At 39.0% G+C, this 72089-nt stretch overlaps 2 protein-coding genes and 1 pseudogene across 2 annotated transcripts; 2 read left to right on the plus strand and 1 right to left on the minus strand.

The window, feature by feature from the left end:
- The first annotated feature begins 20428 nt into the window (after positions 1–20428).
- On the plus strand, positions 20429–21364 carry LOC129515048 (olfactory receptor 2L8-like). Its single transcript, XM_055333755.1, has one exon. It carries the CDS (start codon positions 20429–20431, stop codon positions 21362–21364), a length of 936 nt encoding a protein of 311 aa, XP_055189730.1.
- Positions 21365–24255: 2891 nt separating this feature from the next.
- LOC129515046 (transcription elongation factor 1 homolog) lies at positions 24256–24541 on the minus strand. Its single transcript, XM_055333753.1, has one exon. The coding sequence runs from the start codon at positions 24505–24507 to the stop codon at positions 24256–24258; it is 252 nt and encodes an 83-aa protein (XP_055189728.1). The 5' UTR covers positions 24508–24541.
- A 23364-nt stretch (positions 24542–47905) lies between these two features.
- On the plus strand, positions 47906–48474 carry LOC129515022 (olfactory receptor 2L5-like; annotated as a pseudogene).
- The last annotated feature ends 23615 nt before the right edge of the window (positions 48475–72089 follow it).

Raw genomic sequence — 72089 nt, forward strand, 5'->3', positions numbered from 1 at the left:
GCAATCTCGAGAAAGACAAGGAAATCAGAAGAAATCTCATTTTCAGACTTTCAGTTATATTAAAAACTTGTAGCAATAAGGACAGTATGATATCATCACAGAAACAGACACATTGATCAATGGAACAGAATAAAGAAAAAAAAAGAAATAGACCAATGCCTATATGCTCAAGTAATAAGTTATAAGACATTTGGAAACAAGGGATCCCTGGGTGGCGCAGCCGTTTGGCGCCTGCCTTTGGCCCAGGGCGCGATCCTGGAGACCCGGGATCAAATCCCACGTCGGGCTCCCGGTGCATGGAGCCTGCTTCTCCCTCTGCCTGTGTCTCTGCCTCTCTCTCTCTCTCTCTCTCTCTCTCTCTGACTATCATAAAAAAAAAGACATTTGGAAACAAATTACAAGATGGCAAAAATATATTCCATATTCACCAGAAATCACCGTAAATGTAGGTGGATCAAATTTCCCAATTTTGCCCTACATTATCAGAATGAATTATCTACAAGATATTCAGCTTATATTTATAAAGTCTCAATAGCATGAAAATAAAATGATTTGCAAAAAGCCTGATAATCTATGCAAAGCATAACTCCCAAAATATGAAATACGCTAATTAATATCAAAGTGGAATTTAAGTCAAAATTATTCATAAGAGATAAAAACCATTATATAGTATCTACCTTTGAATTTAAAGTTTTTATTTTTTTTAATTTATGACAGTCATACAGAGAGAGACAGAGGCAGAGACATAGGCAGAGGGAGAAGCAGGCTCCATGCACCAGGAGCCTGATGTGGGATTCAATCCCGGGTCTCCAGGATCGCACCCTGGGCCAAAGGCAGGCGCCAAACTGCTGCGCCACACAGGGATCCCTCTACCTTTGAATTTAAACTAAGAGTATTTAACATTTCTAAGCATATATGCATCAAATATCAGATTACCAAATCATATAAAGCAAATATTGAAATAATTGCATGGAAAACTAATAGGAGACTATTCTACAGTAATAGTTGGAAACTTCAGTGTCCCTCTTTCATTGAGGAATTGAACAACCAGATAGAAGTTAATTTTTTCTTTATAAATTTATTTTTTATTGGTGTTCAAATTGCCAACATATAGAATAACACCCAGTGCTCATCCCATCAAGTGCCGACCTCAGTGCCCATCACCCAGTCACCGCCCCCCCCCCCGCCCACCTCCCCTTCCACCACCTAGTTCCTTTCCCAGAGTTAGGAGTCTTTCATGTTCTGTTTCCCTTTCTGATATTTCCCACTCATTTTTTCTCCTTTCCGCTTTATTCCCTTTCACTATCCTCTGTATTCCCCAAATGAATGAGACAATATAATGTTTGTCCTTCTCTGATTGACTTTTTCACTCAGCCTAATACCCTCTGCTTCCATCCATGTCGAAGCAAATGGTGGGTATTTGTCATTTTTAATGGCTGAGTAATATTCCATTGTATACATAAACCACATCTTCTTGATCCATTCATCTTTCGAGGGACACCGAGGCTCCTTCCACAGTTTGGCTATTGTGGACATTGCTGCTAGAAACATCAGGGTGCAGGTGTCCCGGCGTTTCATTGCATCTGTATCCTTGGGGTAAATCCCCAGCAGTGCAATTCCTGGGTCATAGAGCAGATCTATTTTTAACTCTTTGAGGAACATTCCATCAAAATCCTAAAGGAGAACACAGGCAACACCCTTTTTGAACTTGGCCACAGTAACTTCTTGCAAGGTACATCCAAGAAGGTAAAAGAAACAAAAGCAAAAATGAACTATTGGGACTTCATCAAGATAAGAAGCTTTTGCACAGCAAAGGATACAGTCAACAAAACTCAAAGACAACCTACAGAATGGGAGAAGATATTTGCAAATGACGTATTAGATAAAGGGCTAGTATCCAAGATCTATAAAGAACTTATTAAACTCAACAGCAAAGAAACAATCCAATCATGAAATGGGCAAAAGACATGAACAGAAATCTCACAGAGGAAGACATAGACATGGCCAACATGCACATGAGGAAATGCTCCGCATCACTTGCCATCAGGGAAGTTAATTTTTTAACGTGCATTTAAAACATCATAAATGAATCAACTTTAACAGATATATATGCACAACACACATTCCTAAACAACATCTGAATATGGAATTTTCTTAATTCATATGCATCAGTCTGCAGGACCGACCGTGTTGAGCCATGAAATATGTTGAGTTAAGGTTAAAATGTCAAAACATACAAAGTATCTTTTCCAATAATGATGTAATGAGGCGGGCACCCCCGGTGGCGCAGCAGTTTATCGCCGCCTGCAGCCTGGGGTGTGATCCTGGAGACTCGGAATCGAGTCCCACGTCAGGCTTCCGGTATGGAGCCTGCTTCTCCCTCTGCCTGTGTCTGCCCCTCTCTCTCTGTCTCTATGAATAAATAAAATCTTTTTTAAAAAATGGATGTAATGAGGATTAGCAATGAGTAACAGAGGTCAAAATAGAATCCATAATTATATATATATTAAATAACACACAATTAAAAATAAGAGGTTTAAGAAATCACAATGCATATATTAAAAATATCTTCTGGCATATGAAAACAGAAACAAAGATACTGAAACTTACAAAGTTCAGATACAGCAGTACTAAGGAAGAAATCATGGCAATAAACATTTACATTTAAAAAAATAAAGTTATGGGGCACCTGGGTGGCTCAGTGGTTGAGCATCTGCCTTTGGCTCAGGTTTCTATCCCAGGGTCCTGAGATCTAGTCCCACACTGGGCTTCCCACAGGGAGCCTACTTCTTCTGTGCCTATATCTCTGCCTCTGTCTCTGTGTCTCCCATGAATAAATAAATAAAATTGTTTAAAAAATTAAAAATTAAGAAAGATTTCAAATCAAAAACTAAATATTATAACTTAGTCACTTTAAAGAAAGAAGAAAAAGTTAAACCCAAAGTTAATGAAAAGGAAGAAATAATAAAAATTGGAAACCAGATAGCTTATAGCAGTGCAGAAAAACAGCAAAGTAAAACATGAATTACTGAAGTAGGGTTCTTTGAAAATTGACAAAACATTAGCTATATTAACCATGGAATAAAAAGAAAGAAGGCGGAAAATATCAATGTCAGCCATGAGAGTGGGTACATTATTGTGAATTTTATATGCATAAACAATTATGAATGGAATATGAATAATCACACATTAGCAAGTTGGATATCCAAGGATAAATGGACAAATTCCTAGAAACAATTACAACACCAAGACTAATTCAGGAAGAAATAGAATTTTGAGTAGACCTGTAACTAGTAAGGAAAGTGAATAAATAATTAAATCCAATCCAATCCAATCCAATCCAATCCAGCTAAGAAAGTCCTTAGGCCAAATAACTTCACTTGTTAAATTTCCCAAGTGCACAAAAAATTATTTTCAAACTTGCAAAATCCAGAAGAGAAGAGGATACATACTAACTCATCCTATGAGACCAAAATTGCCCTGATACCAAAGCCAGAAGTGATATTTGTCTTGATATCAGTCTTTATATAAAATTTTCATAAAATACTTACACTCAGAATTCATCAGTACATTACAAGTATTATACACTATAATCTATTTGGATTTAATCCTGAAATGCCAGGATGCTCAACATATAAAAATAAATACATATAATGCACAACATAACAGAATAATGGAAATTTCATGCATCAAAACAACTTTGAAAAAGAATAAGATGGGAAGACGTATAGTTTCTGATTTGAAAATTAAATAAAAAGCAGCAGGGCAGCCCTGGTGGCTCAGTGGTTTAGAGCCACCTTCAGCCCAGGGCCTGATCCTAGAGACCCTGGATCAAGTCCCACATCTAGCTCCCTGCATGGAGCCTGCTTCTCCCTCTGCCCATGTCTCTTCCTCTCTCTCTCTCTCTCTCTCTCTCTCTCTCTCTGTGTGTGTGTGTGTCTCTCATGAATAAATTTTTAAAAAACCTTAAAAATAAATAAATAAAAAGCAGCAGTGATCAAAACAGAGAGGTAACCCAACAGCCAAGTCCATCTTGAGAAAGAATAGAACTGAAGGTATCACAGTTCCACATTTCAAGCTACTATGAAGCTAAATTAATAAAAACATATGATGCTGGTACAGAAACGGACACATAGACCAATAAACAAAATGGCTCAGAAATAAACCCATACTTACATTGTCAATTAATCCACACAAAGTGGATAAGAATGTACGGAGGGGGAAAGGACGGTCTCTTCTGTATACGGTGCTGAAAAAACTGGACAGTTTAATGCAAAAGAAGGGGAGGAGGGCGGGGGTGGGGGTGAATGGGTGACGGGCACTGAGGGGGGCACTTGATGGGATGAGCACTGGGTGTTATTCTGTATGTTGGCAAATTGAACATCAATAAAAAATAAATTTATTATTAAAAAAAGAATTAAACCGAGCCACTTTCTTACATCATATAGAAATAGAAACTCAAAATGGGTTTTCTAAAAAATTTCTCAAAAGGGAAACTACTGCCTTGACATCGGCCATAGAAACATATTTCTAGAGATGACTTCTCTGGAAAGAGAAACAAAAGTCCACATTAAATTGTTGGGGATAAAATAATTTTAATTATAATGCATGGTGAAAGAAATCATCAATAAAACAAAAGGGCAATCTTCTGAATGGGAGAAGATATTTGCATATGATATTTCCAATAAGAGGTTAACATCCAAAATACATACAAAATGTATACATGAGAGATATAATGTTTTAAAAATCTGAATAAAAATATGTGTTTACTCACTTTAACACAGCCATTAAAACACCTACACAAGTTATCAGAACTCATTTCTAAACTTTGGCCCAAGGCCATGCTCAGCAATTATGTAGGTGATTTGACCTATAATATTCATATCTCAGTGGACATTCCCAAGTGAGTACACATCAAAACACCAAGTGTTATCCTTAATCTCTAAAGACTTCCTAAAATCATGATTGGTGTTCACTCTTTATGGAGTTTTCTAAAACACCAAGGACAGGGATGATACATAAGTATAAACACTGGTTTGAAAAATATTCAAAAAGTCAATTCAAAAAAATAGCTTCATTCATTTGATGCCTGGAGGACCAATGTCATCTATCCAAACCAGTAAGTTTGTAAATATGCAAGATAGTAAAATATACATGTCTTAACACGATTTTATTTTTATTTATCATTTAAGATTGAGATACTTCTGCAAATGCTTAGTTAATTTATATTAGAAATAATGAAGACTATTTTAATAATTTTTTATAAAAGACAATTGATACATTCAAGCACCTAACTACAGAAATGCAAGGGAAATTTTATTTGACTATAGTCGATTTACAAGATATTATATATTTTTATTTTTTAAAATATTCGATTTTGACTGGATGACGGGCACTGAGGTGGGCACTTGACGGGATGAGCACTGGATGTTATCTATACGTTGGCAAATTGAACACCAATAAAAAATAAAATTACAAAAAAAATTAAAAAATTTACATAAAAAATATTCGATGTTTTTATATTAAAAATACAATTAAAAGTAAAAGTAAAGAGATTGATTACATATTTGTGAATTTAAAGAGACATAAAACTCCCTTTAAACCTAAAACAAAGCATTATGCAATTCTTGAAAGAACTGGTATCATACTTTATAATCTATTGTGAAATATTAGTAAATATGATAGAATTGATATTATGTGAATGATTGATATCATCTATGAACACCTATGAACCTGTTTTCTGGATTTATTGTATATAAAAGTAAGCTCTACACTAAATGATACTATATTCATGAAAATATGGTTAAATAACAATAATTAATAATAATAATAATTCCCTGTGATAAATTATACATGATTTTAATGAATGCAAATGGAACTGAAAATGAGAGAATTTGTCTGCACCAAGCATTTTTAGAAAAATAACTGATTATTAATTGATTGATATATTTGGCAGCTCCCACATTCGGGGCATATATATTGATGATTGTTAAGTCCTCTTCTTGGGTAGATCCTTTAAGTAGGATATGGTGTCCTTCATCTTTCACTACAGCTTTCGGGATAAACTTTAAGTTTATCTGATATAAGGATGGCTACCCCTGCTTTCTTTTGAGGACCATTTGAATGGTACATGATTCTCGAAACTTTTATTTTCAGGCTGTAGGTGCCCTTCTGTCTAAAATGACTCTCTTGTAGACATCAAATAGATGGGTCGTGCTTTATTTTTATTTTTATAATAAATTTATTTTTTATTGGTGTTCAATTTGCCAACATACAGAATAACACCCAATGCTCATCCCAAGTGCCCCCCTCAGTGACCTTCACCCATTCACCCCCAGCCCCCGCCTCCTCCCCTTCCACCACCCCTACTTCGTTTCCCAGAGTTAGGAGTCTTTCTTGTTCTGTCTCCCTTCCTGATAGTTCCCAAAAATTTCCTCTCCCTTCCCTTATATTCCCTTTCACTATTATTTATATTCCCCAAATGAATGAGAACATACACTGTTTGTGCTTCTCCAATTGACTTACTTCATTGAGCATAATACCCTCCTGTTCCATCCACGTTGAAGCAAATGGTGAGTATTTGTTATTTCTAATGGCTCAGTAATGTTCCATCATCTACATAAAGCACATCTTCTTTAAACATTCATTTTTCGATGGACACTGAGGCTCCTTCCACAGTTTGGCTATTGTGGATATTGCTGCTATAAACATCAGGGTGTGGGTGTCTCGGCGTTTCATTGCATCTGAATCTTTGGGGTAAATCCCCAACAGTGCAATTGCTGGGTTGTAGGGCAGGTCTATTTTTAACTCTTTCAGGAACCTCCACACAGTTTTCCAGAGTGGCTGCACCAGTTCAAATTCCCACAAACAGTGTAAGAGGGTTCCCTTCTCTCCGCATCCTCTCCAAAAACTGTGGCTTCCTGCCTTGTTAATTTTCCACATTCTCACTGGGGTGAGGTGGTATCTCATTGTGGTTTTGATTTCTATTTCCCTGATGGCAAGTGATGCAGACCATTTTCTCATGTGCTTGTTGGCCATGTCTATGTCTTCCTCTGTGAGATTTCTCTTCATGTCTTTTGCCCATTTCATGATTGGATTGTTTGTTTCTTTGCTGTTGAGTTTAATAAGTTCTTTATAGATCTTAGAAACTACGCCTTTATCTGATACGTCATTTGCAAATATCTTCTCCCATTCTGTAGGTTGTCTTTGAGTTTTGTTGACTGTATCCTTTGCTGTGCAAATGCTTCTTATCTTGATGAAGTCCCAATAGTTCATTTTTGCTTTTGTTTCTTTTGCCTTCGTGGATGTACCTTGCAAGAAGTTACTGTGGCCAAGTTCAAAAAGGGTGTTGCCTGTGTTCTCCTCTAGGATTTTGATGGAATCTTGTCTCACATTTAGATCTATTGGACCCTATTGGCTAGTATCTTGTTGAGAATTTTTGCATCCTTGTTCATCAAGGATATTGGTCTGTACTTCTCCTTTTTGGTGGGGTCTTTGTCTGGTTTGGGTATTAAGGTGATGCAGGCCTCATAGAACGAATTTGGAAGTACTCCATCTCTTTCTATCTTTCCAAACAGCTTTAGTAGAATAGGTATGGTTTCTTCTTCAAACGTTTGATAGAATTCCCCAAGGAAGCCATCTGGCCCTGGACTCTTGTGTCTTGGGAGGTTTTTGATGACTGCTTCAAGTTCCTCCCTGGTTATTGGTCTGTTCAGGTTTTCTATTTCTTCCTGTTCCAGTTTTGGTAGTTTGTGGCTTTCCAGGAATGTGTCCTTTTCATCTAGATTGCCTAATTTATTGGCGTAGAGCTGTTCATAATATGTTTTTAAAATCGTTTGTATTTCCTTGGTGTTGGTAGTGATCTCTCCTTTCTCATTCATCTCTCTCTTTCTCTCTTTTTAATAAGGTTGGCTAATGGTTTATCTATCTTATTAATTCTTTCAAAGAACCAACTCCTGATTCTGTTGATCTGTTCCACAATTCTTCGGGTCTCAATTTCGTTGAGTTCTGCTCGAATCTTTATTAACTCTCTTCTTCTCCTGAGTGTAGGGTCCATCTTCTGTTTTTTCTCTAGCTCCTTTATGTGTAAGGTTAGCTTTTGTATTTAAGTTCTTTCCAGTTTTTGCATGGATTCTTGTATTGCAATGTATTCCCCCTTAGGACTGCTTTTGCTGCATCCCAAAGATTTTGAACGGTTGAATCTTCATTCTCATTAGCTTCCATGAATCTTTTTAATTCTCCTTAATTTCCTGGTTGACCCTTTTATCTTTTAGCAGGATGGTCCTTAACCTCCATGTGTTTGAGATCCTTTCAAATTTCTTGTTGTGATTTAGTTCTAATTTCAAGGCATTATGGTCTGAGAATATGCAGGGGACGATCCCAAACTTTTGGTATCGGTTCAGACCTATTTGTGACCCAGTATGTGGTCTATTCTGGAGAAAGTTCCATGTGCACTTGAGAAGAATGTGTATTCAGTTGAGTTTGGATGTAAAGTTCTGTAGATATCTGTGAAATCCATCTGGTCCAGTGTATCATTTAAAGCTCTCGTTTCTTTGGAGATGTTGTGCTTAGAAGACCTATCGAGGGTAGAAAGAGCTAGATTGAAGTCACCAAGTATAAGTGTATTATTATCTAAGTTTTCTTCACTTTGGTTATTAATTGGTGTAAATATTTGACAGCTCCCACATTCGGGGCATATATATTGAGAATTGTTAAGTCCTCTTGTTGGATAGATCCTTAAGTATGATATAGTGTCCCTCTTCATCTCTCACTAGTCTTCGGGGTAAATTTTAGTTTATCTGGTATAAGGATGGCTATCCCTGCTTTCTTTTGAGGACCATTTGAATGGTAAATGGTTCTCTAACATTTTATTTTCAGGTTGTTGGTGTCCTTCTGTCTAAAATGAGTCTCTTGCAGACAGCAAATAGATGGGTCCTGCTTTTTTATCCAGTCTGAAACCCTGCGCCTTTTGATGGGGTCATTAAGCTCGTTCACGTTCAGAGTTACTATCGACAGGTATGAGTTTAGTGTCATCATGATATCTATTCAGTCCTTGTTTTTGTGGATTGTTCCACTGGAGTTCTTCTTAAAGGGATTTTTAAGAGTCCCCCTTAAAATTTCTTGCAGAGGTGGTTTGGAGGTCACATATTCTTTCAGTTCCTGCCTGTCTTGGCCCCTCTTTATCTCTCCTTCCATTTTGAATGAGAGCCTTGCTGGATAAAGTATTCTTGGTTGCATGTTCTTCTCATTTAGGACCCTGAATATATCCTGCCAGCCCTTTCTGGCCTGCCAGGTCTCTGTGGAGAGGTCTGCTGTTACCCTAATACCCCTCCCCATAAAAGTCAGGGATTTCTTGTCTCTTGCTGCTTTAAGGATCTTCTCTTTATCTTTGGCATTTGCAAACCTCACTATTAAATGTCAAGGGGTTGAATGTTTTTTTTTTATTTTTTTTTTGGGGGGGGGGAATCTCTCTATTTCCTGGATCTGAATGCCTGTTTCCCTTCCCAGATTAGGAAAGTTTTCAGGTATGATTTGTTCAAATACATATTCTGGCCCTCTTGCCCTTTTGGTGTCCTCAGGAACCCCAATTAAACGTTGGTTTTTCTTCCTCAGGCTGTCATTTATTTCCCTTAATCTATCCTCATGGTCTTTTAATTGTTTGTCTCTTTTTTCCTCAGTTTCCCTCTTTGCCATCAACTTGTCTTCTATTTCACTGACTCATTCTTCCACCTCGTTAACCCTCGTCGTTAGGAATTCTAGTTTGGATTGCATCTCATTCCATTGATTTTCAATTTCTGCCTGATTGGATCTAAATTCTGCAGTCATGAAGTCTCTTGAGTCCTTTATGCTTTTTTCTAGAGCCACCAGTAGCTGTAGAATAGTGCTTCTGAATTCGCTTTCTGACATTGAATTGTAATCCAAATTTTGTAACTCTGTGGGAGAGAGGACTGTTTCTGATTCTTTCTTTTTAGGTGAGGTTTTCCTTCTAGTCATTTTCCTCAGTGCAGAGTGGCCAAAAAATTTTGTATTGGGAAAAGGAGAAAAAGGGAGGATAGAAAGAAGGAAAGAAAAGAGAAAAAGAAAAAAGAGAAACGGAAGAAAAGAAGAAAAAAAGAGAAGAAAAAGAGAAAGAAAAAGAAATGGGAAAAAGGGGTGGGGGAAGGAAACAAATCAAAAAGAAAAAAAATAGAAAAAAATCACGGGGGAGTTTCTGCTGATTCTGTAGACTTTAAGTCCCTTGACTTCCCCTGGAACTTGTCCATCTAGCTGGTCTTCTGGGGGAGGGGCCTGTTGTGCTGATTTTCAGGTTTTAGCACTTGGGGGAGCTGCTCTGCCCCCTGCCTGGTCCAGGGCTCAGTGGGGGTTGTTTACCCGGTGAGGCCCCAGGAGGAACAACCCCAGTGGCGGGGCCAGCTCTGGAGCCCTGGAGTCAGCCCCCACAGTAAATCCGGAGCTCTCCGTCTGCAGGGCCTGGAGGCTCCGGGGCGGGGCCGCTGATCTGCTCAGCTCGGGGCAGGAGCGTCCTCGCTGTCCTGGGCCCTCCCGGCCTCTGCCTGTCCCGGGGTAGGCCGGATCCTGGGCTGTGTCCCGGTGCCCTGTGTTCCGGGGCCTGCGCTGTTGGAATCGTGCTCCCGCCCCGCAGCCCCCTCCGCGGAGCCGCCGCCCGAGCCCCTCCGAGCTGCTCCGGGTCCCGCCGTGCGCGCTGCAGCCCTCAGGAAGCTCGGTGGATCTCCCCGGGGTGCAGGTGTCTGTTAGTGTCCCCGGGAGCCCGAGGGCATCCCCGCCCTCCTGGGTCCTGCTCCAGCTCCCTGCGAGCCCCTTTCCGCCCGGGAAGGTTGGTGCAGCTCCTGCTCCTCCGGGACGGGGCTCTCCTGTCCTGGGGACACTCGCCCCGGCCTCAGCCCGGCTCCTCGCGGGGCCCCTCCCCCTCGGAGGCCTTTTGTTTCTTTATTTCTTTTTCCCCGTCTTCCTGCCTTGATAGAAGCGCGGACTCTTCTCACTGTAGCATTCCAGCTGGTCTCTCTTTAAATCTCAGGCGAATTCGTAGATTTTCAGGATGATTTGAAGGTTATCTTCCCCACAGTGTTGATGCCGAATCAGCTCTCCATGGCTTCCAGTTTTCAGTCCTGATAGGAAGGAAGCGCTCATAGAATCTATTTCCTGCAGCAACTCTCAGCAGTCTCCACAGTCATAAGGAAGTCTCTCACCCTCTTTACTTTCAGATGTCCGTCAACTCCTCTCCCAGGCGCCGCCAGCCTCCACGCCACCGTGTGGGAAGCCAGCTCCTCCCAGGCTGGGGTCCTGCTTTTTTATCCAGTCTGAAACCCTGCACCTTTTGATGGGGTCATTAAGCCCGTTCACGTTCAGAGTTACTATTGAAAGATATGAGTTTAGTGTCATCATGATACGTATTCAGTCCCTGTTTTTGTGGATTGTTCCATTGAACTTCTTCTTAAAGGGGAATTTTAAGAGTCCCCCTCAAAATTTCTTGCAGAGCTGGTTTGGAGGTCACAGATTCTTTCAGTTCCTGCCTATCTTAGAAGCTCTTTATCTCTCCTTCTATTCTGAATGAGAGCCTTGCTGGATATAGTATTCTTGGCTGCATGTTCTTCTCATTTAGGACCCTGAATATATCCTGCCAGCCCTTTCTGGCCTGCCACGTCTCTGTGGAGAGGTCTTCTATTAACCTAATATTTCTCCCCATAAAAGTTACAGATTTCTTGTCTCTTGCTGCTTTAAGGATCTTCTCTTTATCTTTGGCATTTGCAAGCTTCACTACTAAATGTCGAGGTGTTGAGCGGTTTTTATTTATTTTAGGGGGGAGATCTCTTTTTCCTGGATCTGAGTGCCTGTTTCCCTTCCCAGATTAGGTTTTAAACATACATAGTAGGGAATGACAAATAACAGGTACATTGATTCCAGAGTCTGTAATGGACTCCCTGTGAATGGGGGAGAATGCAGCCTAATGAAGAGTGCTTTAGTATGGCATATGCAACATATATTGTATTTCACATGAGTAGAAATGTTTTCATGCATGCATAAGGTGTGATCACAGAGCTGTTGATACTATTGGGTTAATTCTTTTGGCATTGTAGATTACTGACTGGATTGAAATCATTCAGATTTAAAGGGGTCAGTTTAGGAAATGAATGATGTAATCTATATACGAGTTGGCCTAGTTGGAAAAAAGAAGATTTTAAGTGGAGTTTGAGTAAGAATAGCTGCACTGCTTACAATAAAAAATTGTTTAGGAGCTAATACATAAATATATTCTCTGGGTAGGAGGAAATGAGGATCTTTGTAAGAGACAGGATTGGATCGTATTGGGGTAGGCTCTAGATGGGCTCACGTGAAATTAAATGGACAAAGCTAGCATGTCAGAGTCCAAATGATCAATACTAATTATAGAGAATAAGCACTTCCTTTTATTTCTGGAATTGAGGGTGGTGTATTTTCCCAAGCAGTGCAATGTGGTTAAATGTTTCACAGAATAAACATACTATTGTTTATGCAGGGCTTTTCCTTGCATGCATCTATCATTTCTAATTAAATGGTTTCTTGCCCAGATTTTATTACAAAGTATAAGATGGAATTTATAATAATAGTCAAATAGTAATGACTAAACTTATCTATCTATGGAGGCAATATTTTCTAAATGTAAATAGCACCTGGAGATAATTCAGGCATTCATAAGAATAGTGGATATGTTATGATAATTTTTTAACAAAAATATGTTGAATTGTATTGCTTTCTGTGTTTACTGCATTTAAAAAAATAATTCTGTGCCTGTCACACACTTTCCAGTAAAATAATAATTACATTTGTGTTAGCAACTTAAGATGCTTTGTGAAAATCAATTAGTTGTTTGAAACTTATGGAGAATAATGTCCCTGAGAAATCCAAGGATGACAGGAAGTGTGAATAAAAATATGATGGTAACTATGTTGATTTTAGTGGAAGTAGTGAAGGTGGTAAAAAATGTCACAGCTATGGTTGACTAGTCACACATGCACCTCACATTTGGCATTTCCAGTAAATTATCCCATTCAGTCTTGTAATTACTCTTGGTTCTTTTTATGATTTATTTGGTATAATTGACAAAAAATATATATATATATGGTGTACAATTTGTTTAAGGTACTTACACTTTAAAATAATCTCTGAAATCAAACTAATTAGCACATTCACCAACAGACTTAGGATTTTTTTTTCTTTTTCCTTTTTTCTTTTCTTTCTTTTTCCCTTGTGAAAATACACCAACTGGTGAGATCTACGCTAAGAGAAAATGATTTTAAATTGCTGTACAATAGATAATATTCAACAGGTATACTATAAACTGTAGCATTTGACCTACATCTTCTCATTTATCCCTCCATTTAGTCATTGACGACTGCCATTCTGCTCTGTACTTCTAAAGGTTGACTCTTAGATTTACATACAATTGTAATTATAAAGCATTTGACTCTCTGTGTGTAGCTTATTTAACTTAGCTTAATAACCTCTGGGTTGATCCCCTTTGTCGTTGTTATGTAACTTATATACCCATTTCATTTATCCATTTATTTGTCAATGGACATATAAGATTAATTTCTATATTTTACCTATTATGACTAACACTGCCATAATGATAATAGGAGAACAAGTATATCCTTAAATCTGATTTCATTTTATTTGGATATATGTCAACAAATGTTGGAGAAGATGTGGGGAAAGGGGAACCCTCTTTTTTATATAAATTTATTTTTTATTGATGTTCAATTTGCCAACATATAGAATAACACCCAGTGCTCATCCCGTCAATTGCTCACCTCAGTGCCAATTACCCAGTCACCCCCACCCCCCGCCAACCTCCCCTTCCACCACCCCTAGTTCGTTTCCCAGAGTTAGGAGTCTTTCATGTTCTGTCTCCCTTTCTGATATTTCCCACTCATTTTTTTCTCCTTAAAGGGGAAACCTCTTGCACTATTGGTGGGAATGGGAACTAGTACAGCCACTCTGGAAAACTGTGTGGAGGTTCCTCAGAGTTAAAAATAGACCTGCCCTACAACCCAGCAATTGCACTGCTGGGGATTTACCCCAAAGATACTGATGCAGTGAAACGCCAGAACACCTGCACCCCAATGTTTACAGCAGCAATGTCCACAATAGCCAAATTGTGGAGGGAGCCTTGGTGTCCACCGAAAGATGAATGGATAAAGAAGATGTGGTCTATGTATACAATGGAATATCACTCAGCCATTAGAGATGACAAATACCCACCATTTTCTTCGACGTTGATGGAATTGGCGGGTATTATGCTGAGTGAAATAAGTCAATCAGAGAAGGACAAACATTATATGTTCTCATTCATTTGGGGAATATAAAAAATAGTGAAAGGGAATAAAGAGGAAAGGAGAGAAATGAGTGAAAATATCAGTGAGGGTGACTAAATATGAGAGACCTCTAACTCTGGGAAATGAACAAGGGGTAGTGGAAGGGGAGGTGGGCGAGGGGGTTGGGATGACTGGGTAATGGGCACTGAGGGGGGCACTTGGCAGGATGAGCACTGGGTGTTATTCTATATGTTGGCAAATTGAATTCCAATAAAAAAATTAAAAAAAGAAGTGGGATTGTTGGATCATATGCTATTTTTAACTTTTTGAAGAATTTCTATTGTATTCCATAATGTATCTACTAATCTATATTCCCTCAATAGGGCACAAGTGTTCCGCTTTCTCCGGGCTCTCTCTGACATTTGTTATTTTTTATAAATTTTGTTTATACCCATCCTAAAAGGTGTGAGATCATACCTTATTGTGATTTTGGTGAGCTCTACTTTTGCAGGTTCATAGAGTTGAATTCACTAATCCAAGTTTACTTTCCTAGTAGTGACTCAACTAGAATTAAATCTAATATTGGCTCCAAACAATCTGCAATGTGTTCTTTACAATCAAGCAAGATAAACATATCTTTAATCTGACACCAAACTCAAACTATGCACTGATAAATGAGATCTCTCTCAAAATATCTGTCTACTTACTCTTCTATTTATCTATCAATGCTGATTCACCATTACAATATTTCATGAAGGCATATTTAGAAACACACAGATATATATGCACACACAGATACTGTGCCTTTTAGATCTCTTTATACAATAAAATCATTATAGATCACAATTTCTATAATGACCTCAACAAAAATATACATTGCTTAAATATTTAATAAGAGTATTAATTCCAAACTCACTAAAGCATTATTAACTATATACTGTTTGTCATTCTTAATAGAATTTGTTGTGGAAACATTAGATTGCATGAAAAATTCATGCATGACTCATTGAAGACATACTATAGAGAACTGTGTTTGGCTAAACTCTAGAGGATTCTCTTTTCAGTAATCTGATTCATTCTATGAAAGCCATTTTACAACGCTGTAAAATCTAGATAACTGATATCAGTGCAAAGTAATTGTTATCTATGAACATGCAGATATAATTATGACCAAAGTGGAGCACCTGGCTGGCTCAGTGATTGAATATCTATCTGCCTTTGGCTCAGGGCATGATCCCTGGGTCCTGGGATTGAGTCCTTCATGGGGCTTCCCAAAAGGAGCCTGTTTCTCTCTCTGCCTGCATCTCTGCCTCTCTCCAGTTCAAGGTATTTCAATAGATTCAAGGCAATCCAGGAGTATGTGGGGGTGGGGGAGATCTGATTTACACTTTTCTTCCCCTACAAGTGATAAAGTAAGTTCATTTTGGTGAAGTTCAGCACTCAAAATTATGACACGGTCTTTGAAGAGAGGAAACAACAAACATTCACATGAAAATTGATGGTGATTTTGTGTGTGTGTGTGTGTGTGTGTGTGTGTGTGTGTACATTCAAACGCTTTTAAAGGTTTAGTCTGAGATTCCTTACAGTATTTTCGGCAAAACAACGAAAAGCTTCTTTGATAAATGCACAGTCTTGCTGAAACTATGCAAATAATCAGACCACATCTAATGTGACCAGACCAGACTTATTTAGTGATCTGAAATATCTTTCTTTGAGATCAGTTGATTTCAGAAGAAAATTATACATTATCTGCTATCTGGAGGACACATTTCCAGATTTGCCACTGGGTAACTATTTTTAAATGATTTATTCTCATCATTTGGAATACACTTATAATCTTATAATAATGACCCTATATTTTAAAAATCTGTTTATTCTAAAAATATGTCAACCAATAAAATGGGACATTTTTCAAGTTTATATGCAATTGAAAAGGAACATGGAAACACAGGAAAAAGGAATGCCTGGCAGTTAAACAATGCTTATTGAATGTTATTAAGCTAAATTTTAAAAAGTAATATGCAATTATTTATAAACTGGATGTGGTTTAGAGAATCTTCCTCATTAAAATGTAGGAATCAATTGAATGTATACAATTACAACCTAATTTATAGAGGAGATGATACAGAAGAGGCTATTTCTTTGTAACCAAAATCACCTAGGGAGGGATCCCTGGGTGGCGCAGCGGTTTGGCGCCTGCCTTTGGCTCAGGGCGCGATCCTGGAGACCCGGGATCAAATCCCACATCGGGCTTCCGGTGCATGGAGCCTGCTTCTCCCTCTGCCTGTGTCTCTGCTTCTCTCTCCTCTCTGTGACTATCATAAATAAATAAAAATTAAAAAAAATCAAAATCACCTAGGGAATCTTTGGTATCTGGACAATCTGAGGTGGATTAGATTTCATTTAGACAATGTGTGAGTGATGAATGCATTCTCTACATCATTGATTAAAGTATTTTTGGAGGGAACAAGTGAAAATATGATTGACTCCAAACCAAAGGAAAAAGAAATATCTTGAACAAAATATAAGCACTAAACCAATTAATTTTTTTATTTTTTAAACCAATTTATTTAGACATAAAATCATATACATTTTTGATCCTCTTTCATCTATAGTAATTTTTAAATTAATAGCTTATAGTTTTCCTTTTCATTTCTATTTATTTTTTTAAAGATTTTTTTAAGATTTATTTATTTATTTTATGATAGAACATACAGAGAGAGACAAAGAGAGAGGCAGAGACACAGGCAGAGGGAGAAGCAGGCTCCATGCCAGGAGCCCGATGCGGGTCTCTATCCTGGGACTCCAGGATCATGCCCTGGGCCAAAGGCAGGCACCAAACCACTGAGCCACCCAGGGATCCCTCATTTCTATTTATTTTTGAGCAGTTCAAAATAGCCATTTTTATTTCATAATTGTTGCCTAAAAATGTTTAATGGTAAGGTAAGAATAATTTTAAGTAAAAATTAATATATAAACATCTGCATCCATTTATCTAGCATCTACATTAAGAGAGGAAAACCAAAGAATTTCCTTAAATCTCTGAAATATGATTCATCATCTACACACATCTGTAGCCATATGGATGGTTGCATCAAATGTAAGAGCCACTGGTCAGGATTAAAGGAAATTTGTTCCTGGCACAAATCTTGACATATGTTGGATTCCACCCAGTGGAAGTGTATGGTTCTATCTTCTCTGCCATGAATGGATCTTGTTCAGGCTCAAAGCTTAGTTCTCCAGCTCACTAAGAAACCAACTCTTTGACTTTTTCTCCACTCTATATTGTAGTAATATTGATGCCAAAACCAAAAGTTCTAGTGAAGTATAAAAGATTGAGGCAGGTGCAAATGTTTTGCATATAGTGTGTAACTAGATTAGTTTTCATTATGTCATTAGGTAAAATGAAAATAAAATGGAATTAATCTAGCTATTTTACATAAAAAATACTGTTCTTTACGTTAGACCTTGAAATGTATACAATATCTATAGTGGCTTCAATGTCAGATGCAATACTTCTTTTACCTATAAACAAAATGAGCTCTCCCAGTTATTCCTCTGCAATTTGGAATAATTTAAAATCAATTGCTGCAGATACATCCAGAACCTTGCTATGGGAATATCACAGTAGATTTGTAGATTCACATCTGCAATAATATCAGTACCCGTAAATTTCTAACTGCAATAACTTTTATATCACTCTAACATTTTATTCAAAGGACGCATGGACAGGATATCAACAGTCCACATGAAGGCAAATACTTCTATTTATTTTACGATTTGTCTCCCAAAACTACCTCAGTATTTTAAGCAATATATTCATCTTCTAGTACTTGGTTCCTAAATCCCAAATACCAAACCATAATTTGTAACTCATCCCACTGTGGATGAAGTGTCACCCACTCCCTACATCATCAACCTTATCCCCTACCCTCCCCATTCTGTCAACATAGTTACATCCCACGTTAATTCTGAGGGCATGCATTGATAGCATTCTTCCATCTCCTAGAATTTATTGTTTCCATATAAAATATACAAGTGTATTGTGAAACATGAGGTCATTTTGCATAAATTACTGCATATATATCTTCTCAGGTTACCATGATTTGTCTCAAGTAGAATTTAGTGTATCTATCTTGTTGATATTGAGAATTATAAAATTGTTTTGAAGACAATATTTAGTATTTTCAGGAAAATACCATTTAATGGGTTATTTCTCATTTATTTTTCTGTGTACTTTGTATCCTCTTTGAACATTGCAGCTCATAAATAATGGTTCCCCAAAAAAAGGCTCATACAATAATATTGACTTAAAAATAAATGTTTTGTCGTGACGCCTGGGTGGCTCAGTGGTTGAGCATCTGCCTTCAGCTCAGGGTGTGATCCTGGAATTCCAGGATCCTGTCCCACATTGGGCTCCCTGCATGGAGCCTGCTTCTCCCTCTGCCTATGTCTCTGCCTCACTCTTTCTCTGTCTTTCATGAATAAATAAATAAATCTTAAAAAAATAAAAAAAAATTTTTCAAAAATATCAATGCCACATTCACTTACAGGAATGCCTCTAAGTATATACTGGGTTATTTGTATTATTCCTATCATTTTCTTATCTGTTTTAAATTTTGCTTTGTAATTGCTTTCTGGTAAATTCTCATCATCTTATGTTTAAAGACATTCAATACATTTATATTATTATCTTTTACATGTCCCGGTATTTTACCTATAATACCAGTATTATTTTACACTTCATTTTATGTACTGCATGATATTTTTACTTTGGAATTAACAATTTCTCATATTTCTCTGAAGATAGATTATTGTAAAGGCTGCATGGAATTATCCCAATCATTATCCCAAGGCTACATGGAATTATCCCAAAAATGTGTGTGTGTGTGTGTGTGTGTGTACATCTGTCTTGAATATAAAGACTTCCTCAGCAGCCTGATGGCTTTGATCCAAAAAGGTATGAGATATTGAGGCACTACAATCTTTTTTAGGCATAACATACTGGACTTTACTCACTGATGATATTCCTTCTGGAGAAGATTCCCTCCACTCATTCCCACTTAGACACTCTCAAAATGCCAGTTCTCTTTCTCCTTTTAGGTATCTGTTTCTTAAAATTTCTTCTCCCAGAAGGTTCTTAACATTTTCATCTCTGACACCCCTCTGTTGTCATTCCTACTTTTTAAATTAATGCAGATTTACTTATTATTATTATATTAGTTGAGTTTTATGGTGGGTAGTGAGAAGTATAGGGGCTAAATTCTCACAGTTATCTACACATGGAAAGAGTTTTAAATACACAAAAGCAAGAGGTAAAACAGAACAACAAAAGCTGCCATAAAGGAATGCATAATATTATATAATTATTGAGAAGCATATGAACACAATACAGATCTTTTTAGAGAGCTTGAACAGAGTCATGGAGCTACAATAAGACTTTAGAAAAAGTTATCATGAAAAGAGGGTCCTTAAACTACAGAATTTGAATATTGAGTGAGGAGAGAGAAGATATCTGCTTTATATAAATTATACTTGGCAATAGCTATTCATTGAACATTTTAGGGAGGAAAGAAGCAGGTAATAATGGTTGGGACCTAAAAACGTTGATTAGGCTAGATTTTTAAGGGAATCAAACAAACAAACAAAGAGGGTGTGTATCTACAACTTGATCTTAGGCTGTAGTCTCAGAAATATTAGGGATTAATTATAAAAGAAAAAATCATTGCATAGGGGTCATAAAATGTATTGAAATATGGGAATGTAATTTATGCATGTATATTAACTTTCAATGCAATCTCAAAAAGTATAAATTCTGATGTTGACAATAATTAAATTTACAATGAGAAATTTAAAAATATCTTAATAAAGTCACAGAAATATATCTTTCTTACAAATTTAAGTATTTCTATGAAATATTTTGGAGACAAATGTATGGATCAAGATTTTATATATGAGGCAAAAATCAACTGTTTTTTCAAATTATGTGCTAAACTTTTTTAGAGCTGGAATGTTTTCTGAATAAATCACAATGGAACTAAAATAACAAATTATTATGAGATTATTTTTCTCTAGTAACATGTGTCTCTCTTTAGGGAAATCTAACTTAATGTCCCATGGAAAATATTAACCAGACATCTGGTTTCTTCTTATTGGGGCTGTTTCCACCATCAAGAATTGGCCTGTGCTTTTTCATTCTCATTGTTCTTATTTTCCTAATGGCTGTGTTTGGCAACCTGTCCATGATCATCCTCATCTTTGTGGACACTCATCTCCACACACCCATGTATTTTCTACTTAGTCAGCTCTCCCTCATGGACCTGAGCTACATCTCCAATATTGTCCCCAAGATGGCTTCTAATTATCTCTCTGGAAACAAGTCTATTTCTTTCATTAGGTGTGGAGTTCAGAGCTTCTTCTTCATTGCTTTAGCTGGTGCAGAAGGACTAATATTGGCCTCGATGGCCTATGATCGTTATGTGGCTATTTGCTTTCCTCTTCACTATCCCATTCGTATAAGCAAAAAAGTGTGCATGCTGATGATAACAGGATCTTGGATAATGGGCTCAGTCAACTCCTGTGCCCACACTGTATATGCCTTCAATATACCTTACTGTCGATCCAGGACTATCAACCACTTCTTCTGTGAAGTCCCAGCCATGTTGACGCTGGCCTGCATGGATACCTGGGTCTATGAGTACACGGTGTTTGTGAGCACCACACTCTTGATTGTAATTCCTTTCATTGGCATTGCATGTTCCTATGGACGTGTTCTCCTTGCCATCTTCCACATGCAGTCCACAGAAGGGAAGAAGAAGGCCTATTCAACCTGCAGCACCCACCTCACTGTGGTGACTTTCTACTATGCACCCTTTGCTTACACTTATTTACGCCCAAGATCCCTCCGAACTCCAACAGAGGACAAGGCCTTGGCTGTATTCTACACCATCTTGACCCCAATGCTTAACCCAATTGTTTACAGCCTGAGAAATAAGGAAGTGATGGGTGCTCTGAGAAGAGTGATTCTGAAGTTCTGCTCTATAGAAATGTAGCAAAGTTCTCACTAGTTCTGATGCTTAGAAGTATATTAATTTCATTTTGTACAGTCCTTAAGAACAATATCATAGCAGGATTAAAGATAGGAATTACATTAATCTAGAAAATAAAAATAATAACGATTTGAAAAAGTACTTATATATTCCCAGTCACTCATTTTGTGGCATTTTTTCTTTTAATTTCTTTATTTTTTACAAATTATTATTTCTTTTTTGTTACAAATTATTAACCATAACCTGAAGTGTAAAGGCCACAGATATTCTCAGTAATGCAAGTACTTAAGCAATAAAGTAGATAACATACAATAGCCAAAATATAGAAAGAGCCCAGATGTTCAACAATGAAGTGATATATATATATATATATATATATATATATATATATATATTCCATTTGGTATATATATATATATTCCATTATATATATAATACATATTAATATATATATTAATATTGGCCTCAATGGCCTATGGTTGTTATGTGGCTATTTGACTTCCTCTTCACTATCCCATTCATATAGGCAAAAACGTGTTCATGCTGATGATAACAGGATCTTGGGTAATGGGCTTAGTCAACTCCTATATATATATATATATATATATATATATATATATATATATACTTAACCATCAAAAAGAATGAAATTTTGTCATTTTTAATGAGATGGAGGGAGCTAGAGGGTATTATGCTAAGTAAAATAAGTTAGGGAAATACAAATACCATATGATTTAGCTCATATGTGGCATTTAAGAAACAAAACAAATGCATTCATCTTTCGATGGACACCGAGGCCTCTTCCACAGTTTGGCTATTGTGGACATTGCTGCTATAAATGGATAAAGAAGATGTGGTATATGTATTCAATGGAATATTACTCAGCCATTAGAAACGACAAATACCCACCATTTGCTTCGACATGGATGGAACTGGGGGGTATTATGCTAAGTGAAATAAGTCAATCAGAGAAGGACAAACATTATATGGTCTAGGGAATATAGGGAATATAAAAAAATAGTGAAAGGGAATAAAGGAGAAAGGAGAAAAAATGAGTGTGAAATATCAGAGAGGGAGACAGAACATGAGAGACTCCTAACTCTAGGAAATGAACAGGGGTGGTGGAAAGGGAGGTGGGTGGGGTGTGGGGGTGACTGGGTGATGGGCACTGAGGGGGGCATTTAATGGGATGAGCACTAGGTGTTATTCTATATGTTGGCAAATTGAACTCCAATAAAAAAATAAAAATAAAAATAAAGAAACAAAACAAATGAACAAAGAGGAAGGGAAGGAAAAATTAAATAAGATGAAAATTGAGAGGGGAGCAAACCATAAGAGACATCAAACTCTAGGAAAAACTTGAGGGTTGCTGGAGCTGAAAGGGATGGCAAGATGGGATAATTAGAAGGGGCATTAGGGAAGGCATGTGAAATAATGAACACCGAGTACCATAAGCAGCCAAGGAATCACTAAATTCTACCTGTGAAACTAATAAATATAATAAGAATAATATAAAAATATAATATAAAAATACACTAAGACACCTTGGAGAAATAAATCCAATGGACCATGAGATAATTCAAAAAATGTGATCAGTTTATTTTTATATGTTTTTAAAGATTTTATTAATTTATCCATGACAGACACAGAGACAGAGGCAGAGACATAGAGGGAGAAGAAGTTCCCTCACAGGAAGCCCAATACAGGACTTGATCCCTGGACCCAAGGTCAGGGCCTGAGTCAAAGGCAGATGCTCAACCACTGAGGTACCCAGTTGTCTCTGTAATCAGTCTATAGAATGGTTTGATCTTTATATATCCAAATTGAAAATATTTATTCACATTTTCTTTTTTTAATTAATTTATTTATTTATTATAGTCACACACACAGACAGAGAGAGAGAGAGAGAGAGAGAGAGAGAGAGGCAGAGACACAGGCAGAGGGAGAAGCAGGCTCCATGCACCGGGAGCCCGACGTGGGATTCGATCCCGTGTCTCGAGGATCACGCCCTGGGCCAAAGGCAGGCACCAAACCGCTGCGCCACCCAGGGATCCCTTTATTCACATTTTCAATCTTCAAATAATCCTAGTGAAATCTTCCTTTCTTGATCTTATAACAATATCTTACCTTGATTTCATCACTTGTCCAATAACTCTAAGTATTCAAACAGCAACCAAACTTTTACTGTCTTATATTAAGTTTATCCCTTCTTTTCCTTCTTTTTTTCATTTTTCTTAATTTTAATTTTAGTTAGCATACGATGTAATATTGGATTCTGGAGCTGAATTCAGTGATTCATTATTTGACACAACATTCATTTCTCAATTTTTTTTCATCGGCTGCTTTATTTAAGGGCTGGTGATTGACAGCTATCCCAGGCCCCGCCCCTTCCTCCTCTACAAAAGCAACTAAATGGGAAAGGGGTTGTTCTGCTAGGGCCCAAGGGGACTGTGGGACTGTGGCTCTGAATCTCAGGCCACAGGCCTTGGAAGGCAGGGGAAGAGGGAGGGAAGTCCAGTTCAAATGGGCAAGGTGCTGGTGAGGTGGGTGAGGAGGCTGGAGAAACCCGAGGCAGCCTCTGCTGGCCTTGGCTTTGTCCAGAATGTCAGGACACAGGCTCCGAGGAGGAGCAAGCAAGTAAAAGGCTTTCAGAGCCAAGTGAAGCACTTCAGGCCCCCGGGGGGGCCCACCTCACCTCCAGTCGGTGCCCACAAGCATGTTGACATGGCCACACTCGCAGCCGTACACACTCACACCCACACCCACACCATCCACACGGAGGGCCGTGAAGGCCCTAGACCCACACCCTGGACCCTGGAATGTCTCTGTACTGGTAGCCAGCGGGGCAGGTCCACTGCAGGCGGCACCACCAAGGGAGTGGGTCCTCTGCATTGCTACTGACTGGCTGCCTCGCAGGCATCTATCCAATCGCTGTACACATCCACTGGTTCTGACAGATATGTGATGGGTGTCTGGAATTCCTCTAGGCACACGGTACAAGAGATGACTCCGGCGTTGCGGGCACGATCCATCTTTACTTCACAAGACTTCTCGTGGTTGCCGAAGGGGCAGGTGAACTGGGTCTCTAAGGTGCCGGTCATCTTATTTTTGGGGGGTGGCTTCCGTTTGGACTTTCTGCGCCCCATGTCTGTAGGAGGACAAACACTCCTCCCCCCTCGTTGCGACGGCCTAGTTCACCCGGGAGACAGCCTTCAGTTCTCATCATACAAGTACCTGTGGGACCCAGGAAATTTAACAAAAATCCCCTGCCTCTGGACAAGCAGAGCAGGACTAACTCCATTTTGTGCTGCACCCGCCACCTCCTGTATGACCCCCACAGGACCTGCTAACTGCTTAAGGTGCTGCCCCACCCTAGTCAAGCCGCTAGGCACACCCTAATCGGAAATCGGCTCATAAAAATGTAACCCCGCCTTGTGCCTGCCAAAACTGCGCACCGATTCTGACCAAAATAATAAGCTAGCTCAAATGGATACTGTAGAGTAAAATGTAATTCAATTGGCCACCTGCTTGTGGACCAGCATGACTGTGCAACTTTCTGCATAAGTTACAATCCCATTGGCCACTGGTCCCTATAAAGCTGCTACACCTCTTAGTCTCGGGGTCCAAGTCTCTGCTCCGCTGTGTTGGGTACACTTGGACCCAAGCTCGAGATTGTAAATAAACCCTCGTGTGTTTGCATCGGTGTTGGCTCCTTGGTGGTTTCTCAGATTCACAATCTTGGGCATAACAGTACCCACCTTAATACCCATCACTCATCTAGCCTGACCCTCATACACCTCCCTCCATCAATCCTCAGATTGTTCTTTAGTTTTATTTTTTAAAAGATTTTATTTATTCATGAGAGACACAGAGAGAGAGGCAGAGATAAGGCAGAGGGAGAAGCAGGCTCCATGCAGGAAGGCCAATGTGAGACTCGATCCTGAGAGTCTAGGATCATGCCCTGAGCCAAAGGCAGTGGCTCAACAGCTGAGCCACCCAGGCATCCCTGTTCTTTAAGAGTCTGTGATGGAGGGGCATCTGGGTGGCTCAGTCAATCAAACACTTTAATCTTGATTTCAACTCTGGTCATGATCTCAGGGTTGTGAGATTGAACCTTGCATTGGGCACTTGTGCTAAGCAATGACCTGCTTAAGATTCTCTCTCACCTTCTCCTCTGCCCCTTCCCACTGCTCATGCTATGTTCTTAAAAAAAAAAATTGGGGGGCTGGACAAGATGGCGGAGAGTAGGATCCCGAAATCACCTGTCCCCACCAACTTACCTAGGAAACTTTCAAATCAATCTGAAAACCTACAATACAGCCTGAGATTTAAAGAGAGAACAGCTAGTATGCTACAGTGAGAAGAGTTCACACTTCTATCAAGGTAGGAAGACAGATAAATAAATAAATAAATAAATAAATAAATAAATAAATAATAAGCAAGCATCGAGTGGGGGAGGGGCCCCTCTAAGAGCCAGGCAAAGGCCAAATGGTGAGTGCCCCCAGGAGAGAAAAGCCAAGTCCCAGAGAAGCAAAAAATTTACCAATCTTCCCTGATGGAAAGATGCTTGCAGGAACTTGGGCACGATCCCAGGAGGGGCAGTGGAGCCCCCAGGTTCCTAGGGTCACTAACAGAGGAAGTGCGCCCTGAGGAAGAGCATGCCACACACCAAGGGCCGAGCTCCCTAAAGGGCTGGATCTCGTACCTGGTGGGGCATAGGGAGCATCCCAGGCAGCAGCTCACGTGGCGGCTCCCCGTGGAGAGGCCTGCACGGCCCTGAGAGCAGCTCAGGTGGTGGATCCACGCAGAGGGGGCTCCACAGCCCCAGAAGCATGATTCCAGCAGTGCAGGCCCTGGAACCCACGGTGCCAGGGAACACAGTTCAGGATCCAGTGCTCCCACTGGGACAGGTGGAGGCCAGGAGGACACAGGACAGTGAGGACACTGCTTCCCAGGGCACCCCCGAACTCTGTAGATCAGTGCTCCCCGCCCCCAGAACGTTGGGGCCCCTGCAGACTCAGAGCTGTGGTAGTTATTACTGAAGCTGACTCTAGGGCTGGAGAGCTGCCCACCGCCACTGTTGTTGTTCCTCCCTTTGTGTCACCTTGTGCCTGGGACAGGCCAGGGCCGCCAGGGAGCAGGGGCCTCACAGGATAAACAGCTCCCACTGAACTGTGGACCAGGCAGGGGTCAGGGCAGCTCCCATGGGCGCACACACCTAAAAATCAGCACAGCAGGCCCCTCCCCCAGAACACCAGCTGGGAGCACAGGGGAAAGCAAGTTATTGACCAAGCAGCAATGCAAAGTTCCAGGGGAAGTCGAGGGATTTACAGTATATAGAATCATAGGATACCCCTCCCTATTGTTTGTTTTCTATTTTTTCTTTGCTTGTTTCCCCCCATTTTATGTTTTCCCCTTCTTCCTTCCTTTTTTCTAATACAATTTGTTTTTAGCCACTCTGCACTGAGCAAAATGACTAGAAAAAGAAGTCACCACAAAAGAAAGAATCAGAAACAGTCCTCTCCCACAGAGATACAGAATTTGGATTACAACTCAATGTCAGAAAGCCAATTCAGAAGCACAATTATAAAGCTACTGGAGGCTTTGGAAAAAGCATAAAGGAATCAAGAGACTTCATGATGGCAGAATTTAGATGTAATCAGGTAAAAAATAAATATCAATTAAATGAGATGGCATCCAAACTGGGGGTCCTAAAGAGGAGGGTTAATGAGGTAGAGGGACAAGTGAGTGACATAGAAGACAAGTTGATGCCAAGGAAGGAAATGAGTAAAAAAGAGAAAAACAATTAAAGGATAATGAGAAAAGGTTAAGGAAAATAAATGACAGCCTCAGAAGGAAAAATCTATGTTGAATTGGGGTTCCAGAAGGCACCGAGAGGGACAGAGGACCAAAAAGTGTATTTGAGCAAATCATAGCTGAGAACTTCCCTAATTTGGGGAAGGAAACAGGCACTCAGATCCAGAAGATAGATCCACCCCTCTAAAATCAATAAAAACTGTTCAACACCCCGACATTTAATAGTGAAATTTGCAAATTCCAAAAATATAAATATCCTTAAAGCAGCAAGAGACAAGAAATCCCTAAACTTTATGGGGAGAAGTATTAGGCTAATAGCAGACCTCTCCACAGAGACCTGGCAGGCCAGAAAGGGCTGGAAGGATATATTCAGGGTCCTAAATGAGATAAACATGCAGCCAAGAATACTCTATACAGCAAGGCTCTCATACAGAATAGAATGAGAGATAAAGAGCTTCAAGATAGGCAGAAACTGAAAGAATATGAGACCACCCAACCAGCTCTGCAAGAAATAGTAAGGGGGATTCCAAAAAGAAAGAGGAAGTCCAAGGAAACAATCCACAAATACAGGGACTGAATAGGTTTTATGACACTAAATTCATATCTTTCCATAGTAACTCTGAACGTGAATGAGCTTAAAGACCCCATCAAAAGACACAGGTTTTCACCGCGGATAAAAAAGCAAGAACCGTCTATTTGCTATCTACAAGAGGCCCACTTGAGACCTAAAAAAGCCTCCAGCCTGAAAATAAAAGGATGGAAAACCATTTACCATTTGAATTGTCCTCAGAAGGAGGAGGGGCAAGAGGGCGGAAGAGTAGGGTCCCCAAGTAACTTGTCCCCACCAAATTACCTAGATAACCTTCAAATCATCCTGAAAATCTACGAATTCGGCCTGAGATTTGAAGAGAGACCAGCTGGAATGCTACAGTGAAAAGAGTTCGCGCTTCTATCAAGGTAGGAAGACGGGGGAAAGAAATAAAGGAACAAAAGGCCTTCGAGGGGGAGGGGCCCCGCGAGGAGCCCGGCTGAGGCCGGGGCGAGTGTCCCCAGAACAGGAGAGCCAAGTCCCGGGGAAGCAGGAGCTGCACCAAACTTCCCGGGCGGAAAGGGGCTCGCAGGGACTTGGAGCAGGACCCCAGGAGGGCGGGGATGCCCTCGGGCTCCCGGGGACACTAACAGACACCTGCGCCCCGGGAGGGTGCGCCGAGCTCCCTAAGGGCTGCAGCGCGCACGGCGGGGCCGGAGCAGCTCGGAGGGGCTCGGGCGGCGGCTCCGCGGAGTGGGCTGCGAGGCGGGAGCGAATCCAGCAGCGCAGGCCCCGGAGCACAGGGCGGCGGGACACAGCCCAGGATACGGCCTCCCCCGGGACAGGCAGAGGCCGGGAGGTCCCAGGACAGCGAGGACGCTCCTGCCCGGCGCTGAGCACATCAGCGGCCCCGCCCCGGAGCCTCCAGGCCCTGAGGACAGGACGGAGAGCCCCGTAGTTCCTACGGAGGCTGAATCCAGGCTTCCAGAGCTGCCATAGGCACTGCGGCTGTTCCTCCTGGGACCTCACGGGGCAAACAACCCCTGCTGAGCCCTGCACCAGGCAGGGGCAGAACAGCTCCCCCAAGTGCTAACACCTGAAAATCAGCACAGCAGGCCCCTCCCCCAGAAGACCATCTGGACGGACCAGTTCCAGGGGAAGTCAAGAGACTTAAAGTCTACAGAATCAGAAGATACTCCCCGTGTTTTTTGGTTTTTTTTTTCTTTTTTCTTTTCTTTTTGATTTCTGATTGCTTCCCCCAACCCCCCTTTTTTCACCTTTCTTTCTTTTTCTTTCTCTTTTTCTTCTTTTTTTCCCTTTTTTCCCTTCTTTTTCTTTTTTCTCTTTCTCTTTTCTTTCCTTCTCTCTCTTTCTCTCCTTTTCCCAATACAACTTGTTTTTGGCCACTCTGCACTGAGCAAAATGACTAAAAGGAAAACCTCACCTAAAAAGAAAGAATCAGAAACAGTCCTCTCTCCCACAGAGTTACAAAAGCTGGATTACAATTCAATGTCAGAAAGCCAATTCAGAAGCACTATTATACACTACTGGTGGCTCTAGAAAAAAGCATTAAGGACTCATGAGAATTCATGACTGCAGAATTTAGATCCAATCAGGCAGAAATTAAAAATCAATAGAATGAGATGCAATCCAAACTAGAAGTCCTAACGACGAGGGTTAATGAGTTGGAAGAACGAGTGAGTGACATAGAAGACAAGTTGATGCCAAAGAGGGAAACTGAGGAAAAAAGAGACAGACAATTAAAAGACCATGAAGACAGATTAAGGGAAATAAATTACAGCCTAAGGAAGAAAAACCTACGTTTAATTGGGGTTCCGGAGGGCGCCGAAAGGGCCAGAGGGACAGAATATGTATTTCAACAAATCATAGCTGAAAACTTTCCCAATCTGGGATAGGAAACAGGCATTCAGATCCAGGAAATAGAGAGATCCCCCCCTAAAATCAATAAAAACCGTTCAACAGTGAAGCTTGCAAATTCCAAAGATAAAGAGAAGATCCTTAAAGCAGCAAGAGACAAGAAGTCCCTGACTTTCATGGGGAGGAATATTAGGGTAACAGCAGACCTCTCCACGGAGACCTGGCAGGCCAGAAAGGGCTGGCAGGATATATTCAGGGTCCTAAATGAGAAGAACATGCAACCAAGAATACTTTATCCAGCAAGGCTGTCATTCAAAATGGAAGGAGAGATAAAGAGATGCCAAGACAGGCAGGAACTGAAAGAATATGTGACCTCCAAACCACCTCTGCAAGAAATTTTAAGGGGGACTCTTAAAATTCCCCTTTAAGAAGAAGTTCAGTGGAACAATCCACAAAAACAAGGACTAAATAGATATCATGATGACACTAAACTCATATCTGTCAATAGTAACTCTGAACGTGAACGGGCTTAATGACCCCATCAAAAGGCACAGGGTTTCAGACTGGATAAAAAAGCAGGACCCATCTATTTGCTGTCTACAAGAGACTCATTTTAGACAGAAGGACACCTACAACCTGAAAATAAAAGGTTGGAGAACCATTTACCATTCAAATGGTTCTCAGAAGAAAGCAGGGGTAGCCATCCTTATATCAGATAAACTAAAATTTACCCCGAAGACAGTAGTGAGAGACAAAGAGGGACACTATATCCTACTTAAAGGATCTATCCAAGATGAGGACTTAACAATCTTCAATATATATGCCCCGAATGTGGGAGCTGCCAAATACTTAAACGAATTATTAACCAAAGTGAAGAAATACTTAGATAATAATACCCTTATACTTGGTGACTTCAATCTAGCTCTTTCTACCCTTGATAGGTCTTCTAAACACAACATCTCCAAAGAAATGAGAGCTTTAAATGTTACACTGGACCAGATGGATTTCACAGATATCTACAGAACTTTACATCCAAACTCAACTGAATACACATTCTTCTCAAGTGCACATGGAACTTTCTCCAGAATAGACCACATACTGGGTCACAAATCGGGTCTGAACCGATACCAAAAGATTGGGATCATCCCCTGCATATTCTCAGACCATAACGCCTTGAAATTAGAACTCAATCACAAGAAGAAGTTTGGAAGGACCTCAAACACGTGGAGGTTAAGGACCATCCTGCTAAAAGATAAAAGGGTCAACCAGGAAATTAAGGAAGAATTAAAAAGAGTCATGGAAACTAATGAGAATGAAGATACAACTGTTCAAAATCTTTGGGATGCAGCAAAAGCAGTCCTGAGGGGGAAATACATCGCAATACAAGCATCCATTCAAAAACCGTAAAGAACAGAAATAGAAAAGCTAACCTTACACATAAAGGAGCTAGAGAAAAAACAGAAGATGGACCCTACACCCAGGAGAAGAAGAGAGTTAATAAAGATTCGAGCAGAACTCAACGAAATTGAGACCAGAAGAACTGTGGAACAGATCAACAGAATCAGGAGTTCGTTCTTTGAAAGAATTAATAAGATAGATAAACCATTAGCCAACCTTATTAAAAAGAAGAGAGAGAAGACTCAAATTAATAAAATCATGAATGAGAAAGGAGAGATCACTACCAACACCAAGGAAATACAAACCATTTTAAAAACATATTATGAACAGCTATACGCCAATAAATTAGGCAATCTAGAAGAAATGGACACATTCCTGGAAAGCCACAAACTACCAAAACTGGAACAGGAAGAAACAGAAAACCTGAACAGGCCAATAACCAGGGAAGAAATTGAAGCAGTCATCAAAAACCTCCTAAGACACAGGAGTCCAGGGCCAGATGGCTTCCCAGGGGAATTCTATCAAACGTTTAAAGAAGAAATCATACCTATTCTACTAAAGCTGTTTGGAAAGATAGAAAGAGATGGAGTACTTCCAAATTCATTCTATGAGGCCAGCATCACCTTAATTCCAAAACCAGACAAAGACCCCACCAAAAAGGAGAATTACAGACCAATATCTCTGATGAACATGGATGCAAAAATTCTCAACAAGATACTAGCCGATAGGATCCAACAACACATTAAGAAAATTATTCACCATGACCAAGTAGGATTTATCCCCGGGACACAAGGCTGGTTCAACACTCGTAAAACAATCAGTGTGATTCATGGTATCAGCAAGAGAAAAACCAAGAACCATATGATCCTCTCATTAGATGCAGAGAAAGCATTTGACAAAATACAGCATCCATTCCTGATCAAAACTCTTCAGAGTGTAGGGATAGAGGGAACTTTCCTCGACTTCTTAAAAGCCATCTACGAAAAGCCCACAGCAAATATCATTCTTATTGGGGAAGCACTGGGGGCCTTTCCCCTAAGATCAGGAACAAGACAGGGATGTCCACTCTCACCACTGCTATTCAACATAGTATTGGAAGTCTTAGCCTCAGCAATCAGACAACAAAAAGACATTAAAGGCATTCAAATTGACAAAGAAGAAGTCAAATTCTCCCTCTTCGCTGATGACATGATACTCTACATAGAAAACCCAAAAGCCTCCACCCCAAGATTGCTAGAACTCATACAGCAATTTGGTAGCGTGGTAGGATACAAAATCAATGCCCAGAAATCAATGGCATTTCTATACACTAACAATGAGACTGAAGAAAGAGAAATTAAGGAGTCAATCCCATTTACAATTGCACCCAAAAGCATAAGATACCTAGGGATAAACCTAACCAAAGAGGTAAAGGATCTAATCCCTCAAAACTATAGAACACTACTAAAAAAATTGAGGAAGACACAAAGAGATTGAAAAATATTCCATGCTCATGGATTGGCAGAATAAATATTGTGAAAATATCTATGTTACCCAGGGAAATTTACACGTTTAATGCAATCCCTAACAAAAGACCACGGACTTTCTTTAGAGAGATAGAACAAATTATTTTAAGATTTGTGTGGAATTAGAAAAGACCCCGAATAGCCAGGGGAATTTTAAAAAAGAAAACCATATCTAGGGGCATCACAATGCCAGCTTTCAGGTTGTACTACAAACGGTGGTCATCAAGACAGTGTGGTACTGGCACAAAAACAGACACATAGACCAATGGAACAGAATAGAGAACCCAGAAGTGGACCCTGAACTTTATGGTCAACTAATATTCGATAAAGGAGGAAAGACTATCTACTGTAAGAAAGACAGTCTCTTCAATCAATGGTGCTGGGAAAATTGGACATCCACATGCAGAAGAATGAAACTAGACCACTCTCTTTCACCATACACAAAGATAAACTCAAAATGGATGAAAGATCTAAATGTGAGACAAGATTCCATCAAAATCCTAGAGGAGAACACAGGCAACACCATTTTTGAACTCGGCCACAGTAACTTCTTGCAAGATACATCCACGAAAGCAAAAGAAACAAAAGCAAAAATGAACTATTGGGACTTCATCAAGATAAGAAGCTTTTGCACAGCAAAGGATACAGTCAACAAAACTCAAAGACAACCTACAGAATGGGAGAAGATATTTGCAAATAACATATCAGATAAAGGGCTAGTTTCCAAAATCTATAAAGAACTTATTAAACTCAACAGCAAAGAAACAAACAATCCAATCATGAAATGGGCAAAAGACATGAAGAGAAATCTCACAGAGGAAGACATAAACATGGCCAACATGCACATGAGAAAATGCTCTGCCTCACTTGCCATCAGGGAAATACAAATCAAAACCACAATGAGATGCCACCTCACACCAGTGAGAATGGGGAAAATTAACAAGGCAGGAAACAACAAATGTTGGAGAGGATGTGGAGAAAAGGGAACACTCTTACACTGTTTGTGGGAATTTGAACTGGTGCAGCCACTCTGGAAAACTGTGTGAGGTTCCTCAAAGAATTAAAAATAGATCTGCCCTACGACCCAGCAATTGCACTGTTAGGGATTTACCCCAAAGATTCAGATGCAATGAAATGCCGGGACACCTGCACCCCGATGTTTCTAGCAGCCATGTCCACAATAGCCAAACTGTGGAAGGAGCCTCGGTGCCCATCGAAAGATGAATGGATAAAGAAGATGTGGTTTATGTATACAATGGAATATTACTCAGCCATTAGAAACGACAAATACCCACCATTTGCTTCAACGTGGATGGAGCTGGAGGGTATTATGCTGAATGAAGTAAGTCAATCGGAGAAGCACAAACAGTGTATGTTCTCATTCATTTGGGGAATATGAATAATAGTGAAAGGGAATATAAGGGAAGGGAGAAGAAATGTGTGGGAAATATCAGAAAGGGACACAGAACATAAAGACTTCTAACTCTGGGAAATGAACTAGGGGTGGTGGAAGGGGAGGAGGGCAGGGGGTGGGGGTGAATGGGTGATGGGCACTAAGGGGGACAGTTGACGGAATGAGAACTGGGTGTTATTCTGTATTTTGGTAAATTGAACACCAATAAAAATTAATTTATTAAAAAAAATGAATCGTCCTCAGAAGAAAGCATCAGTAGCCATCCTCATATAGAAAAATTAAATTTTATCCCAAACACTTTAGTAAGAGAGGAATAGGGACACTATATCATACTTAAAGGATCTATCCAACAAGAGGACCTAACAATCATGAATATTTATGTCCCTTATATGGGAGGTGCCAAGTATATCAATTAATTAATAACTAAAGTGAAGAAATACTTAGATAATAATACACTTATACTGGGAGACTGGAACACGGCACTTTCTATAATTGACAGATCTTCTAAGCACAATATCTCCAAAGAAACAAAAGCTTTAAATGATACACTGGACCAGATAGGTTTCACAGATATTTACAGAACTTTCCACGCAAATGTAACGGAATACACATTCTGCTCAATTGGACATGGAACTTTCTCCAGAATAGACCACATACTGGGTCACAAATCAGGTCTTAAAGGATACCAAAAGTATGGGATTATCCCCCTTCATATTTCCAAACCATAATTCTTTGAAATTAGACCTCAATCACAAGAAGAAATTTGGAAGAAGTTCATACACGTGGAGGTCAAATAGCATCCTGCTAAAACATGAAAGCGTCAACCAGGAAATTAGAGAAGATGTAAAAAGATTCATGGAAACTAATGAGAAGATACAGCCATTCAAAATCTTTGGGATACAGCAAAAGCAGTTGGGAGGAGGAAATACATCACAATACAAGCATCCATCCAAAAAATGGAAAGAACTCAAATATAAAACCTAACCTTGCACTTAAAGGATCTGGAGATAAAACAGCAAATAGATCCTACACCCAGCAGAAGAAGAAAGTTCATAAAGATTCTAGCAGAACTCAATGAAATGGAGACCAGAAGAAGTGTGGAACGATCAACAAAACCAGGAGTTGGTTCTTTGAAAGAATTAATAGATAGATAAACCATTAGCCAGCCTTCTAAAAAGAAGAGAGAAAAGACTCAAATTAATAAAATCATGAATGAGACAGGAAAGATCACCACCAATACCAAGGAAATACAAACGATCTTAAAAACTTATTATGAACAGCTATATGCCAATAAATTAGGCAATATACAAGAAATGGACTCATTCCTGGAAAGCCACAAACTACCAAAACTGGAACAGGAAGAAATAGAAAACCTGAACAGGCTGATAACCAGGGAGGAAATTGAAGCAGTCATACAAAACCACCCAAGATACAAAAGTCCAGGGCCACATGGCTTCCCAGAGGAATCCTATCAAACGTTTAAAGAAGAAACCATACATATTCTACTAAAGCTGTTCAGAAAGAAACAGATGGAGTACTTCCAAACTCATTCTATGCAGCCAGCATCAACTTAATTCCAAAAACGAAGACTTCACCAAAAAGAATTATACTGGGATGCAAGGCTGGTTCAACACTTGTAAAGCAATCAATGTGATAGATCATAACAACAAGAGAAGAAACAAGAATCATAGAATTCTCTGAATAGATGCAGACAAAGTCTTTGACAAAATACAACTTACATTCCTGATCAAAACTCTTCAGAGTGTAGGGATAAAGGGAACATTCCTCATCATCTAAAAAGCAAACTACAAAATGCCCACTGCTAATATCATTTTCAATGGGAAAACACTGGGAGCCTTTCGCCTAAGATCAGTAACACGAACAGGATGTCCACTTGCACCACTGCTATTCAACAGAGTGCTAGAATTCCTAGTCTCAGCAATCAGGCAACAAAAATATATAAAGGCATTCAACTTGGCAAAGAAGAAGTCAAACTCCCCCTCTTTGCAGATGACATGATATTGTGCATAGAAAACCCAAAAGACCACCCCAAGATTGCAAGAACTCATACAGAAATTCAGCAGGGTGACAGGATATAAAATCTATGCCCTGAAATCAGTGGCATTTCTATACACGAACAATGAGAATAAAGAAAGAGAAATTAAGAAGTCAATCCCATTTACAACTGCACCAAAAAGCATAAGATACCTAAAAATAAACCTAACCAAAGAGGTAAAGGATCTATACCCTAAAATCTATAGAACAGCGCTAAAAGACATTGAAGAAACTCAAAGAGACGGAAAAATATTCTGTGCTCATGGATTGGAAAAATTAAAATTGTGAAAATGTCTATGCTACCCAGTACAATGTACTCATTTAATGCAATCCCTACCAAAATACCATGGACTTTCTTCAGAGAGTTGGAACAAAATCAGCTTAAGATTTGTGTGGAATCAGGGATCCCTGGGTGGTGCAGTGGTTTGGCGCCTGCCTTTGGCCCAGGGCGCGATCCTGGAGACCCGGGATTGAATCCACGTCGGGATCCCGGTGCATGGAGCCTGCTTCTCCCTCTGCCTGTGTCTCTGCCTCTCTCTCTCTCTCTCTCTCTCTCTCTCTCTCTCTCTCTCTCTGTGTGTGTGACTATCATAAATAAATAAAAATTTATTAAAAAAAAGATTTGTGTGGAATCAGAAAAGACCTTGAATAGCCAGGGGAATATCAACAAAGAAACACAGAGCTGAGGGCATCACAATTCCAGATTTCATGTTGTGTTACAAAGCTGTGGTCATCAAGACAGTGTAGTACTGACACAAAAACAGACACATAGGTCAGTGGAACAGAATAGAGAATCCTGAAGTGGACTCTCAACTTTATGGCCAACTAATATTCGACAAAGGAGGAAAGACTATCCACTGGAATAAAGACAGTCTCTTCAATAGATGGTGCTGTGACAGTTGGACAGCTTAATGCAGAAGAATGAAACTAGACAATTCTTTCACACCATACACAAAATAAATTCAAACTGGATGAAAGATCTAAATGTGAGACAAGAATCCATCAAAATCCTAGAGGAGAACACAGGCAACACCCTTTTTAAACGTGACCACAGCAACTTCTTATAAGGAACATCCATGAAGGCAAGGGAAACGAAAGCAAAAATGAATTATTGAAACTTAATCAAGATAAAAAGCTTCTGCCCTGCAAAAGAAGTAGTCAAAGAAACTAAAAGACAACCTACACCATGGGAGAAGATATTTGCAAATGACCTATCAGATAAAGGACTAGTATCCAAGATCTAAAAAGAACTTATTAAACTCAACAGCAAGGAAACAAACAATACAATCTTGAAATGGGCAAGACACATGAACATAATCTCAGAGAGGAAGACATAGACATGGCCGACAAGCACATGAGAAAATGCTCCGCATCACCGGCCATCAGGGAAATACACATCTGAACCACAATGAGATACCACCTCACACCAGTGAGAATGGGGAAAATTAACAAGACAAGAAACCACAAATGTTGGAAAGGATGTGGGAGAAGGGGAACCCTCTTGCACTGTTGGTGGGAATGTGAACTGGTGCAGCCACTCTGGAAAACTGTGTGGAGGTTCCTCAAAGAGTTAAAAGTCGATCTTTCCTGTGACCAGCAATTGCACTGCTGGGGATTTACCCCAAAGATACAGATGCAATGAAATGCTGGGACAACTGCACCCCGATGTTTCTAGCAGCAGTGTCCACAATAGCCAAACTGTGGAAGGAGCCTCGGTGTCCATCAAAAGATGAATGGATAAAGAAGATGTGGTCTATGTATACAATGGAATATTACTCAGCCATTAGAAATGACAAATACCCACCATTTGGTTTGATGTGGATGGAACTGGAGGGTATTATACTGAGTGAAATAAGTCAATCAGAGAGAACAAACATTATATGGTCTCATTCATTTGGAGAATATAAAAATAGTGAAAGGGAATAAAGGGGAAAGGAGTGAAAATATCAGTGAGGTTGACAAATCATGAGACCCCTAACTGGGAAATGAACAAGAGGTAGTGGAAAGGGAGGTGGGTCGGGGTTTGGGTGACTGGAGGTGATGGACACTGGGGGGCACTTGGCGGGATGAGCACTGGGTGTTATACTGTATATTGGCAAATTGGACTCCAATAAAAAATAAAATACAATAAAATATTTTAAAAATGAATAATTATGGTGACATGTATATCACACACAAGGGTTCTTGTCTTTGCCTGTGTGTGTGTGTGTGTGTGTGTGTGTGTGTGTGTGTGTGTGTGATGAATAAATATATCACTCTTCCTTACTTATTAGTCAGTTAAATGACATTTAGGCCTTTTCTATAGTTTCGTTATTGTGATATGCTGCCATAAACATCAGGGTGCATAGGCCCTACTGATTTTTTCCCTTGAGTAAATACCTAGTAGTGCAACTATAGGATTATAAGGTATTTATTTTTATGTTTAATTTTCTGAGAACTCTCCATAGTGTTCTCCAGAGTGGTGGCACCAGTTTGCATTTCCACCCAAGTGCAAGAGGGTTCCTCTTTCTCTGTATCCCCACTAACATCTGTTTTTTCCTATGTTGTTTATTTTAGTCATTCTGACAAGTGTGAGATGGTATCTCATTGTGATTTTCATTTGTATTTCCCTGATGTTCAGTGATGTCGGGCATCTTTTCATGTGTCTGTAAGTCATCTGGATGTTTTTTTTGGAAAAATGTCTATTCTTGTCTTCTGACCATTTCTTACTTGGAATTTTTTTAGGGGAGTATTGAGTTTAGTAATTTCTTTATAGGTTTATATTAAACCTTTATATGATATATCATTTGCATATATCTTCTCCCATTCGTTAGGTTGCCTTTTAGTTTTGTTAATTGTTTCTTTCACTATGCAAAAGATTTTTTTATCTTAATGAACTCCCAATAGTTCATTTTTGTTTTTGTTTCCCTTACCTCTGGAAGTTAGTCTAGTGAGATGTTGCTGTGACTAAGATAAAAAAAAGGTTGCTGCCTCTGTTCGCTTTGATTTTGATGGTTTCCTGGTTTAAATTTACATATTTCATTTATTTTGAATTTTTTGTGTGTATGTTGTAAGAAAGTGGTCCAGTTTCAGATGCATAGATCAATGGGACAGAAAAGAAAACCAGAAAATCAACCCACAAGTATAGAGGCAATGAATCTGTGACAAAGTAGGAAAGAGTATCCAAAAAAAAAAAAAAAATGCAATCCTTCAACAAATGATATTGGGAAAAGTGACATCAGCATACAAAAAAATGAAAATTTGCTACTTTCTGAAGCAATATCTTGGAAGCCAGGAGTCCTCCTTGTCCAGCAAGGGACTGAAGGCAGCAGTGACAACTACAGGAACTAAAGTCAGGAATGGACAAGAACCCTGAGCAGGGCTTTTTCATTACTTTTATTCACTCAGGTTTCCTGACAGAATCAGAGGTATGTGTTTAAGCAAAGATCAGAAGGCAATAATTAACAAACACACTAAGTTTAGCTAACAATAGTTGGCAGGCATTCATCTAGTAGTGAATACAATCTCTGATGACTTAGCTACCAAGCATGCATTCTAATCAGAGGTTAGATTTTAAGTGTGTCGGTATGTTCCTGACCAATCTTGAGGATTTTGCCTGAGGCACATAAGGCTTTTCACCTTAGAGGCAGTTTTCTGCCTTATGTTATGCTCTTCTAACTCACTTGTGAAATTTCATAACTTTCTTAAAGCTATCTCCCTTAATATAAAAAAACAGAATTCAAATGAAAGTAAGAAATAAATGACATATAGGAGACAATAAAATCCTAAAAAAGGGCACAGGCAGTAGCCTTGTTGACACCAACAGTAGCAAATTCTTACTAGATATGTTTCCTGAGTCAAAGGAAACAAAAGCAAAAATAAACTATTGGGAATCCCAAGGCAAAGAACTTCCACACAGTTATGTGAACAAACACAAAACAAAACAAAACCCCTGAAGGATAACTATTAGATAGGGTGAAGTAAATGACATATCTCATATAAAAACACAGTATCCATAAAAATCTGAAATTACGAAATTCAACCTCCAGAAAACTAGTAATTCAATAAAAATGAGCAGAAAAGGTAAATATACATATTCACAAAGAAGACATTCAGACACTTAAAGGCCACATGAAAAGATATACACCATCACTGATCATCAGGGAAATACAAATCAAAACTACAATGAGAGATCACCTCACATCTGTCAGAATAGCTTAAATCAAAAATACAAGGAAACAGCAAAATTGGAGAGGATATGGAGAAAAGAGAAATTTTTGCACTGTTTGTGGGGATGTAAAATGTGTAGCCACTGTAGAACTTCATGGAGGTTCCTAAAAAATTAAAAGTACAATGGCCTCATGATCCAGTCACTGCATTTGTAGGCATTTATGCAAATGACAAAAAGTACTAAATAAAAGGATTAAAGGCATCAAGAAGACTGTAGCAACATTATCAACTTTTTTATATTTTTATCTTTATTGCTGTTCAATTTGCCAACATATAGAATAACATCCAGTGCTCATCCCATCAAGAGCCCCCTCAGTACCCATCACCCCATCAGCCCCACCTGCCACCTACCTCCCTTCCAGCACCCCTAGTTAATTTCCCAGAGTTACGAATCTCTCATGATCTGTCTCCCATTCTGATATTTCCCAATCATTTTTGCCCATTTCCCCATTATTCCCTTTCACTATTTTTTATATTCCCCAAATGAAGGACCATATAATGTTTGTCCTTCTCTGATTGACTTATTTCACTCAGCATAATACCCTCCAGTTCCATCCACATTGAACCAAATGGTGGGTATTTGTCATTTCCAATGGCTAAGGAATATTCCATTGTATACATAAACCACATCTTCTTTATCCATTCATCTTTCAATGGATACTGAGGCTCCTTCCACAGTTTGGCTATTGTGGACATTGCTGCTAGAAACATCGGGGTGCAGGTGTCCCGGCGTTTCATTGCATCTGTATCTTTGGGGTAAATCCCCAACAGTGCAATTGCTGGGTCATAGGGCAGGTCTATTTTTAACTATTTGAGGAACCTCCACACACTTTTCCAGAGTGGCTGCAGACCAGTTCACATTCCCACCAAGAGTGCAGGAGGGTTCCCCTTTATCCACATCCTCCCCAACATTTGTGGTTTGCTGCCTTGTTAATTTTCCCCATTCTCATGGGTGTGAGGTGGTATCTCATTGTGGTTTTGATTTGTATTTCCCTGATGGCAAGTGATGCAGACCATTTTCTCATGTGCTTGTTGGACATGTCTATGTCTTGCTCTGTGAAAAACTGTTCATGTCTTTTTCCCATTTCATGATTGGATTGTTTGTTTCTTTGCTGTTGAGTTTAATAAGTTCTTTATAGATCTTGGAAACAAGCCCTTTGTCTGACAGGTCATTTGCAAATATCTTCTCCCATTCTGTGGGTTGTCTTTGAGTTTTCTGACGGTATCCATGGCTGTGCAAAAGCTTCTTATCTTGAGGAAGTCTAAATAGTTCATTTTTGCTTTTGTTTCTCTTGCCTTCCTGGATGTATCCTGCAAGAAGTTACTGTGGCCGAGTTCAAAAAGGGTGTTGCCTGTGTTCTGCTCTAGGACTTTGATGGAATCTAGTCTTGCATTTAGATCTTTCATCCATTTTGAGTTTACCTTGTGTATGGTGTAAGTGAGTGGTCCAGTTTCATTCTTCTGCATGTGGATGTCCAATTTTCCCAGCACCACTTATTGAAGAGACTGTCTTTCTTCCAGTGGATAGTCTTTCCTCCTTTGTCGAATATCATTTGACCATAAACTTGAGGGTCCACTTCTGGATTCTCTATTCTGTTCCATTGATCTATGTGCCTGTTTTTGTGCCAGTACCACACTGTCTTGATGACCACAGCTTTGTAGTACAGCCTGAAATCTAGCATTGTGATGTACCCAAGTATGGTTTTCTTTTTTAATATTCCCCTGGCAAAAAAAAAAATAATAATAATAATAATAATAATAATAATAATAATAATAACATTCCCCTGGCAATTCGGAGTCTTTACTAATTCCACACAAATCTTAAAATGCTTTGTCCCAACTCTCTGAAGAAAGTCCATGGTATTTTGATAGGGATTTCATTAAATGTGTACATTGCCCTGGGTAACAATGACATTCTCACAATATTAATTCTGCCAATCCATGAGCATGGAATTTTTTTTCCATCTCTTTGTGTCTTCCTCAATTTCTTTCAGAAGTGTTCTTTAGTTTTTAGGGTATAGATCCTTTCCCTCTTTCATTAGGTTTATTCCTAGTTATCTTATGCTTTTGGGTGCAATTGTAAATGGGATTGACTCCTTAATTTCTCTTTCTTCAGTCTCATTGTTAGTGTCTAGAAATGCCACTGATTTCTGGGTACTGATTTTGTATCCTGCTACACAGCTGAATTGATGTATGAGTTCAAGCAGTCTTGGGGTGGAGGCTTTTGGGATTTATATGTAGAGTATCATGTCATCAGTGAAGAGGGAGAGTTTGACTTCTTCTTTGCCAATTTGAATGCCTTTAAAGTCTTTTTGTTGTCTGATTGCTGAGGCTAGGACTTCCAGTACTATGTTGAATAGCAGTGGTGACAGTGGACATCCCTGTCTTGTTCCTGATGTTACGAGAAAGGCTCCCAGTGCTTCCCCATTGAGAATGATATTTGCTGTGGGCTTTTCGTAGATGGGTTTTAAGATGTCGAGGAATGTTCTCTCTATCCCTACACCCTGAAGAGTTTTGATCAGGAATGGATGCTGTATTTTGTCAAATCCTTCCACTGCATCTATTGAGAGGATCCTATGGTTCTTGTTTTGTCTCTTGCTGATATGACAAATCACATTGATTGTTTTATGAGTGTTGAAGCAGCGTTGCATCCCGGGGATAAATCCTAATTGGTAATGGTGAATAATCTTCTTAATGTATTGTTGTATCCTATTGGCTAGTATCTTTATGAGAATTTTTGCATCCGTGTTCATCAGGGATATTGGTCTATGATTCTCCTTTTTGGTTGGGTCTTTGATTTGGGGATTAAGGTGATGCTGGCCTCATAGAATGAGTTTGGAAGTACTCCATCTCTTTCTATCTTTCTGAACAGATTTAGTTGAATAGGTATTATGGTTTCTTCTTTAAAAGTTTCATAAAATTCCCCAGGAAAGCCATCTGGCCCTGGTTTTGTGTCTTGGGAGGTTGTTGATGGCTGCTTCAATTTCCTCCCTGGTTATTGGCCTGTTCAAGTTTTCTATTTCTTCAAGTTCCAGTTTTGGTAGTCTGTGGCTTTCCAGAAATGCGTCCATTTCTTCCAGATTGCCTAATTTATTGTGTATAGCTGCTGATAATAAGTTTTTTAAGATTGTTTGTATTTCCTTGGTATTGGTGGTGATCTCTCCTTTCTCATTCATGACTTTATTAATTTGAGTCTTTTCTCTCTTCTTTTTAATAAGGCTGGCTAATGGTTTATCTATGTTATTAATTCTTTCAAAGAACCAACTCCTGGTTTTGTTGATTTGTTCCACAGTTCTTCTGGTCTCGATTTAATTGAGTTCTGCTTGAATCTTTATTAACTTTCTTCTGCTGGGTGTAGGACCTATTTGCTGTTTTTTCTCCAGCTCCTTTAGATGTAAGGTTAGCTTTTGTATTTGAGTTCTTTCCAATTTTTGGATGGATGCTTGTATTGTGATGTATTTCCCCGTCATGACTGCTTTCGATGTATCCCAAAGATTTTGAACAGTTGTATCTTCATTCTCGTTAGTTTCCATTAAACTTTTTAATTCTTTCTTAATTTCCTGGTTGACCCGTTCATCTTTTATCAATATGGTCCTTAAGCTCCATGTGTTAAGACCTGATTTGTGACCCAGTATGTGGTCTATTGTGGAGAAAGTTCCATGTGCACTTGAGAAGAATGTGTATTCAGTTGAGTTTGGATGTAAAGTTCTGTAGATATCTGTGAAATCCATCTGGTCCAGTGTATCATTTAAAGCTCTCATTTCTTTGGAGATGTTGTGCTTAGAAAAACCTATTGAGTGTAGGTAGCGCTACATTGAAGTCACCAAGTATAAGTGTATTATTATCTAAGTATGTCTTAACTTTGGTTATTAACTGATTGATATATTTGGCAGCTCCCACATTCAGGGCATATATATTGATTGTTAAGTCCTCTTGTTGGATACATCCTTTAAGTATCATATAGAATCTCTCTTCATCTCTCACTACAGATGTAGGGGTAAATTTTAGTTTATATGATATAAGGATGGCTACCCCTGTTTCTTTTGAGGAACATTTGAATGGTAAATGGTTCTCCAACCTTTTATTTTCAGGCTATAGGTGTCCTCATGTCTAGAATGAGTCACTTGTAGACAGCAAATAGATGGGTCCTGCTTTTTTATGCAGTCTGAAACCCTGCACCTGTGGATGGGGTCATTAATCCCATTCATGTTCAGAGTTACTTGAAAGATATGAGTTTAGTGTCATCATGATATCTATTCAGTCCCTGTATTTGTGAATTGTTCCATTGGACTTATTCTTAAAGAGGAATTTTAAGAGTCCCCTTAAAATTTCTTGCACAGCTGGTTTGGTGATCACATATTCTTTCAGATCCTGCCTGTCTTGGAAGCTCTTTATCTCTCCTTCCATTCTGAATGAGAGCCTTGCTGGATATAGTATTCTTGGCTGCATGTTTTTATCATTTAGGACCCTGAATACATCCTGCCAGCCTCTGTGGAGAGGTCTGCTGTTAATCTAATATTTCTCCCCATAAAAGTTAGAGATTTCTTGTCCCTTGTTGTTTTAAGGATCTTCTCTTTATCTTTGGAATTTGCAAACTTCACTATTAAATGTCGAGGTGTTGAACGGTTTTTATTGATTTTAGGGGGGATCTCTCTATTTCCTGGATGTGAATGCCTGTTTCCCTTCCTAGATTAGGAAAGTTTTCAGCTATCATTTGTTTAAATACATATTCTGGACCTCTGTCCCTTTTGGCGCCCTTGGTAACCCCAATTAAACGTAGGTTTTTCTTCCTCAGACTGTCATTTATTTCCCTTAATCTATCCTCATGGTCTTTTAATTGTCTCTTTTTTCCTCAGTTTCTCTCTTTGCCATCAACTTGTCTTCTATGTCACTCACTCATTCTTCCACCTTGTTAACCCTCGTCGTTAGGACTTCTAGTTTGGATTGCATCTCATTCTATTGATTTTTTAATTTCTTGCTGATTAGATGTAAATTCTGAAGTCATGAAGTCTCTTGAGTCCTTTATGATTTTTTCTAGAGCCACCAGTAGCTTTATAATAGTGCTTCTGAATTGGCTTTCTGACATTTAATTGTAATCCAAAGTTTGTAACTCTGTGGGAGAGAGGACTGTTTCTGATTCTTTCTTTTGAGGTGAGGTTTTCCTTCTAGTCATTTTGCTCAGTGAAGAGTGGCCAAAAGCAAGTTGTATTGGGAAAAGGATAAAAGAGAGGAGAGAAAGAAGGAAAGAAAAGAGAAAAAGAATAAAGAAAAAAGGAATAGAAAATGAAAAAAAGAGAGACGAAAAAGAGAAAGAATAAGAAAGAAAGGGGAACAAGGGGGCTTGGGAAGCAAACAGAAATAATAATAATAATAAAAAAAACCACGGAGGAATATCCTCTGATTCTGTATACTGCAAGTCCTTTGACTTTCCCTGGAACTTGTCCGTCTAGCTGGTCTTCTGGGGGAGGGGCCTGTTGTGCTGATTTTCAGGTGTTAGCACTTGGGGGAGCTGCTCTGTCCCTGCCTGGTGCAGGGCTCAGTGGGGGTTGTTTACCTGGTGAGGCCCCAGGAGGAACAACCCCAGTGGCGGCAGCCAGCTCTGGAGACCTGGAGTCAGCTCCCGCAGTAACTCCGGAGCTCTCCGTCTGCAGGGCCTGGAGGCTCCGGGGCGGGGCCGCTGATCTGCTCAGCTCGGGCAGGAGCGTCCTCACTGTCCTGGGCCCTCCCGGCCTCTGCCTGTCCCGGGGGGAGGCCGGATCCTGGGCTGTGTCCCGGCGCCCTGTGCTCCAGGGCCTGCGCTGCTGGATTCGCGCTCCCGCCCCGCAGCCCCCTCCGCGGAGCCGCCGCCCGAGCCCCTCCGAGCTGCTCCGGGTCCCGCCGTGCGCGCTGCAGCCCTTAGGGAGCTCGGCGCACTCTCCCGGGGCGCAGGTGTCTGTTAGTGTCCCCGGGAGCCCGAGGGCATCCCCGCCCTCCTGGGTCCTGCTCTAACTCCCTGCCGGCACCTTTCGGCCTGGGAAGGTTGGTGCAGCTCCTGCTTCTCCGGGACGGGGCTCTCCTGTCCTGGGGACACTTGCCCCGGCCTTAGCCCAGCTCCTCGCGGGTCCCCTCCCCCTTGGAGGCCTTTTGTTTCTTTATTTCTTTTTCCCCGTCTTCCTACCTTGATAGAAGCACGAACTCTTCTCACTGTAGCATTCCAGCTGTTCTCTCTTCAAATCTCAGACTGAATTCGTAGATTTTCAGGATGATTTGAAGGTTATCTAGGTAATTTGGTGGGGACAGGTGATTTGGGACCCTACTCTTCCGCCGTCTTGCCCCTCCTCTCCAGCTCTCCAAACTTAACAAAATGACAATCTTTCCTTAATCCATGGTATGCCTGGGTAGCTCAGTCAGTTAAGCATTTGATCCTTGGTTTCAACCCAGATCATGAGCTCAGGGTCTTGAAATATATGTCCATGTTGAGCCCCACACAGGATATCCACTCAGCAGTAAGTGTGCTCCCTCTCTCTCCCTCTCACCCATTCCTGTGCACAGTCTAAAAATTAAGGAATAAGTATTAATAACAAGCTTCCTCTTAATCTTTTTATCATATACATAAGAATTTAGGTAGATAGATATATAGATTTGCAAGAGTCTTTCTTTTTACCTGACATCACTTTTATTTATTTAATGACGTATATATTGTAAATTAATGACATTTCAAGCTTCTTTGTACATACAAATCCTATTAAAATATTTCTGCATTTTCCTAAAAATTTAGCTCATTTTGTATTTGTATGTGAGTGTGAAAATATGTCTTCCTGTGTGTGCAGATATGTATGAATAATCCTGTTTCATTTGGAGAATTGCTAACAGTCTGGTATCATTTGGATCTAGAAAATATTTAAGACTAAAATACTACATACTGTGTGGAGCTTGTTCACTTATGATGTCAGTTGAGAATTTCTCTTCCCACCTCAATGAGAGTCCTAGACTTTAAGTTATTTCTTCACGCTTAAGTGACTTGATCTAAATTCATTTATTCAAAGGGTCATGAAATATTTTTTCTTATTTTTAATAATTTTTATTTAAATTCAATTTGCCAATGTATAGTATAACATCCAGTGTTCATCTCATCATGTGCCCTCCTTAGTGCCCATCACCTAGTTACCCCATCCCCCCACCCTCCTCCCCTTCTGCAACTCTTTGTTTGTGTCCCAGAGTTAGAAGTCTCTCATGGTTTGTCTTCCTAGTTTTTCCCCACTCAGTGTCCTTCCTTTCCCTTATGGTCCCTTTCGTTATTTCTTATATTCTTTTTTTTAGATTTTTTTATTGGAGTTCAATTTGCCAACATATAGCATAACACCCAGTGATATTTAATCTCTCACTATGCCCTTTGACACTTGTTCTATTTTGACATATTTTTATCAGCATAATATTTGGTTTTTAAGAGGGAGAGTTGATTAATATATGTGATTAAATTCACACACTGATCTCAAATTGGAAAGTTTTAAATAAAAGTTTTCACTCATATGTGGAATTTAAGAAACAAAACTAAAAATCATAAGCCAAAAAAGAAAATGAGGTAAACCAAGAAACTGACTTCTAACTATGGATAACAATGGATTCCCAGAGGGGAGGTTGGTGGGGGGATGGGTGAAATATGTGATGGGAATAAAGGAGTGCACCTTTGAGATGAGCATCAGGTTTTGTAGGAAGTATTGAATCACTATATTGTACACCTGATACTAATATCACAGTGTATGCTAGCTATTTGCTGTCCTCATCACTATCCCATTTGTATGAACAAAAGTGTGTGCGCTGATGATAAAAGCATCTTGGATAATGGGTTCTATTAACTCTTATGCCCACACGGTTTATGCCTTCAATATACCTTACTGTCAATCCAGAACCATCAACCACTTCTTCTGTGATGTTCTAGGGATGTTAACTCTGGCCTGCATAGACATCTGTGTTTATGAGTACACAGTGTTTGTGAGCACACACTTTTACTTGATTTTCCTTTCACTGACATTGCATGTTCCTATGGATGTGTTCTCCTTGCCATCTGCCGCATGCAGTCCACAGAAGGGAGGAAAAATACCTATTCCACCTGCAGCACCCACCTCACTGTGGTGACTTTCTACTATGCACCCTTTGCTTACACTTATTTACGCCCAAGATTCCTCCTATCTCCAAAGAGGACAAGGTCTTAGCTGTCTTCTACACCATGCTGACCCCAGTGTTCAATCCCATCTACAGCCTGAGAAACAAGAAGGTGATGGGGGCCCTGAGAAGAGTGATTCTCAGATTCTGCTCTGTAGAAATGTAGCCAATCTCACCAATTCTGCTGTATTAATTCATATAGGAATTATGTTCATTTCATCTTGTATACTCCTTAATAACAATGTAATTCCAAGATTGAAGAAAGGAATTACATTAATCTAGAAAGTTAAAATAATAGAGATTTGAAAAAAATATATATATATATATTCCCAGTTTATCTTTTTTGTCGCAATTTTTTTTCACTTTCTTTTTATTACAAATAATTTACTAACTGCCACTTGAAGTCTAAAGGCCACAGATCTTCTCAATAATTCAAGTACCTAAGCAATACTGTAAGTAGGATAATAGCCAAAATATGGTAAGAGCCCAGATGTTCAACTGATGAATAGCTAAATAACATGTGAGATTACAAATATATATACTCAGACATCAAAACAAAATCTTGCCATTTGTAATGACATGGATGGAACTATTAAAATAACTGAATCAGAGAAATCAAATATCATATGATTTCACTCATTTTAGCATTTAAGAAAAAAAAACAAATGAACATAGGGGAAGGAAAGGAAAAATAAAATAAGAGGAAAATTGAGAGTGATGCAAACTGTAAGAGACATTGAACTCTAGGAAACATACAGGGTTGCTGCTGCAGAGGTGGTTAGAGGGATAGGGTAACTGGGTGATGAGCACTAAGGAGGGCATATGATGGAATGAGCACTGGGTGTTATATGCAACTGATGAATCCCTGAATCCAATAAAAAAAGAATATAAAAATACAGTAAATAAGTGTCCTTGGAAAAAATAAATTCAATGGCCCAAGAGATGATTCAAAAAAGGTAATAAAAATGTAATCAGTTTATTGAAGAAGTTGATCTTTATGTATCCAAATTGAAAATCTTTATTCACATTCTCCAAATCTTCAAATCATCCCAGTGAAATATTCCTTCCTTGTTCTTATAACAATATCTTACCTTGATCTCACCACTTTTCCTGTAACTTGAGGTATTAAAACTCCATCCAAGCCTTTTCTGTCTCATAATAAATTTATCTCTTCTTTTCTTTCTTCCTTTTTTAAAATTTGTTTTCTTAATGTTAATTTTAGTTAATATACATGTAATATTGGTTTCTGGAGTTGAATTTAGTGATTCCTCACTTGCATACATCATCAGTGCTCATCATACAAATACCCTCCTTAATACCCATCACTCGTATAGCCCATCCCACACCCACCCCCTTCCATCAATCCTCAGTTTGTTCTTTAAGAGTCTCTTATGGTGGAGTACCTGGGTGGCTCAGAAAGTTAAATGTCTGCATCTTGATTTCAACCCTGGTTATGATCTCAGGGTCATGAGATTGAGCTTTGCATTGTGCTGCTGCAACTGAGCAAGGAACCTGCTTAAGATTCTCTCTCTCTCTCTCTCTCTCTCTCTCTCTCTCTCTCTCTCTTCCCCCTCTCTGCCTCTCCCCCGATTATGCTTTCTTTCTCTCTCTCTCTCTTTCAAAAATGAAAACAAAAAACAGAGTCTCATTTTTTAATAATAAATTTTACTTATCAATTCATGAGAGACACACATAGAGAGAGAGGCAGAGGGAGAAGCAGGCTCCATACAGGGAGCCCAATGCAGGACTCAATCCCGGGTCTCCAGAATCATGTCCTGGGCTGAAGGCAGTGCTAAACCACTGAGCCACTAGTGCTGCCCAAAAAACAGTCTCTTATGGTTACTTTGCCTCTCTCCTTTCTTCATTCACCCCTTCCCTGTCCTATTCATCTGTTTTTTTTTCTTAAATTCCACATATAACTGATATCCTGTGGTATTTGTCTTTCTCTTACTGATTTATTTCTCTTAATATACTCTAGCTCCATCCACATTATTGCAAATGGCAAGACTTCATTTTTTATGGCTGAGTAATATTCCATTATATATATCTTCCTTATCTATTCATCAGTTAAAGGACGTTTGGGCTCTCTCTATAGTTTGGCTATTGTTGACAATGTTACTATAAACATAGAGGTGCATGGACCCCTTTGAATCTGTATTTTCTATCGTTTGGGTAAATAGCTAGTAGGTTTGAGATAATATCTGATAGGTTTGAGGTAATATCTAATTGTGATTTTCATTTGTATTTCCTTGATGATGAGTGATGTTGAGCATCTTTTCATGTGTCTGTTAGCCATCTGGATGTCTTCTTTGGAACAATTTCTATTCTTGTCCTCTTCCCATTTCTTACCTGGATTGTTTTGGGGGAATGTTTAGTTTGATAAGTTCTTTATAAATTTTGGATACTAACTCTTTATCAGATACCTTCTCCCATTCTGTGTGTTGTCTTTTAGTTTTGTTGATTATTTTCTTCACTGTCCAGAAGATTTTTATCCTGATGACTTTGAATAGTTCATTTTTGCTTTTGTTTCCCATGCCTCTGGAAATATGTCTCATGAGAATTTGTAATGGCCACTGTCAAAGAGATTACTACCTGTGTTCTCCTTTAGGATTTTGATAGTTTCCTGTCTTACATTTATGTCTTTCATCCATTTTGAATTTTTTTGTGTGTGTGTTGTTAGAAAGGGTCCAGTTTCTTTTAAAAAAATATTTAATGTATTTTTTTTTATTTGAGAGAGAAGAGCTGGGCAGGGAGCAAAGGAAGAGGGAGAAGCAGACTCTGAGCTGAGCAGGGAGCCTGATGGAGGCCTGTATCTGATTACCCTGAGACCATGACCCAGCCTAAAATAAGAATCAGATGTTTAACTGACTGAGCCGCCCACACCCTCCAAGACAATGGTCCAGTTTCATTCTTCTGAATGTTGCTGTCCATTTTCCTCAACACCATTGGTTGAAGAGTGTTTCCCACTTGGGATTCTTTTCTGCTTTGTTATATATGAGTTGACCATAGAGTTGTCAGTCCATTTCTGGGTTTTTCTGTTCTGTTCCATTGATTTATGAATCATTTTTGTGCCAGTACTATACTGCTTTAATGACTACAGCTTCATGATATGTCTTGGATTCTGGAATCATGATGCCTGCATCTTGGCTTTTTTTTCTCCACATTGCTTTGGTTGTTAATGGTTTTTTATAGTTCCACAAAAAATTTAGGAAAGTTTGTTCTACATATGGAAAAAATGATATTTGTGTTTTGACAGGGATTGCATTAAAAGTGTAGTTGATTTTGGGTAATACATACCTTTGAAAACATTTGTTTTTCCATGAACGTGGACAATTTTTCCATTTCTATGTGTCACCTTCAGTTTCTTTCATGAGTTTTCTATAGTTCGCAGAGTATAGATCTTTTACCTCTTTGGGGAGACCTATTCCTAGGTTTCTTATAGTTTTTGATGCAAATTTCAATGATATTGAACAGTTGATTTCTCTGTTTGCTGTTACATTATTGGTGAATAGATATACAATAGATTTCTGTACATTTATTTTTGTCCTGTGACTTTGCTGTATTCATGTGTCAGTTCTAGTAATTTCTTGGTGGAATTTTTTTCAGCTGTCTACATTGAATAACTTGCCATATGTGCATAGTGAATATTTGACTTCATTCTTGCCAGTTTGGAGGCCACTCACTTCTTTTTGTTGTCTGATTGCTGAGGCTAGGACTTCCAGTACTGTGTTAAATAACAATGGTGAGAGTGAACATCACTGTCTTGTTCCTGATTGTAGAGGAAAAGCTCTCAGTTTTTTCCCCCTGAGGATGATATTAGGTCTTTCATATAGAGCCTTTATGATGTTGAGATGTATTTCCTCTATATCTACTTTGTGGAGGTTTGTTGTTGTTGTTGTTGTTGTTGTTTTAATCAAGAATCAATGCTGTATTTTGTCATGTGTTTTTCTGCATCTATTGAGGGGACCATATGTTTCTTATCTTTTTTTTTTATTAATGTGGTGTATAACATTGATTGATTTGCCAATATTGAACTACACTTACAGCTCAGGAATAAGCCCTATTTGTGTGTGGTGAATAAATATTCTAGTGTAGTGTTGCATTTGATTTGCTAGTGTCTTGAGAATTTTGGCACCCATGTTCATCAGGGCTACTAGCCTGTAATCCTCTTTTTTAGGTGAGGTCTTTATCTAGTTTGGGGATCAAAGTAATGCTGGATGCATACAATTAATTTAGAATTTTGCTTTCCATTTTATTTTTTGGAACATTTTGAGAATAATAGTTATTAACTTTTCTTTCAATATTTAATAGAGTTTCCTTGGGAAGCCTTCTGGCCCTGGACTTGTGTTTGTTTGGAGTTTTAAATTACTGTTTCAATTTCTGTGCTGATCATGGGTCTCTTCAAATTTTCTACTTCTTCCTCTTTCAGTTTTAATAGTTTATATATTTCTAGAACTTTATCCATTTCTTCCAGATTGCCTGATATGTTGGCATAAAATGTTTCATACTACTCTCTTATGATAGTTTGTATATCTATGGTATTGGTATTTATTTGAGGCTTTTGTTTTTTCTTTTTGATAAGTCTGGCTAGAGGCTTATCAATTTAACTAATCTTTTCAACGAAACAGGTCCTAGTTTTATTGATCTGTTCTACTGTATTTTTTGTTTCTATATCATTTATTTGTGCTGTATTCTTTATATATATTTTTCCTCCTGCTGGCTATTGGTTTTACTTGCTGTTATTTTTCTAGTTCCTTTAAGTTTTGCTTGTGTATTTGAGACTTTTCTTGCTTCTTCAGGTAAGGCTATATTGCAGTATACCTCCCTCTTTTGACCACTCTTCCTGCATCCCAAAGGTTTAGGACCGTTGTGTTTTCATTTTCATTTCTTTTTTAATTTCCTGGTTAATTAATTCATTCTTTATTAACATGTCCTTCAACCCTCATTTATTTGTGATCTTTCCAATTTTTTTTTCTTGTGGTTTACCTCACATGTCAAAGGGTTGTAGTCTGGCAATATGCATGATGTGATCTTAATCTCTTTGTATTTATTGAGGACTGATTTGTGACCTAGTGTGTCATCTATTCCAGAGATTATTCCATATCCACTGGAAAAGAATGTGTATACTTCTGCTTTAAGAAGAACTATTCTGAACATATATTCTGAGTCCATCTGGTTCAGTGTGTCATTCAAAGCCATTGTTTCCTTGCTGAATTTCTGCTTAAATGACCTGTCCTTTGTTGTACATGGAGTCTTAAAATCTTCTACTCTTACTGTGTTTTAATCAATGACTTTCATTATATTGGCTATGAATTGATATCTTTATTTGGGAGCTCCCAATTTGGGGCATAAATATCTATAATTGTTAGATATTCTTATTGTATGGACTCTGTAAGTATTATACGGTGCCATTCTTAATCCCTTTGTACTTTCATTTAAAATCTCATTTGTCTGACATAAATACAGTGACTCTGGCTTTATTTTGAAATCCATTAGGTTGGTAAATTGTTCTCTATTACTCTCACACTCAATCAGCAGTTATCTTTAGATCTAAGATGGATCTCTTCCAGGAAGCATATAGATGGGTCTTGCTTTTTTAACCATTATTACTCCCTATGTCTTTTGATTGGTGCTTTTAGTCCATTTACTCTCAGGGTAATTCTTAATAGATATGAATTCATTAAAGTTGTATTACATGTAAATTCAGTGTTTCTGGAGATTTTCTGTTTCTTTCTATTGTTTGTTGCTTTTGGTCTTTTCTCTCCATTCAAAGAGTCCCTTTTAATATTACTTGCAGGACTGTCTTAGTGGTCACAAACTCCTTTAGTTTTTCTTTGTCTCAAAAACGCTATCCCTTCTCCTATTCTGAATAACAGTCTTGCTGGATACCATACTTGGTATACATACCACACTTGGTTATATATTTTTCCCTTTCAGCAGGTTAAATATACTATGCCTCTTTCTTCTGGACTGTCAAGTTTATGTGGAGAGATCTGCTAACTAACTTGGTCTTCTCTTATAGGTTAGGGACCACTTTTGTCTGGTTACTTTCAGGATTCTTTCCTTATTCCTGTTTTTTGTTTTTTGTTTTCTGTTTTGTTTTGTTTTGTTTTGCAAATTTTACTGCAATACCATCCTGGTTTTGGCCTTCTTTTGTGGAATTTCATATGAGTTCTCTGTGCCACCTGGATTGGGAAGTTTAGATTCCTGGCCATGACCTCTTATTCTTTCTTCAAGGATGAATTTCTCCATCTTGTCATTTTGTCTAGGTGTCTGTCTTCTTTGTGTTATTAAAGCTTATTATGTTTCCTGTTCTGTGAATAATAGTTATATTAAGAAATTAATATATTATCCAGGGCCTGACACTTGTGTTTCTAGTATTTCTGGTATATGTTGTTTGTGCATGCTATTGTCGTATTTTGGCTACTCTTTCCCTTGGGTGGTCCTCTTCAGAGTCTCTCCTTGCCTGAAGTGGGGAGCGTCTGGACCTTGTCCACTGTGTGGTGAGTTTTAACTAAGTGTGTTTTTGTCTGCTTGTTAAAAGAGGCTAGATTGTATTTCACCTAGAGCTCCATAAGGTTGGTAGGCTTGGTGCTTATGGGAGGTTTGTGCTGGTCTTCTGGGGTAGGGCTTATTGATGCTCTAACTCTCAGGAATACTTGCCTAGTAAACAAACAAACAAACAAAAAAGTATCTACAGACCACAAGGGGGCAGGTCTTGGTGTAAGTGACTCAGGCTTCCAATGTGCATACTGTGCTGCTCACTGAAGTCTGTCCATACTGATAGGCATAGGCAAAAATGGCATGAGCCAGCTATATTATCCCCAGAGAGGAGAGTGTGGCCACTGCTGATCAGGAAGGCCTCACAGAAGAGCGAACAATCTCACCTCATCCTTCCCAGGCTTCTTTCAGATCCCTGCCTTCATCCTTTCTGTGTCCCAGCTGACTGCCCAGTTGGTGGTGCAGTGCACCTGTGTTTTATCTCAGGAATGCTGGCTGGATTTCAAAACTCCAAATTTTAGGGACCCAGTGTGGTGTGGACCTGTGCTTTTCCTCTAAGACAGGGTCTTGTTGTACTGTGGCTAGTGTCAATTTATCCCAGAAAGGCAGCTACATGAATAAACATTTGCTTAGAGTTTATGGTAAAGCATAGCAAAAAGCTTACGTCCAGGTTAACTGCCTTCATCAGGTTCCTCCGCTCCTATGATATTGGACTGGACAGCTCAGTGGTGTCTTCTGGCTATTTTATCCCTGGAGAGGCAATCTAACCTCTCCCAAATGCACACAAAGAAGGGAAGCTATCTATCCCAGTGTGGCCAAGGCTATCTTAGATCACAGGGTCTGCTAACTGGCCTCTGCCCTACTTCTCCACTGTAACACCTCTACCACCTTAGGATCCACCCAGTCAATTGGTGCATCCAGTTGTTCAGTTGTACAGTTGTTCAGACTGTACAACTGAAGACTTTGAGGTCCACTGCTTATACTATCTTGCAATTATCTGCCCTCTCATTTTCTCTGTCAATGGTCTTGGGGATGTGTTTTACGTATGTAATGCCCTCTGCCCTTCTCTCTCTTTCTCTGTCTCTCTCTCTCTCATGGTCTCCCCTTATCTTGATCAGAACCCCCCTCCCTTCTGCTACACTAACAATTCTTTTCTCCCCTAAATCACATCTCTGCAATTCCTACCTTCTGCAATGTGGCCTCTTTCCTCCCTCTAGTTGTGCAATTGGTTCTCTTAGTCCTCATATTGACTTCCTGGGTATTCACAGTGATTTGATATTTATCTAGCTATGTTCATTGGATGAGGAAAGTATAAGCTCTCCTACTATTCTGCAATTTAACTCCCACCTTAAAGAACAAATACTTAAAATGACTAGAATATCCAAAACAATCTACACATTTAATCTGTACCAAAAAAACACAACATTTTTCAAAGAGCTAGAAAAAATATTCTTAAAATTCATATGGAAACACAACAGAACCCAAATAGACAAAGAAAACATAAAGAGAGAGAGAGGAAAAAAAAGAAAAAAGAAAGAAGAAAAAAGAAGAAAGAAAGAAAGAAGAAAGAAAGAAAGAAAGAAAGAAGAAAGAAAGAAAGAAAGAAAGAAAGAAAGAAAGAAAGAAGAAAGAAAGAAAGAAAGAAAAAGAAAGAAAGAAGAGAAAGAAAAAGAAAGAAAGAAAGAAAGAAAGAAAGAAAGAAGAAGAAAGAAAGAAGAGAAAGAAAGCTGGATGCATTTGAAATCTAGACTTCAAGTTATATTAACAGGTTATAATGATCAAAACAGTATGGTGCTGGCACAAAGACAGATGCATAGATCGATGATATGGAAAAGAAAACCCAAAAACAAACCGATAAGTATAGAGGAAATGAACCTGTGATAAAGTAGGAAAGAATATCCAATTTAAAAAAATCACTCTTTTCAATAAACATTAATGGGAAAAGTGGACAGCAGCATACAAAAGAATGAAAATATGCCACTTTCTGACACCATATCATGTGGAAGGCCAGAATCCAGGAGTTCTCCCTATCCAGCAAGGGAGTGAAGGCAGCAGTGATAAATAGAGAAACTAATGTCAGAAATGGACAGGAGCCTTGAGCAGGGTTTTGTCATTAATTTTATTCACTCAGGTTTCCTAACAAAATCAAAGGTATGTGCTTGAGGCAAAGATCAGAAAGCAATCAATAACATATACTAAGTTTAGCTAACAATAGGTGGCAGGCATTCATCTAGTATCAAATACAATCTGTGACTACAAAGCTACCGAGACATGCATTCTACTCAGAGGTTAGGATTTATGTCTCTGTTATGTTCCTGGCTAATCATGAGCACTTTCACGTAAGGAAATGAAGGCACATAAGGCTTTCCACCTTAGAGACAGTTTTCTGCATTATGCTCTTCTAACTCACTTGTTCAAATTCATAACTATCTTAAAGCTATTTCCCATAATAACCAAAAATGAATTCAAATGGATGTAAGAACTAAAAGACAGGAGACAAATAAAATCCTAAAGAACACAGGCAGTAGTCTCTTTGATACCAACAATAGCAAATTCTTAGTAGATACGTATGCTAAGTCAAGGGAAAAAAAAGAAGAAAAAAATCTATTGGGAATCCCAAGCCAAAGAACTTCTGCAAAATTAAGAAAACAAACAAACAAAAAAAACAAAACCCCTAAAAAGGAAACTATAGAATTGGTGAAATATTTGTAAATGATATATCTGATCACGGCTGAGTAATATTCCACTGTATATATAGACCACATCTTCTTTATCCATTCATCTTTCAATGGAAACCGAGGCTCCTTACACAGTTTGGCTATTGTGGACACTGCTGCTATAAATATTGGGGTGCAGGTGCCCCAACATTGTTAAGCAGCTGTTTCATTGGGGTGAATACCTTGTAGTACAATTGCTGGGTCGTAGGGTAGATGAGTTTTTAACTCTTTGAAGAACCTCCACTTAGTTTTACACAGTGACTGTACCAGTTCACATTCCCACCAAAGTGCAAGAGGGTTCCCCTTTCTCCACATCCTCTCCAACATTTGTTGTTTCCAGTTTTGTTAATTTTCCCCTTTGCGTGGTATGAGGTGGTATCTCATTGTGGTTTTGATTTGTATTTCCCTGATGGCAAGTGATGTGGAGCATTTTCTCATGTGCTTGTTGGAAATGTGTAGGTCTTCTTTGGTGAAATTTCTATTCATGCCTTTAGCCCATTTCACTATTGGATTGTTTGTTTCTTTGCTATTCAGTTTAATAAGTTCTTTATAGATCTTAAATACAAGCCTTTTATCTGATATGTCATTTGCAAATATCTTCTCCAATTCTATAGGTTGTCTTTTGTTTTCTAGACTGTTTCATTAGCTGTGCAGAAGCTTTTTATCTTCATTAAGGCCTACTAGTTCATTTTTGCTTTTATTTCCTTTGCCTTCATAGGTGTATCTTGCAAGAAGTTACTGCGGACAAGTTCAAAAAGTGTATTGCCTGTGTTCTCCTCTAGGTTTTTGATGGATTCTTGTCTCACATTTAGATCTTTCATCCATTTTGAATGTACCTTTGTGTTTGGTGTAGGAGAATTGTACACTTTCATTCTTCTGCATGTGGATATAAAATGTTCCCAGAACAATTTGTAGAAGACACTGTCCTTTTCCCAGTGGAGAGTCTTTCCTGCTTTGTCAAATATTAGTTGACCATAGAGTTGCGGTGATATTTCTGGGTTCTCTGTTCTATTCCATTGATATAGATGTCTGTTTTTGGGCTAGTATCACACTGCCTTGATGATCAAAGCTTTGTAGTACAACTTGAGATCCAGTAATGTGATGCCCCCAGCTCTGGTTTTCTAATTCAATAGTTCACTGGCTATTCATGTTTTTTTTCTGATTCCACACAAATCCTAAGAATATTTGTTCCAACTCTCTGAAGAAAGTCCATGGTATTTTGATAGGGATTCCATTGGATGTGTTAATTTCCCTGGGTAGCATAGACATTATCACAATAGTAAATCTTCCAATCTATGAGCATGATTTTTCCATATGCTGTGTCTTCTTCAATTTCTTTCAGAAGTGTTCTGTAGTTTTTAGGGTACAGATCCTTTACCTCTTTGGTTAGGTTTATTCTTAAGTATCTTATGCTTTTGGGTGCAATTATAAATGGGATTGACTCCTTAATTTCTCTTTCTTCAGTCTCATTGTTAGTGTATAGAAATGCCACTGATTTCTGGGCATTGATTTTGTATCCTGCCACATAGCCGAATTACTGTAGGAATTCTAGCAATCTTGGGGTGGAGTCCTTTGGGTTTCCTATATTCAGTATCACATCATCTGCAAACAGGGAGAGTTTGACTTCTTCTTTGCCAATTGGAATGCCTTTTATTTTTGTTGTCTGATTGTTGAGGCTAAGACTTCCAGTACTATGTTGAATAGCAGTGGTTAGAGTGGACATCCCTGTCATGTTCCTGATATTAGGAAGGCTCTCAGGGTATCCCCATTGAAAATGATATTTGTTCTGGGCTTTTCATAGATGGCTTTTAAGATGCTGAGGAATGTTCCCTCTATGCCTACACTCTGAAGAGTTTTGATCAGGAATTGATGTTGTATTTTCTCAAATTCTTTCTCTGCATCTATTGAGATGAGCCTATGGTTCTTGTTTTTTCTCTTGTTGAAATGATCTATCATGTTGATCGTTTTATGAGTGTTGAAACAACCTTGCATCCCAGGGATAAATTCAAGGTGGTAATATTGAATGAAATTCTTAATGTAGTGTTGGATCCTATTGGCTAGTATCTTGTTGAGAATTTTTGCATCCATGTTCATCAGGGATATCGGTCTATAATTCTCCTTTTTGGTGGGGTCTTTGTTTTTGGAATTAAGGTGATGCTGGCCTCATAAAACAAGGTTGGATGTATTCTGCCCCTTTCTATATTTTAGAACAGTTTTAATAGAATAAGTATTGTTTCTTCATTAAACCTTTGATATTAGCCTTTAGAAACGACAAATACCCACCATTTGCTTCGACGTGGAGGGACCTGGAGGGTATTATGCTAAGTGAAATAAGTCAATCAGAGAAGGACAAACATTATATGGTCTCATTCATTTGGGGAATATAAAAATTAGTGAAAGAGAATAAAGGGAAAGGAGAGAAAATGAGTGAAAACATCAGTGAGGGTGACAAAGCATGAGAGACACCTAACTCTGGGAAATGAACAAAGTGTAGTGGAAAGGGAGGTAGGTGGGGGATTTGGGTGACTGGGTGACAGGCACTGAGGAGGACACTTGGCGGGATAAGGACCGAGTGTTAAGCTATATGTTGGCAAATTGAACTCCTATAAAAAAATTAAAAAAAAAAAGAATTCCCCTGAGAAGCCATCTGGCCCTGGATTTTCGTGTCTTGGGAGATTTTTGGTGACTGCTTCAATTTTCCTCCCCTGTTATTGGCCTGTTCAGAATGTCAGTTTCTTCCTATTCCATTTGTCTTAATTTGTGCATTTCCAGAAATGCATCCATTTTTTCTATATTGCCTAATTTGTTGGCATATGGTTGCTCAAAATACATTTTTAAAATTCTTTTATTTCCATGGTATTGGTTGTGATCTTTCCTCTTTCATTCATGACTTTATTAATTTCATTCATTTCTCTTTTGTTTTTTTTAAATATATTTTTTTAATTTTTATGTTATTTATGATGGGCACACAGTGAGAGAGAGAGAGAGAGAGAGAGGGGCAGAAGCAGGCTCCATGCACTGGGAGCCCGACATGGGACTCGATCCCGGGTCTCCAGGATCGCGCCCTGGGCCAAAGGCAGGCGCTAAACCGCTGCGCCACCCAGGGATCCCTCTCTCTCTTTTTTTTTTAATATTTTTTATTTTTATTTATTTATTTATATTTATTTATGACAGTCACACAGATAGAGAGAGAGAGGCAGAGACACAGGCAGAGGGAGAAGCAGGCTCCATGCACCGGGAGCCCGACGTGGGATTCGATCCCGGGTCTCCAGGATCGCACCCTGGGCCAAAGGCAGGCGCTAAACCGCTGCGCCACCCAGGGATCCCCCTTTCTTTTGTTTTTAATAAGATTGGCTAATGGTTTGTCTATCTTACTAATTCTTTCAAAGAACCAACTCCTAGTTTTGTTGATCTCTTCTACAGTTCTTCTGGTCTCTATTTCTTTGAGCACGAATCTTTATTAACTCTTTTCTGCTTGGTGTAGGTTTTATTTCCTTTTCTTTCTCCAGGTCCTTTAGGTGCAAGGTAAACGTGTGTATTTGAATTTTTTTTCAACTTTTTGAGGGATGCTTGTATTGTGGTGCATTTCCCTCTTAGAACTGCTTTTGGTTTATCACAAAGATTCCGAATGGTTGTATCTTATTTTCATTAGTTTCTACAAAATTTTTTATTCTTTTCTAATTTCCTGGCTATCCCATTCATATTTTAGCAGGATGCCTTTTTACCTCCAAGTGTTTAAGTTTCTTCCAAATTACCTTTTGTGATTGTGTTCTAGTTTCAAAGCATTATGGTCTGAAAATATGCATGGGGACAATCCCAATATTTTGGTATTAGTTAAGACCTAATTTGTGACCCAGTATGTGATCTATCCTGAAGAAAGTTCCATGTGCACTTGAGAAAAATGTATTCAGTTGCGTTTGGTCATAAAATTCTGTAAATATCTGTGAAATCCATCAGGTCCAGTGTGTCATTTATAGCTCTTGTTTCTTTGGAGATGTTTTGCTTAGAATATCTGTCATTTGCAGAAAGCACTGTGTTGAAGTCTCCCAGTATTAGTCTATTATTATCTAAATATGTCTTAACTTTCATTATTAATTGATATACGGGCAGCTCCCACATTCGGGGCAGAAATATTCATGATTTTTAGTTCTTCTTTTGGGTAGATCCTTTAAGTATGATACAGTGTCCTTCATTTCTTACTACAGTCTTTGGGATATACTTTAATTATCTGATATGAGGATTGCTCCCCCTGCTTTCTTTTGAGGACCATTTTTTTGTTTTGTTTTGTTTTTAATTTTTATTTACTTATGATAGTCACAGAGAGAGAGATAGCGGCAGAGACACAGGCAGAGAGAGAAGCAGGCTCCATGCACCGGGAGCCCGACGTGGGATTCGATCCCGGGTCTCCAGGATCGCGCCCTAGGCCAAAGGCAGGCGCCAAACCGCTGCACCACCCAGGGATCCCTTGAGGACCATTTGAATGGTAAATGGTTCTCCAATCTTTCGTTTTCAGACTGTAGGTGTCCTCACGTCTCAAGTGAGTCTCTTGTAGACAGCAAGTAGATGGGTCTTGCTTTTTTATCCACTCTGAAAACCTGCGTCCTTTAATGGGATCATTAAGCCCATTCACGTTCAGAGTTACTATTGAAAGATATGAATTTAGTGTCATAAATATACCTATTCAGTCCCTGTTTTTATCAGATTGTTTCTTTGGGCATCCTCTTCCTTTTACAGAGTCCCCCTTAATATTTCTTGCAGATCTTTTTTGGTCACATATTCTTTCAGTTTCTGCCTATCTTGGAAGCTCTTTATCTCTCCTTCTATTCTGAATGAGAGCCTTGCTGGATAAAGTATTCTTGGCTGCATGCTCTTCTCACTTAGGACCCTGAATATATCCTGCCAGCACTTTCTGGCCTGCCAGGTCTCTGCGGAGAGGTCTGCTGTAAATCTAGTATTTCTCCCCATAAATGTTAGTGATATTGTCTCTTGCTGCTTTAAGCATTTTCTCTTTATCTTTGGAATTTGCAAGTTTCACTATTAAATGTTGAGGTGCTGAATGGTTTTTATTGATTTTAGTGGGGATCTCTCTATCTCCTGGATCTGAATGCCTATTTCCCTTCCCAAATTAGGTAAGTTCTCAGCTATCATTTGTTCAAATATGCTTTCTGGTCCTCTGTCCCTTTCGGCGTTCTCTTGAACCCCAATTAAACATAGATTTTTTTCCTTCTGAGGCTATCATGTATTTCCTTTAACTTTTCCTCATGATCTTTTAATTGTTTTTCTCTTTTTTCTTAAGCTTCCTTCATTGTCATCAACTTGTCTTCCATGTACTCACTCCTTCTTATACCTCATTAACCCTCATAATTATGACCTCCAGTTTGGATGGCATCTCACTTAATTGATTTTTTTTTTTAATTTTTATTTATTTATGATAGTCACACACACAGAGAGAGAGAGAGGCAGAGACACAGGCAGAGGGAGAAGCAGGCTCCATGCACCGGGAGCCCGACGTGGGATTCGATCCCGGGTCTCCAGGATCGCGCCCTGGGCCAAAGGCAGGCGCCAAACCGCTGCGCCACCCAGGGATCCCCTCACTTAATTGATTTTTAATTTCAGCCTGATCAGATCTAAATTTTGTACTCATGAAGTCTCTTGAATATGCTTTTGCAAGAACCACCAGTAGCTTTATAACTATGCTTCTGTAGTGATATTCTGACATTGAATTGTAAACCAAATTCTGTAACTCTGTGGCAGAGAGTACTGTTTCTGATTATTTCTTTTGTTGTGAGTTCTTCTTTCTAGTCATTTTGCTCAGTGCAGAGTGGCTGTATGAGCAGGCTGCATCAGGAATATTGACCATGACCTGAGTAAATTTCACCCTAGATGATTCTGTCTAGATCAGAGACAAGATATTGAAAACAAAGATCAGAATGAAATAAAACAAAAGGACCAGTAAAGTGAAAAAAGAAATTTTAAAACAAAGTAGTAAGAAATAAAATGCCAGGAATCCTAAATAAGAAGAGAAAAAAATGAAAAAGAAAAGAAATGAAAAAGAAAAAAAAGATTTAAAAATGAGAAGAATAAAAAAGGGGGGTACTAGGAGATGGTGGTGAAGAAGTTATAGTGGAGGGAGAATGTAGTCTACCTGAGGGGTTCTAGAGGGTGAACCTCTTCTTTCTGAGTATATTAAGTTCTATATGTTAAAAGATGCTTAGTCCCAAATTTATATAAATCAGAAAAACTTATAGAAGGCCCAACATTGACCACCAAAACGTAAATGAGATCAAAGGCGGAGGGGCAGAATGGGAATGAGGAATCTCACAGAATGAACCAGCATGGTATACCAGTTGGTTCTGGGTGCATACTGGTCATGTTTTAGAAGGCATTTAACTTCCTCTTTTGTGGAACATAATGAGGCAAAGAAAACAAAAAAACAAAACAAAAAAACATATCCTGTATATCTCCCAAAATTAAGTTGAGTATATTGAAGGGAATCTAGAAGTGGAAAATATATCTAGGACCTGAAATTGTAGAAATATGGAAGCCAAAATGGAAGAATATTAAAAATGAAGAGGTGATAATACATTGTAGTAAAGGTGGGAAAAGAAAGAAAATTGGAAATTTACAGTCTTGTATAAAAACGGGTTGTAATGGAAAAAGGACAAAAAAAAAGAGGGGTATCCTCTGGTTCTATATACCGTAAATCCCTCGACTTCACCTGGAGCTTTCCAGCACTGCTTGGTCAAGAACTTGCTCTTTCCCTGTTCTTCCAGCTGGTCTTCTGGGGGAGGAGCCTTCTGTGCTGATTCTCAGGTGTGTGCACCTGAGAAAGCTGCCCCACCCCATACCAGGTGTAGGGCTCAGTGGGAGCTGTTTATCCCATGAGGCCCCTGTTTCCTGGCAGCCCTGCTCTGTCCCAGGCACAGGGTGACACAAAAGGAACAACAACACTGGCAGCGGACAGGTCTCCAGCTCTGGAGTCAGCTCCCCACAGTAACTACAACAGTTTCCCAGGCCAAACTGGCCTAGATTCTCCAGGGGCTGTGCGGGGGTGCTGACCTGCACAGCTTGGGTAGCCCAGTGGCAAGAGAGTCCTTGCTGTCCTATGCCCTCCCCGCCACCACCTTTCCTGGGGGGAGCGCAGGCTCCTGGGCTCTGTCTGCTCAGTGCCCTGGGATCTAGGGCCTGTGCTGCTGGAATTGCACTCCTGGGACCACGGCTCCCAAAGGCAGCAGGGAGCAGACCCCTCTGTCCAGAGTCGCCGCCTAAGGTTCTCCCAAGGCCACGCTGGGTGCACTCCAACCAGTTACCAAGCTTGCCCCATAGTCTGTGGTGGGATCTCTCCTGGGGCGCACTTCCTCTGTTAGTGACTCCAGGAAACTGGAGGCTCTACTGCCCCTCTTGCGATTCTGCTCAAGTTCCCTGCTGAGTGCCTTTCCTTCTAGGAAGTAACTGGTGCAGATTTTTAAAGTTCCTGATTCTCCAGGACTGGGCTTTCCTGTCCCAGGAGGTTTTCGCTGCCTGACCTTAGCCTGGCTCCTCTCAGGGGCCCCTCCCCCACTTGATTCTTTTTAATTTTTCAGCCTTTCTACCTTGTTATAAGTAAAAAACCTCTCTGTAGTGTTCCAGCTGTTCTCTCTTTAAATCTCCAGTTGAATTCATAGGTTTTCAGGATTATTTGAAAGTTATCTAGGTAAGTTGGTGGGGACAGGTGACTTGCGGACCCTACTCCTCCGCCATTTTGCCCCACCCCCAACTAACTGGAATTTAAATGAAAACTTAAAAAAATAGAGTGTTCTACAAAAACAACCACAAAGCAATTAACAAAATGGCAATAAACACATATCTATCAAGAATTACTTTCTATATAAATGAAACAAATACTTCATACAGTGATGGATTGGACCTGATTGGATTGATATGCTACCTACAATAATCTCATTTCAGAACTAAAGGCACATGTAAATTGATAGTGATAGAACTGAGAAGGATTTATTATGAAAATATGTGTTACAAAAAAGCCAGGGTAGCAATATTTATAAGAGACAAAATAGGCTACAACAGAAAAAGTGTAAAAAGAGGCAAAGAAGGAAACTACATAATCATAAAAGGGATATTGAACAAGAAGGCAAAATATTTGTAAATATTTCTGTACCCAACATGAAATCACCCAATTCCTTAAAGCAGTTAATAACAAACATAAATGAGTAATCAAAAGAATTACAATAATAGTAGGGAACATTAAACCCCCATTCCTATCAGAAGATACATTATCCAAACAAGGAAAATCAACAAGGAAACAGTGGTTTTGTTTGATTTTTGGACCAGATGGATTTAACAGATCTATTCATAACTTTACATCCCGAAAGACCAGAGAGCACATTATTTTCAAGAGCCTGTGGAATATTTTCCAGAATGAATCACATAGTATGTCACAAAACAAATCACCACAAATTCCAAAAGATCAAATTCCTTTAAGTCCAAAATACCATGAAACTAGAAATCAAGGCAGGAAAAAATTAAAAAAAAAATCCCCTGAGGACAGGATTAAGACAAAAACATCCACTCTCAACACTTTTATTCAACATATGAATTGAAGTCTTAGCTATGGCAATGAGATAATAAAAGGAATGAAGGCATTCAAATTGCTAAGGAAGGAGTCAAACTTGGAACATTTGCTGATCACTTAATACTATATATAGTAATTCATAAGGACATTATGAAAAAGTCCCTAAAAATGATAAAGGGATTCAGTAAAGTTGTGGGGCACAAAGTGAATGCACAGATATCCATTGCATTTTCATACATTACTAATGAAGTAGTGGAAAGAAAAATTAAGAAAAGAATTCAATTGATAATTACACCAAAAATCATATAATACACAGGAAAAAAACTTAATCAGGGAAGTGAAACACCTTTACTATGAAGGCTATAAAACTTTAATAAAAGAAATTAAAGATGGTACAAATATATGGAAAAACATCAATACTCATGAATTGGATGAACTGATATTGTTAAAACATAAATATTAACCAAAGCATCTACACATGTAATGGAATCCCTATCACAATGCCAACAGCATTTTTCATAGAATTTGAACAAACTTAAAATTTATATGGTACCAAAAAGGACCTCAGATAGTCAAAGCTGTCTTGAAAAAGAAGTGCAAAGTTGACAGCAATACAATTCCAGATTTGAAGTTACATTATAATACTGTAGTAATTAGAATGGCAGTGAATAAGCAACAAAACTCAAAGACCTCCGATTGAATGGGAGAAGGCATTTACAAATGAAATATCTTTAAAAAATGAATAAGTGTTCAAGCAGCCAAGTGGTTATTATTCATAGTATATGAAGATCTTTATGACTCAACACCAAGAGAAATAAGTTGTTTTAAAAAAATAGACAAAAGATTAAGGAATATAATCCAGTTAGAGAAAGAAAAATACAAGATAGTTTCCATCATATCTGGAATTTAAGAAAGAAAATTTAAAAAGTAGTAAAAAAAAAGGGTAATAAAAACCAAAAAACATACTGTTAAACTAGAAAACAGAGCAGATGGTTACAGAAGGGAGTCAGGTGTGATGATGTGTGATATGGGTGTAAAGGATTAAGAATACATTTATCTTGATGGAAACTGAGTAATGTATGGAACTGCTGAATCACTATATTGTACACCTTCAACTGCTATACCTTCAACTGTGTGTTAACTATAGTTGAATTAAAATTAAAAATAAGTAAATATATACATATATATGGTCTCATTAATTTGGGGAATATAAAAAATAGTGAAAGGGAATAAAGGGGAAAGGAGAAAAAAATGAGTGGGAAATATCAGAAAGGGAGACAGAACATGAAAGACTCCTAACTCTGGGAAACGAACTAGGGATGGTGGAAGGGGAGGTGGGCGGGGGGTGGGGGTGACTGGGTGACGGGCACTGAGGTGGGCACTTGACGGGATGAGCACTGAGTGTTACTCTATATGTTGGCAAATTGAACACCAATAAAAAATAAATTAATAATAAAAAACAAAAATAAGTAAATGTGGTCATTGATTTGAGAGCTGTGTGACTTTATAAATAATTCAACTGGACTGAATACAGAAATTAAATGTAAAAAGTGAGATTTTTTTCTTTTGTTTCATTGCTTAGGATAAACCAACTGTCATGGCTCAACAATGTGGTTGGTTTTGTGGTGTCCCTAGGGATATGTGTGGCACTCCGTTCTCACCAATTTGAAGTACTTTGGGGGAAAATAGGGTATATTTTAGGATATTTTGACTGAGAGTAGAGCTGTGAGTGTCTCAGTACATCTATGACTAAGCACAGAGTTATATTGACCTGTCCATACATGAGGCTGGTCCCAGGATAATGCAGAGATGGGAGCTGCTGCTCCACATCTCATCACAGAAACATGGATAAGGATAACTATCCATCCACAGACATACCTTATGAGAGTTCTGGATTCCATATAAAAGCACAGAAATAGGAAAAGGCACATTGAAGAAAGTAGGAAGGAGAATTTCACTTCCTCCATAAAGAAAAGAGTATCAAGTGAGCATCAAAGATCTCTGTGGACACAAGTGTCTAGCCCACTTACCCATGGACCCAATAAGATGCTCCATTCTTTGCTATGTTCTTGAAGACCTGCCCATAATTTTGGGCTAATCTGACTGGCAAAAAACTTTCCCTCTCAAATCCCAACTGTAAATACTGAAAAAGTGACTACTTCTTCAAATAAGCAGACACCAATGAAATGGTACAATATTTGCAAAGTGTTAGAGAAACAAGACACCTGGAAATTAAAATAAACACTAGCAGCTGACCATAAAGAAACGAAGATTTAAAACTGCCTGACAAAGAATTGAGAATATTTGCCTAAAGGATGACAGAAAAAAAAAATAAAAAAATAGTAAATGATACTTCAGCAAAATTATTTTAACAAAGAGATTAAAACTATTTAAAACAGGAGCCAAATGGAAATTCTAGAACTGAAGAACACAATGAGTGAAATGAAAAGAAATCAATAGTCAGAAAAGACTAAATCAAGTAGAAGAATTATTATTGAGCTCAAATATAAATTATTTGAAGTTACCCAGTCATAAAAATAAAATGAAAACATATTATAAAAAGTGTTTTAAAAGAGCCTACTGAAATTATGGGATCTCACAAGGTAACCTATTTATGCTTCATGGAAACCCCAAAAGGAGTAGAGAAAGATAAAGGGGCTGTCCAATTCTCCCAGCACCGTTTATTGAAAAGGCTGTCTTTCTTCCAATGGATAGTCTTTCCTCCTTTATCGAATATTAGTTGACCATAAAGTTCAGGGTCCACTTCTGGGTTCTCTATTCTGTTCCATTGATCTATGTGTCTGTTTTTGTGCCAGTACCACACTGTCTTGATGACCACAGGTTTGTAGTACAACCTGAAATCTGGCATAAATGGTGCTGGGAAAATTGGACATCCAAATGCAGAAGAATGAAACTAGACCACTCTCTTGCACCATACACAAAGATAAACTCCAAATGGATGAAAGATCTTAATGAGAGACAAGATTCCATCAAAATCCTAGAGTGCAACACAGGCAATACCCTTTTTGAACTTGGCCACAGTAACTTCTTGCAAGATACATCCACGAAAGCAAAAGAAACAAAAGCAAAAATGAACTATTGGGACTTCATCAAGATAAGAAGCTTTTGCACAGCAAAGGATACAGTCAACAAAACTCAAAGACAACCTAGAGAATGGGAGAAGATATTTGCAAATGACGTATCAGATAAAGGGCTAGTTTTCAAGATCTATAACGACCTTATTAAAATCAACACCAAAGAAACAAACAATCCAATCATGAAATGGGCAAAAGACATGAAGAGAAATCTCACAGAGGAAGACATAGACATGGCCAACATGCACATGAGAAAATGCTCTGCATCACTTGCCATCAGGGAAATACAAATCAAAACCACAATGACTTCTTCTTTGCCAATTTGAATGCCTTTAATGTCTTTTTGTTGTCTGATTGCTGAGGCTAGGACTTCCAATACTATGTTGAATAGCAGTGGTGAGAGTGGACATCCCTGTCTGGTTCCTGATCTTAGGGGAAAGGCTCCCAGTGCTTCCCCATTGAGAATGATATTTGCTGTGGGCTTTTCGTAGATGGCTTTTAAGATATCGAGGAAAGTTCCCTCTATCCCTACACCCTGAAGAGTTTTGATCCGGAATGGATGCTGTATTTTGTCAAACACTTTCTCTGCATCTAATGAGAGGATCATATGGTTCTTGGTTTTTCTCTTGCTGATATGATGAATCACATTGATTGTTTTACGAGTGTTGAACCAGCCTTGCATCCCGGGGATAAATCCTACTTGGTCATGGTGAATAATTTTCTTAATGTGTTGTTGGATCCTATTGGCTAGTATCTTGTTGAGAATTTTTGCATCCATGTTCATCAGGGATATTGGTCTGTAATTCTCCTTTTTGGTGGGGTCTTTGTCTGGTTTTGAAATTAAGGTGATGCTGGCCTCATAGAATGAGTTTGGAAGTACTCCATCTCTTTCTATCTTTCCAAACAGCTTTAGTAGAATAGGTATGATTTCTTCTTTAAACGTTTGATAGAATTCCCCTGGGAAGCCATCTGGCCCTGGACTCTTGTGTCTTGGGAGGTTTTTGATGACTGCCCATCGAAAGATGAATGGATAAAGAAGATGTGGTTTATGTATACAATGGAATATTACTCAGCCATTAGAAACGACAAATACCCACCATTTGCTTCAACGTGGATGGAACTGGAGGGTATTATGCTGAGTGAAGTAAGTCAATCGGAGAAGGACAAACAGTGTATGTTCTCACTCATTTGGGGAATATGAATAATAGTGAAGGGGAATATAAGGGAAGGGAAAAGAAATGTGTGGGAGATATCAGAAAGGGACACAGAACATAAAGACTTCTAACTCTGGGAAATGAACTAGGGGTGGTGGAAGGGGAGGAGGGCGGGGGGTGGGGGTGAATGGGTGACGGGCACGGAGGGGGACACTTGATGGGATGAGCACTGGGTGTTATTCTGTATGTTGGTAAATTGAACACCAATAAAAATTAATTTATAAAAAAAAAACCACAATGAGATACCACCTCACACCAGTGAGAATGGGGAAAATTAACAAGGCAGGAAACAACAAACGTTGGAGAGGATGCAAAGAAAAGGGAACCCTCTTACACTGTTGGTGGGAATGTGAACTGGTGCAGCCACTCTGGAAAACTGTGTGCAGGTTCCTCAAAGAGGTAAAAATAGATCTGCCCTACGACCCAGCAATTGCACTGTTGGGGATTTACCCCAAAGATATAGATGAAATGAAATGCCGGGACACCTGCAACCTGATGTTTCTAGCAGCCATGTCCACAATAGCCAAACTGTGGAAGGAGCCTCGGTGTCCATCGAAAGATGAATGGATAAAGATGTGGTTTATATATACAATGGAATATTCCTCAGCCATTAGAAATGACAAATACCCACCATTTGCTTCCACGTGGATGGAACTGGAGGGTATTATGCTGAGTGAAGTAAGTCAATCGGAGAAGGACAAACATTATATGTTCTCATTCATTTGGGGAATATAAATAATAGTGAAAGGGAATATAAGGGAAGGGAGAAGAAATGTGTGGGAAATATCAGAAAGGGAGACAGAACATGAAGGACTCCTAACTCTGGGAAAAGAACTAGGAGTGGTGGAAGGGGAGGAGGGCGGGAGGTGGGGGTGAATGAGTGACAGGCACTGAGGGGGGCACTTGAGGGGATGAGCACTGGGTGTTATTCTGTATGTTGGCAAATTGAAGACCAATAAAAAATAAATTTATTATAAAAAAAGATAAAGGGGCAAAAAACATACTTATGGAGAAACAAAAAACAAAACAAAACTTCTGAAATCTAGAGAGGGAAAGGAGTGAAATAACCATGCAGAACCATAAAGTTCAAGGGACTCAAAATAGAATGGATATAAAGAAGGTGGTACTAAGACACATTATAATTAAGGATTGAAATACATTAAAAATGTTTAAAAACTTAAAACTGGACAGTTATTACCTTTTCCCAAGTAAAAAGTGTGATGAATTCAGTTCCTATAAGTCAGGAAATATATAAGAACATTAAAGTTTTTTTTTAAGATTTTACCTTATTCATGAGAGACACAGAGAGAGGCAGTCATAGGCAGAGGGAAAAGCCAGCTCCTGCAGGGAGCCTTATGCAGCACTCGATCCCAGGACCCCAGGATCATGTTTTGATCCAAAGGCAGATGCTCAACCACTGAGCCACCCAGGCATCCAAAGAACATGAAAGTTTTTATCTACAATGTAATTGCATTATTTGTGACACCTTGGTGGCTCAGAGGTTTAGCGCCTGCTTTTGACCTGAGGCATGATCCTGGGGTCCTGAGATCAAGTCCCACATCAACCTCCCTGCATGGAGCCAGCTTCTCCCTCTGCCTGAATCTCAGCCTCTCTCTTTCACTCTCTCTCATGAATAAATAAATAAAATCTTTTAAAAAAAGAAATATATTGTTAAAATATTATTT

The sequence above is a fragment of the Nyctereutes procyonoides genome, unplaced genomic scaffold, assembly GCF_905146905.1.
Source record: "Nyctereutes procyonoides isolate TBG_1078 unplaced genomic scaffold, NYPRO_anot_genome, whole genome shotgun sequence".
In the NCBI taxonomy this organism is placed as follows: domain Eukaryota; kingdom Metazoa; phylum Chordata; class Mammalia; order Carnivora; family Canidae; genus Nyctereutes; species Nyctereutes procyonoides.

Coding starts and splice junctions, on each gene's coding strand:
- LOC129515048 (XM_055333755.1), top strand. CDS start 20,429: ATGGAAAATATTAACCAGACATCTGGTTTCTTCTTATTGGGGCTGTTT.
- LOC129515046 (XM_055333753.1), bottom strand. CDS start 24,507: ATGGGGCGCAGAAAGTCCAAACGGAAGCCACCCCCCAAAAATAAGATG.